This window comes from Wolffia australiana, chromosome 8 (assembly GCF_029677425.1).
Source record: "Wolffia australiana isolate 7733 chromosome 8, ASM2967742v1".
NCBI lineage: Eukaryota > Viridiplantae > Streptophyta > Magnoliopsida > Alismatales > Araceae > Wolffia > Wolffia australiana.
The window spans coordinates 2,974,331-3,046,419 of record NC_135842.1 but is presented as its reverse complement, the minus strand read 5'-3'; the positions used below and the strand labels follow the sequence as shown (position 1 = coordinate 3,046,419).

At 41.9% G+C, this 72,089-nt stretch overlaps 1 protein-coding gene and 1 long non-coding RNA gene across 5 annotated transcripts; both read right to left on the bottom strand.

The window, feature by feature from the left end:
* Positions 1 to 26,533: 26,533 nt before the first annotated feature.
* On the bottom strand, positions 26,534 to 28,973 carry LOC144707091 (uncharacterized). The gene is made up of 2 exons (XR_013582403.1): positions 27,960 to 28,973; positions 26,534 to 26,653 (listed from the first exon to the last, which is right to left on the bottom strand). It is a non-coding gene; the product is annotated as an uncharacterized LOC144707091 (long non-coding RNA).
* Positions 28,974 to 48,633: 19,660 nt separating this feature from the next.
* On the bottom strand, positions 48,634 to 51,934 carry TAF15B (TBP-associated factor 15B). 4 transcript variants are annotated; one of them, XR_013582260.1, is made up of 7 exons: positions 51,767 to 51,934; positions 51,404 to 51,560; positions 50,370 to 51,039; positions 50,148 to 50,298; positions 49,983 to 50,061; positions 48,769 to 49,001; positions 48,634 to 48,659 (listed from the first exon to the last, which is right to left on the bottom strand). XR_013582260.1 is itself a non-coding variant. In XM_078579401.1 (7 exons), exons 1-6 carry the CDS (start codon positions 51,894 to 51,896, stop codon positions 48,896 to 48,898), a joined length of 1,293 nt encoding a protein of 430 aa, XP_078435527.1. In that variant the 5' UTR covers positions 51,897 to 51,934; the 3' UTR covers positions 48,634 to 48,659; positions 48,878 to 48,895. The 4 variants fall into 4 exon arrangements, 3 of the variants coding, with proteins under 3 accessions (XP_078435527.1, XP_078435526.1, XP_078435528.1); XM_078579401.1 differs by having other exon boundaries at positions 48,878 to 49,001; XM_078579400.1 differs by having other exon boundaries at positions 48,634 to 49,001.
* Between the last annotated feature and the right edge of the window lie 20,155 nt (positions 51,935 to 72,089).

Sequence of the window (72,089 nt, the reverse complement as noted above, 5' to 3'; positions counted from 1 at the left end):
CCCGGTCAGCACCCGGGTTCTCTTTTGATTCGTCCGTGGATGGGTCCCGCGGCAGAGTCAGTCTCTATCCAGCGACCAGGCGAGGGCCAATGCTGTCTCGGCTATGGGCCCCTGCTGTGCGGTGGTGGGCTCCCTTGTGCAATGGGTCTCGCCGGCGGCTGGGGCTGGCTCGCTGGCCTGGCTGCTAGCTTGAGGCCCAGTCCTTGGGTTGCTCCATAGCCGGCCCAACAAAATATCCCTTTTTGAAGAGCTGACCATTATATGTATATATATGTATATTTTTTATAATATTTCCCTCGATATTTTCTGCAAATTAAATACAAGCTTCACCCCTGCACTTTCATAAACATATTAAATAGCACATTCAAAATTTAAACAACTCCGACATGTATATTTTTACTAAGATATATTTCAATCGTATAACATGCATAAAATGACATTAAAATTTATCATTTTTACCATTTGTCTCATTTAATGCATGACATGCAATATTTCATGAAATAGAGTGAAATACACAGGAAATGGTCCCAAAATACCCTTAAAATATGTACAATTACATCACATATTTTAGGTCTATCAGCTATGTTGTCACGCTCAAGTCAATTTCATAGAGGAAGAGGTAGAGGAAGATCGACAAGAGGAGGCAGACAACACAATCATCAAGGAGACTATTTTAATCAAACAAGAGGATTTGGAGTAGGATATGAAACAAGTTTTAGAGGCATAGGTTTAAGCTGAGGACGAACTCAAGGTCGAGGAAGATATCAATGGAATAGAAGAGAGGATAATGCAAATCCAGAAGGAAGAAGAATATTTCAGTGTAATTATTGCAAGAGATATGGGCATCTTGAAGCATACTGCTATTCAAAACAAAATTACCAAGCCAATAATGTGGACGTTGAAGAACATGACGCATTTATGTCTAATATTACATCTTATTCTGATTTGAAAGATCTATGGTTTCTTGACTCAGCTTGCAGCAATCATACGGTTTTCAACAAAAATATGTTTGTTGAATTTGATGAGACACCAAGAGGAGAAGTTAAAGTGGGTGATGGAAAAAAAGTAAAGATTGAAGGAAAAGGAACAATTGAAGTTCAGACTTTAGGAGGAAAGAAGAGAGTGGAAGATGTATACTTTGTTCCAAATTTTCATCATAACTTTCTGAGTTTGAGACAACTGATGGAGAAAGGTATGAAATTTCATTTTTAGCATAATACATGTATTGTTAAGAACCAGAGGAAGGGGAAACCATTCATGTATATTAACAGCATTGGTAAAAGGATGTTCCCTATGAAATTAGAAGAGTTTCTCAATCATGCAATGGTTTCAGAAAAGATGAATGATACATGGTTATGGCATAAAAGGTTTGGTCATTTGAATTTCAAAGCATTAAAGTTTTTAAGTAAACGAAAGCTTGTATATGGCTTACCGTTTATTTCTGAAGAAAATTATATTTGTGAGGGTTGCATTTATGGCAAGCAGAAGAAGAGAAATTTTTCAGATGAACATCCATGGAGAGGAAGAGCACCCTTGGAATTAGTTCATGCAGATGTATGTGGTCCTATGAAAACCTCATCTTTGAGTGGAAGTAAGTATTTCCTCCTATTTGTTGATGATTACTCAAGAATGTGCTGGGTTTATTTTTTGAAAGAGAAATCAGAGGTATTTCATAAATTTATTGAATTCAAAGCAATGGCTAAAAATATGTGTGGACATACTTTGAAAATTCTACGTATAGATAGAGGAGGAGAATTTCTTTCAAAGTCATTTGAATATTATTGCAGAAATGTTGGAATTCGTAGACAATTGACTATAAGAAAAACTCCTTAGCATAATGGAGTTGCTGAGAGGAAGAACAAGACACTTGTTGAAGCTGCTAGGAGCATGATGCATGAAAAAGATGTGCCTACTGAAGTTTGGGCTGAAGCTGTTGCCGTCGCAGCTTATATTCAAAATATTTCTCCTACGAAAGCCATGAATGATATGACACGTTGTGAAGCCTGGTATGAGAATAAACCAGTTGTTGGTCATTTAAGAGTAATTGGATGCATTACTAATGCTTTAATTGATCAAAGTGAATGTGGGAAGTTGGACAAGAAAAGTGAGAAATGCATTTTTGTTGGATATAGTAATGAAAGCAAAGGTTACAGATTATATAATCCTTTAACAAAAAAGGTGATTATTAGAAGAGATGTTATTTTTTATGAGGAAAGCTTTTGGGATTGGAGTAAAAATCCTACATATCAAGAAGGAGAAAGGGATTCAGAAATAGAAAGAATGAAATGGAAAAAGTATGGTTCTATCCTTGATTCAGATAGAAATTCTGAATCACAACTGATTGAAGAGGAATCCCCATCACCACAAAGAAAGATCGATGGTGCAGCACCGTCCGACATCGCAGAGCCATCACTCGTGGAGCTAGCACCGTCATCGAGCCCGCCACCGACATGTGTCCAGCCGACACGACGAGCCACAGCAGCGACACGTGACCCCGAGTTCAGATATTCGGCATGACGACGCGCCACCTTCGTCTTTGGATCGTTCTACTCATCCGTTTCTTATTTTCTTTCTTTACTCTTCGTCTTTCATTTTGTCGTTGTAGTGAGGGGAAGAGCCCATATGAGGACGTCTTCCCCTCCCTCCTACCTTAACGGGCCTTACAAGCCCCTTAGTTTCTGTCATTTTCCCTTTCTCTTTATTGTTTAAGGGGGGCCCATTTTCATCCTTCCTATATAAGGAGGGGTGGGCGGCCCGCCAAGACTTACTCTTGGAATTTTCATTGAAATTATCATTTGGAAGTTGGAGAGTCACGATCGTGAGAAGAGGAAGAAGAAGAAAGAAGAGGAAGAAAGAAGGAGGAAGGAGGAGGAGGAGGAGAAGAGAGAAGGAAGAGAAGGACAATGAAAGAGAGAGGGAAGGATGCACCGCCCCCGTGCCGGCCTCGCTGCCGCCGCGCTGACCTCGCCGCCGCTTGGACCGCCGTCGCCACCCGGCGGCACCGCCGCCCGTTTGCTACACCACCGCTGCTACCCCGCTACTCCACCACACGACCAGCTTCATCAACGTCCGGCCGGCCTCATCCGCCCGCCAGCGTCACCGCGCGCCCGACGTCCCCCCCGCTGCCCGGTCTTCCGGCCGTCTCGCCGGTCGTTGCCGCGAACCTGCCGTCGCCGCCGACCGTCGGTCTTCCGGCCGCTCCGCCAATCGCCATCGCTGCAGACGGTCCACCGTAGACGGTCCGCCGCTGCCTGCCGCCGGTACCGCCCCTGCCGCACGAGACTCGACCGTGCGGCGCCGCGCCAGTCACACGGCTCCCTGTGCCGCGTCCGCACATTGCGTTGTCCGCGCACCGCACCCGCCAGCGCGCCACGCTGCCCGCTCGCTGCGCCCGCCGGCCTGTTGCGCACTCGCCTGTGCGCCTCACCTGACTGCTCGACGCACTCGTCGCGCGCCATGCTCGCCGGTGCGCCACGCTGCTCAACGCTGTGCCGATCCCCATCGGAGCCCGACATGCTACCACCATCCCATCCTCCTGCTCCAGCCCGCACTGTCGCATCCCTCGCCTCCACACCAGTCAAGCGCCAGCGCCCACTGTTAGTGATAATTCAGATTTTGGGGTAATTAGTGATGAGTTAACTTCACTAATTAGTGTCGTTGGTTTATCCGAATTAAAACAACAAAAATTTATAATAACCTTACTAGCGTAGGGAGAGTAAGGGTCGATCCACAGGGAGCAAGGGTTTTTTTCTTAGGAATTTGTGCTTTAGTTATATATTTTTTAATAATTTTAGAGGTAGGTTTACTACATATGAAGATAAATAACTAATGAAATAAAAATATATAACAAAGAAAAATAAAATATTATTATAATATTATAATAATATTAATAGGCAGAAAATAATTTTTTTGTATTTTTTAGGAGTATTTGAAAGCTAAAACAAAATAGGAAATGAAACGGTTTGGCGCTCTGGACTTAGTCAAAATTTGGCTAAGTCCGGATGCCAAATGGGGAAGGTGCCTTGGTGGAGGAGAGAGAAAAAAATGGACTGTACTAAAATCACTCTAGAATGAGTTCTAGAACGAATTTTAGAGCGTGGTTGGATGCACTGGAACCGTCTGGATATTGGCTAGCGGATCCAAGACTTAATAAAACACAAAAGACGAACAGAAAAGAATACAAAAATAGAAATAAGAAGGTAACCTCTGATGCGAAACGACGGCGGCCGGGATCGAACGGCGCGTTTCACGTCACAAGTGAAATGATGATATGATTTAACTTTGTCAAATTTATGGGACTGAAGTTTATAAACGAGCCGATAAGACGCGGACAAGTAAGCGCAGTAGATTGGGACGTGCCACGGAGTAGAATGATCCGGAAATCAGACCCCCGTTGACCCGCTGAATCTACTAGACGACTAGGACGGGAGGGGCATCTAACGGCCCTGGAGAGTTCGATATTTAAGCAATCATAGACAACCCGATTACCTCAAAGAATCCTGCTCTCGACGTTGGTGGTTACGCCTAGTCCGATGTTCAATCCAGAGGTCTTGGCAGGAGACGCGATAGCGGGCGACGGGACTGTAAGCAGTAATAATACTGGAATAAGAGAGAGGGGAGACGAGCGAACCTGATGGTGGATTAGTCCAAGGCACAGCCGAAATGGCGGGTCGCGGCCCGGCGCGGAGTTGACGAGCCGCGGGAGTGACGAGTCCGCGGCGCGCTATCGGGTCACGGCGGGGTTGGCGAGTCCTCGGCATGCGGTTGGATCACGGCGGGCGCGTACGTTCACGACGCTGGCGGGATTGCGACGCGACGCGAGGTCGCGGGCTGGGGCAGCTGGGGCGCGACGCGGGCTGTGGCGCGACGCGAGGTCGCGACGTGGGCTTGCAGGCTGGGGCGCGACGTGAGGCGCGCGCGCGGCGGGCAGCGGCGTGGGCGAAGTCGCGGGCTGGGCGCGACGCGGCTGGGGCGCAACGCGAGGCGGCGCGCTGGCGGGCAGCGGAGCGCGACACGGCTGGGCGCGACGTGAGGCGCGGCGCGGCGGGCAGCGGCGTGGCCGAGTCGCGGGCTGGGCGCGACGCGGGCTGGGGTGCGGCGCGAGGTTGCGGCGCGGGCGGCAGCGGCGCGGGTGAGTCGCGGGGCTGGGCGTGGACACGGCGAAGCGCTCAGTCTCGGCGCGGCCAACGCTGAGGCGTGCGGCGAGGGAGAGAGAGAGACGTGAAGCAGGGGCCGCCGCGGGGAGAGTGTAGAGGTGAGGGCGAGAGGGTCCAGAACGGGGTTTGGGGATCAAGAATCAAGAAGAAGGAGGGGAAAGGGAGAAGGGGCGAGGATGGGGTTCAAGAAACGGGATGGGGTTGATGATAAGATCAAGAATGACGAAGGTGAAGGGGGGAGAAAAGGAATCAAGAAACGTTGGGTGAATGAAGGAAGAAGATCAAGAAATGGCGAGGACGATGAGGGGAATCAGGGAGCCAGGGTAGAAGATGGTCGGGGTGATAGTTGAGAAGGGTGTAGGTGGAGGAGAGAATCAAGAACCTTGGCGACAGAGGTTCTTGATCGTCGCGGGCGAGTCTCCTCGATGAAGACAAATCTCCCGATGCAGCGCGGGTCGACGGCGTCTCGTGTATTCAGATGCCTCCAAAGTAAGCTCGATGCAGGCTTCCGTCCGCGCGAGGCGATGCCGACTTCTTGAATCTTTAAACGTGCCGGAGTGATCTCGACGGCACGATTAGCACGACCCGTCCGGAGTGATCTCGACGGGTGGTTCGTGAGCTCTAACCACGGAGTGGTCTCGACGTGGTTGGGGCCAGCCACACCCCCTACGCTACGACTACGATAAGGGGAAGCTCTTTGAAAAAATTCAATTCATTCAAAAACTTCCAAGTAGTCCCTTGGGCATGCCCTCTCCTTATATAGGGAGGAGGGGTGCCAAGGAGACGTGGGGAGAGGTTGAACCGTCATGAGACGTGGTTCGACCTCTCCTTACAAATTCAAACTACAATCTTAAAATAAAAGAAAAGACGAGCATGGGCCCTACGATATTGGCCCAATCCCATAATTCGAAATGAAAAGAAATACACATAAGAAAAGCGTAAATTGTTCGAACCTACCCAGAGTACTTAAACCCCGGGTTGCGGACGTCGGCACGAGCTGTCCGACGTGGCTGTTGGCGTGTCATCGTCGGTCGTCCGGCAGGTGTCGTTGTCGTCGTCAGGCTGTCGTCGGCAAGATGGTCCTCCATCAACCTCTTTATCACACTCGCTAAGGTCCAAGGGACTTCTTCTTCTCCTTTCCACCAGCTTCTTCAGCCCTGGATGCTTCCTGCTCAGCCTGGCACTCACTAAGGTGAATGGATCTATGACTCAATTGCACTTAGGCCACCAAACATTACTTTTGATTGAATCACAAGATGAATTTTACAATAGGGTGAAGGGGTTTATATAGGGAGAGAGAGCAAAGGAGAGCCATTGGATTTTTAATACAATGGATGGCCAGATCTTCTTTTCAGGGTCATGATCCACGTCCATTATGGTCCTCTAATCAGCATTGAGACCTTTGAAATACCCCCTGGATGTTCAAGGCTTCTTTCCTTAATTAGCATTAAAGGTGCTACCTTTAAGTCTCCACCCTTGGATGTTTTGTGGATTGAATGGCTGGATCTTCTTCTCTGGCTTGGATCCACGTCCAAGGTTGTCCTCCAATCATCATTTAAGCCCCTGAAATATTCATAAATAACCATGACTGGACCTTCCCCTTGCCCTCCTTTCTTTGGCCCAACATGCCTCTCATAGTGGGCTTAGTGGAGCTTCCTTAGTGGGCCTTTAGACTAGAGCCAATTGTCTTGCTTTGGGCCTTCTTTCTTGGCACAGGGTTGTGGCTGAGCCTGCTCCTCTGGTCCAAATAGCTTCCTCTTCATTTAATTATCCCCTTTATTCATGAAAGTTTCACCTAATTCCTGCATCTTCCACATAAACTAAGAAGAGAGTGAGATTCATTCCACTTAACTCATTGAGTTAAGTGGGGTTAGTCCCACAAATGATAATAATTAACTCCAAATTAGAAAAAGGTGATTTTGTTTCATGATGTTTCACACTTTAACATAAATGTTGATAATATATCCAGATAAAGATAAAGAAGTACATAAATTAGCTGAAATTGCACATATATATTACTATCATTTTGGATTTATCAGTTAGCTGCCTCCTCCGGATCTCATTGATACAATATAGACATTGCCAGCGCGACGAATGTAGCCCCAAACCTCCTGTTCTTTACGCCTTTTACTTTCTTCAGTGCACTTTCGTATTGCCTCCTCCGCGCTTGGGTTAGATATAGGTGAGCGAGACAGGTTGAGAAAATGACGAATTTATACGAGAGGCTTACCTGCCTGGTACGAGTCGGGTTCTTCCGACGCGTGTGAGCACTTTAGTGGGGTTTCCCCATTCGGCGACGTACTCGCCCTCGACCCTCTCGGGCGAGGTTCGGGAGGTCCATTTGACCTCACTAGACGCGATTTCGTCAATCTCTGGAACAGCAACACCGCATTTCGGCGCACGCACGTACGACAGTAGGACTTTCACGCATCATCGTCATCATCTATACCTGTCCATTTGCATTGCTCGGATGATGCTGAACGTCATCGTCCGATCGAGATCCTGATTCGATACCGAGTCGCTACCCTCGGTGTCGACCGGACGACGTCCGACATCAAAGACAAAGTCGGGTAAAATAATTTTATGAGACAAGTATTTTTGCACTTTTGTCACATGATGAACCAGTAAGCTTTCAAGAAGCTAAAAGCAAGAAAAAGTGGAAGAATGCAATGGAAGATGAAATTAATTTTATTGAGAAAAGTGACACATGGGAGTTTGTGGATTTTACATCTTCAATTAAACCTATTGGAGTAAAATGGGTTTACAAAATCAAGCATGCAGCAGATGGGAGTATAAAGAGGTCAAGGCAAGGTTAGTAGCCAAAGGTTATGCACAAAATTATGGAATTGACTATTTTGAAACATTTTCACCTGTTGCAAGACTTGAAACAATAAGAATTTTGTTAGCCATTGCAGCTCAAAAGGCGTGGAAGGTATATCAGTTTGATGTTAAATATGCTTTCTTGAATGGTATTTTGAATGAAGAAGTTTTCGTTATGCAACCTGAAGGATTTGTGGTTAAAGGAAAAGAGGACAAAGTTTACAAGTTGAAGAAAGCTTTATATGGCTTAAAACAAGCACTAAGAGCATGGTATGGAAGGTTACATCATTTTTTGATTAAGTATGGTTTTCAAAGAAGTGAAAATGAACATACCTTATACAGCAAGTGGAGCAAAGGTGATATTATGATTGTGAGTATTTATGTTGATGGCGTGATTTATATGGGATCGTCTTATTCTCTTATTCAAGAATTCAAGAACCTAATGATGTCTGAATTTAAGATGACTGATCTTGGTTTACTTCATCATTTTCTTGGTCTTCAAATATTTCAAGATGAAAAGGGAATATTTATCTCTCAAGAAAGGTATGTGTCAGAAATGTTAAAAAATTTTAATATAATATCATGCAAGTCATGTACTACTCCTATGAATTCAAATGAAAAGTTGACTTTGAATGATGGTATGACTTTGGTCGATGAGCAGTTTTACAGAAGCATGGTAGGGAGTTTAATGTATTTGACAAATACAAGACCAGATATTATGTTATCTATGAGTTTGTGTCAAGATTTTTGAGTTATCCTTCTACCCATCATTTTGGAGCAATGAAAAGAATTATGAGATATATATGTGGAACCAAAGAGAATGGATTACTATATGATCGATCATCTAATCTTCAGTTGAGAGGATATGTGGATAGTGATTCGGCAGGAGATAGAGATGAAAGAAAGAGTAAGAGTGGATATGTTTTTCTCATCGTCTCAAGAGCTATTTCATGGAGTTCAAAGAAGCAAGGGACAGTGGCATTATCTTCTTCAGAAGCTGAGTATGTAGCTGCAGCAAGTGCAAATCAACATGGAATATGGCTCAAAATGATTTTGAAGGATCTTGGTGTAGATCAAGAAAAAGCTTTTATTTTGTTATGTGATAACTAGACATGGTTGTTCTGTTCCGTTGTTGTGAATTGGTGCGAATCGCGCGTTCTGTTCGGATTTCCGAACAGAACAATTTTAAAAACGAACAGAACATCGCACAGACGGCTGTGCGGTTCTCTTTGTGCAAATTGTGTGAATATTTTTGAAGGTTTTTTAGAAAATAAAATGCGCTCTCCCTCCGTTTTTCTCGTTCTCACTTCTCACTTCTCAGTTGCCGTTCTCCCGCCCTCGCTCTCGTTCTCACTTCTCAGAGTCAAAGACTCCCATTCTCCTTCTGGTCCTCAACTTCTCATTCTCGTTCTATCGCTCTGTCCATCTCTCTCGAGTCTCGACAACGGCCAAGACAGAGCTCTTTCTTTAAGTCTCCCATCTCTTCTCTCCTCTTTATTCTCTGCTCTCACTCCATCATCGGACTTCCGCCCGGCCGATTTGGCGTTCTATTCGGAAAGGGGTCAAAGTGGAGGCAGAAATCAGAGTCCGCATTTGGTACGTTTTTTAATGTTAAATGTTTGTTCTTCTTTGTTTGTCCCTCCGGATAGTCGTTACTTTATATTTGGTATTTTGTTTCCAAGTAAGTGCTATGTTATTTTGAAACAAGTGTTGATTTACTTGTTGTTTTACATGTTGTTATTTTGAAACAGGCATTATTTTGCTTTACGTGTGTTGTTACTTGTTGAAAGTCTTGATTGCTTGCATTCGTTCGCTTTGAATCTGCTGATATCTTTGCCTGTTGTTCAAAAAAATTTTACGCCTGTTTTTACTCATTGAACGTCTTGATTGTTCTCTTAATCATTCAACGCTCAATTGTTCGTACGTTCTATTCTAAAAGTATGAACATACTCAACGCTTTCATTCGCTTTGAATCTTCTAATATCTTTACGTATCGCTCAAAAAGTTTTATCTTTTCTTCAGCCCCGTATATTATCTTCATTTGGAAAGGCTTGTAATTTTATTATTTATTTTGGGATTTTTAGGTGACCGTCGCGTTTAACAAGGATCCTAGTCCTGTGAAGGTTAACCTTGGAGTTGGTGCTTACCGTACGGAGGTGAGATGTTCTTGATTTTGTGATGCTGTATTCCGGAATTCTTTTGAAGGAATTCTTTGTGTGTTATGTTTGACATTTGAGGAATGCATGAACCAAAGTATTTGAATTATTGTAGGAGGGTAAACCTCTTGTTTTGAATGTTGTGAGAAGAGCTGAGCAGCTTTTGATTAACAACCAGTAAGTTCTCCTTCGATCAAGCACCTGTGGACTTTCAGAAGTTATTTTAACTATATAGTCGAATAATTATATTTACTTCAGGAAATATACACTCTTATTCTTGATTAGCTCTGGTTTAGCGGTATGATATTGAACCATCGCAACCTTGTTTCTTTAGGACACAGGTAAAGGAATATCTCCCCATCACTGGTCTCGCGGAGTTCAACAAATTGAGTGCGAAGCTAATTTTTGGTTCTGACAGGTGAAATGATCATCTTGTTTAATTTCATTTTTTTCATTGCGTATCCATATAACAACTCGCCTCCAAGTAAGGGTTTGAATTTTCAGTGCCTTTAACATTAAATCAGATGCTGGTAAATTGCTTCGCTGCGCAAGCATTTGAATATATTTCCAAAAATTTTCGAGGGCGCTGTTTTTCTTTGTCTGTAATTTTTCTAAATACAAGAAAATGACCTGTGTACGATTAAAGTAAAATGCGGCTACGAGCATTTCTACTGAATTTCAATGGTTTTGTTCCACTCTCCCAGGGTTATATTTCATTTTTGTTAGACTGCAGGGTTAAAATGTCACTCCATAATTTACTAGAAGCTTTCATCTGAAAACATATATCTCTATCTCTCTATCTAATGCAGAAGAAAGAGTGATATAAAACAATAGCCTTTTCACTGATATTATAATGTTTTGTTCCCCAATCTCTCCTATCTTTCTCCTCTGATCAGCCGAAAGTCGATATTTTTGTTATCCCCTCTATAAATATTCCTCATATTGTTGTATTTTATGGAAGTTCCCCGCGGTGGCTGTCCTAATATCTCAGTTATATCATCGTGCAGCCCTGCCATAAAAGAAAACAGGGTAGCGACAGTTCAATGTTTGTGAGGAACAGGCTCGCTGAGAGTCGGCGTAGAGTTCCTTGCCAAACATTACTATGAAGTAATTTTCTGGTCTCTCCTGCCTACCTTTTTTTCTCTAAAAAAATAAATTTAATTTTAAATGGTCAACCTTTCTCAGAGAATAATTTACGTTCTTGTCCCCACCTGGGGAAACCATCCCAAGGTTTTCATAATGGCCGGTCTGTCAGTGAAAACATGTACTACTCGGAGTAATTGTTGTCTATGTACTTCGAGGAAAATCGGCTTTCTATGTACTATATAATAGTAATAGTTGACTATCTACTTCGAGGACAATTGTTTCTCGCTCAATTCTATCTACTGAAATTTAGATCAAGAGGGAGATAAATTATCAGAGTAATGGTTTGCATTCTATCTACCTTGAGAAAAAAAATTTCTCAGAGCGACTGTAAATTGGATCAAGAGGGAGAAAATTATCTACTCCGGGGAAGATTCATTCTCACTGCAACTAAAATTGGATTAAGAGCGAGAAAATTATCAGAGTAATGGCTGCCGTTCTATCTGCTTGGTTTTCCTCTATTTTTCAATTTCTCTGATTGGTGTTGTTGTCGTTTTTCCGCAATTTCAGTTCTTCTCGAGGCGTTTCCTCTCTCTCTCTCACTCTCTCTATCTCTCTTTCTCTTTTTCGTATTATTCATCATCTTCTTCTTTTTCTTCGTATTCTTTCTGTTCTTTATTGTTGTTTGTTTTCTTCTAACTTTCAACTTCTTCTATTGGTGTTGTTGTCGTTCTTCCGCATCTTCTTCTTCTTCCTTCCATCTATTGTTCTTCTTTGTCTACTCTTTGTCTTATCAATTTTCTGCCTTCTTCTATTGTTATTTTTATTCTTCTTCTTTTTCTTCTATTGTTGTTGTTCTTCTTCTATCTTTCATCCTCTTCTATTGTTGTCGTTCTTCCTCTTCTTCTTGTTCTGCTGTTCTTCGTCTTATATCATCATTTATTATCTTTGGTACCTTATCTTTTTGTCCAAAGTTTATGGGCTTTCGGCAATGTGTAAGTCAGTATTCATTATTCCTAGAGCCATCCCACAACAACCTCCCGTTTGCCTGGCTCAGCTTTCTGATGCAGAATGGGATTCTCCCTTTCTACTTATTTCTTTTACTTTCCATCATTCTGTGGTTTTCTAATCGCCTCCCTATTTCTACCCATTTTTCTGATTCTCTCATTCTCTCTGCGTGTCTCCTTCTCTATCTCTAATTCACTCTCTCCCTCTAATTCTCCGATACCCTTTTTCTGATGGCCTACCTAATTCTGTCAATCTCTGGAGCTCCATTTTTCTGTCTCTACGTCCCCAGTAATCTTGATTCAATCTTATTTCAGTAGGAAGTCATCACTGGTATTCTGCGCATTTCTCTAACTTTAGGTACAAAGCTATAAGCGCGGCTCTTCGTACTCTCCATAACGTTCAGAGAATTTATCGGCCTATTGAATAATTCCTGAGTTTCTCTTCGAGGCATCTAAAAAGGTGCGTACTTGTATGATAAATGGGACACGATCTGTAGAATTTTCAGTTTTCAGTTAATTGGCATATATTTCATGTTTTTTTCTCTATTATGTACCCGTATGCTGTACGAATCTACATTTTTGCTTTGTAGTAGTCATAATTTTCTGAGTGTTGTAGATAAAGTATGAATCTACATTTTAGACTCTGTCCTAGCGCATTGAGTGTTGTATATAAAGTGATGACAAATTATTTTATTCTCCAATATGCAGATTAGTGGTCCACCATTAGCGAGGAGTTTTGCACTAGCGAGGTACGAACTTGTCCACTCTCTCCCTCTCCTTTTATCTTCCACTCACCCTCTCCCACCCCTCTCCATATCCCTCCCTCCTTGATTTATCTATCTATCGCTCTCAGTTCTCCCCCTCTAATTGTGACTTCGTCTCTCTCACTCACCCTCTCCCACTTCTTTACTCTTCCACTCACACTCTCCCTCTCCCTTTCAATCTCCTTCTCTCTTACTCTCCGTCTCTCTATCTCACTGTCACTCTCCCTCTACTTTTCCATTTTTTTTGTCTTCACACTCTTCCTTACGCTTCCACTCTCCCTCTCCTTCTCTCGTTCACTCACTCTCCCCTCTCCATATTGCTCCCTCCTTAAATTATCTATCCACCGCTCTCAGTTCTCTCCCTCTAATTGTGACTTTCTCTCTCTCACTCACCCTCTCCCACTTCTTCACTCTTCGACTCACAGTCTCCCTCTCTCCTAAAATGCATATGTTCTATCATTCGCATCTCTCTGTATATGTGTTCTTCTATTTTTTACTCTATATCTACAGAGGAGTCGAAGACACTAACGTTTGGGGAAGCAGGGATAATAGCTTAGAGAGGAGACAAGGTGTGCGCAAAGATGGAAGAACTTGTGGAGGAATGGGATGCAGCCAGAGAGGTGGGCCCAAAGATGGAAGAGCTTGACCAAGCTGCTACAGTACCTGAGGATGAATTTGGTGGGGAGCTGGAACAGTTTATCTAGATCGCTTTCCATTTCTCTTTTTGCGTTGAACCCCTAATATCTTTTGTTGAAAGTGGATCCTTGTCCTTTTCCCCGATTAGACATTTTGCGGCAAATATTGTATTCTCTATCCTTGCAGTTGCCTCAAATTTTCCCATTCGTCGAATTCCAACTTGTAGAACTTAATTTGAAAAAAGCTGCCCCTTTATATATAATAGATTATTATGCTCGTTTCTTTATCATTTTAGACATTTAAACTCTCAATTTATATCTTTAATTGATTTATCTCTTATTTTAAAGGTATAATACCTTTCCTACTAAAATCTCTATTCATCTTATACTAACATTAATTAAAATTTCTCCTCGCTCATTTTATCTTTTCAAATTTGCCAACATCCTAGTCAACTATTTCATCAAGATAACAAACACAACCTAATAAGCTCTCCATTTAAATATATAATATTTTAGATTATTTTTAGTATATAACTTTCTAAGGGCAGAGCAAAATTTTCCCAAAATTGTGTCATTTTACACAATTTACGACGAATAAATGCAATCTTTAACTTCATGTGAAAATTTTTTTTCGTTTTGTGCAAATTTGTTCGTTTGTGCGAATTTGTTCGGTTGTGCGAATTTGTCCGGTTGTGCGAATTTGTTCACTTTGTGCGAATTTGTTCAGTTGTGAGAATTTGTTTTGTTGGTGCGAATTTGTTCGGTTTGTGCGAATTGTTCGGATTGTGCAAATTTGTGCGATTTCTGCGAATTTGTGCGAATTGTGTGAAATGTTCGAACATCTGTTCTAATATTCGCACATAAAGAGAACAGGACAACGAACAGACCCTTGTGCAGTTCGTTTGTGCGAAATTTTTGTTCGTTTTAAACGAACAGAACAGAACGACCATGTCTAAGAGAGAGTAATATATATATATATATATATATATATAAACAGGAAAACAGTAGGTATAAAAAAAAATTAATAATGGAAACGAAATAGCGTTGATCTAAAGCCCACGGTTGGTAGTTAATCGCCACTTCAGGTTATTTATGGGGGAAGAGAGAGAAACATGATGAGAGAGAAAGTAGGCCCCCACTATGTTATAGGCACATGAGCCACGTTCCTCTCCAGAAGCAACGTCTCAGATCCTGTCTTGTTGGGTTCGAGACCCGACATTGAATACGACAAGAGCTTAACTACAATGGGCCCCACGCCCAATGGGCTTGGCCACGCTACGGAAATCTTTCAATGAAGCAATTCTGCGCCTCTCGTTTTGGGACATGCGACGGCTTGATACTCTGCATTTAATGCCCAAGGTCACCACTACGTATGTATAAAGTGACCTAAGTTACATTGGATGCAATAACTCACATACCCATCAATTAGTTTTATGCAGAAAAGCAATGGTCAGATTTAGTAGTATGCTTGAATCTATGAAATCTTGTGGTGGATACTGTAGGGATATGATTGTGGGACGTAGGTTCCCCGCGGTTTCATTTTTTGTGTTTTAATGCTATGGTTGACCTCATTACGCAAATCCACACCCATAGGATTTACGCAGAAATTTTGCTGGAATGTATTTATTGGCTTGATTCTTTGAAATCTTTATAGGTGGGTATCATAAAGATCTAATAATAAGATGTCAGTTATGAACGGTTTCAATTTTCTTGCTCTAATTCTCTGGATAATCCCCCATACACATCCATCGTTATCTGCTAGAGTATAGTTATTTCCTTGATTTTTACTTATATACTGGTGGGTATCGCAAGGTGGTAATAATGTCTGGGCTTTCCATGGTTTCAATTTTGTGTTGTGATTTTATGGTTAACTTCTTAACTCACATCCACACAAGGTTTATGGAGAAATTTTTATAGAGTATAGATATTACCTTTATTCTATGATTCTTTTTCTGGGTACTACAAGGAGAAAAAATTTATTTGAGTTCTACGTGGTTTCAGTTTTTGTGCCCTAATACTACGGTTGATGTCATAACACACATACACATCCATATGTTTAATGTAGACAATTTGATAGGATACACTTATTGGGTTGACTAGTGGTGGACGTCATAACAATGTGGAAGTTCTACACGGTTTTAGTTTGTAGTTCAATGATGGACGTCATAACTCACATACACATCGAAAGGTTGTATACAGAAAAACTTTATAGAATATTTTATTGCCTCGTCAGTGTGAAATCTTGTGGTGGGTATTGCAAGGAGATAATAATGAGATTTTAGTTCTCCAAGGTTTCAGACCTCTTGTTGCAAATATATGGATTACTCTCAAGAGGCAAACCATCCTTTAGTGTTCGCCGTCCCGATATCCATCCGATATCTGGTATCGGACAACCGATATCCGATATCCGGGAAAAAGTTAGACGGTTTGGGATATCGGAGATCGGATATCGAGCGATATCCGTCCATCAGGGGTTGGACGGATATCGATACCGGATATCGGAGGGGGAGGGACGAGGCGGATCTCGGATGCTGGATATCGGTTTTCGAGATCTGGATATCGGTTTCCGATATCTGGATATCGAAAATTGATATCCAGAAATTTTTTTTCAGTTATTTGCAATCCCATATCGGAAAATTCAAACTTCCGTGAGACTAGATATACCTTCGAGCAATTTTTCAGTTAAATCACATCTTAGCCACCCCGTGGCCCATAGATCTCTGAGTTAAAAAATTTTAAACCTCATGACGCAGAGGGTAGAGTTACCTAATATAGCTAATAAAAATAACAATAATTTTAATGTTATTTGAGAGAAATGTATGGCGTTTAATAGTTAGTAAACGAAATTATAATGTTAATATGACCTAACAACTAATGCTACTAGGTAATTAATATATAGTCATTTTGGAGTAAATAAAGTTGCTAATATAGTGAATAAAATTAACTAGATTTAATCTGACATAACAACCAGGGCTATTAAGAAATAAATGGAATTTTCATTTTAAGAAAACAAAATTACGTTTTATAGTTAGTGGATTAAGTAATAATGTTAATATGACCTAACAACTAATGCTACTAGGTAATTAATATATAGTCATTTTGGAGTAAATAAAGTTGTTAATATAGTGAATAAAATTAACTAGATTTAATCTGACATAACAACCAGGGCTATTAAGAAATAAATATAATGTCATTTTAGGAAAACAAAATTCTGTTTTATAGTTAGTGGATTAAGTAATAATGTTAATATGACCTAACAACTAATGCTACTAGATAATTAATATGTAGTCAATTTGGAGTAAATAAAGTTAGTAATATAGTGAATTAAATTAACAATAGATTTAATCTGACATAACAACCAGGGCTATTAAGAAATATTCATTTTACGAAAACAAAATTGCGTTTTATAGTTAGTGGATTAAGTAATAATGTTAATATGACCTAACAATTAATGCTACTAGGTAATTAATATGTAGTCAATTTGGAGTAAATAAAGTTAGTAATATAGTGAATTAAATTAACAATAGATTTAATCTGACATAACAACCAGGGCTATTATAGTTAGTGGATTAAGTAAAAAAAAGTGCGTTTTATAGTTAGTGGATTAAGTAAGAATGTTAATATTACCTAAAGTTACTAATAAAGTGAATAAGATTAACAATAGATTTAATAAAATTTAATATTATGCATTCAACGAGATCGTCATAGTAATCTCGGGATATTCAATTACATATTTGGCAAATGTATCAAAATTTGAATAAATTCAAAAGAAACCATACACGTCGTTAATTCGAGATTTGTAGCAAAATTTGAGACATGGTCGTGCGGTTCGTTTGTGCGAATTGTGCGATTTATTTTTTGAAAAAAGAAAGAAATGAGTGTTTTAGGTCCTCCTCCTCGCCGCCCTCTGTCCTCACTCCCTCCCCACTCCCTCCATCCTCCTCCTTGCCGCCCTCCTTGCCGTCAGTCCGCCCTCCTCTAGGGCTTCCTCAACCCTCGGTCCGCCCACTTTGCCGTCGCTCTCCGCCCTCCTTGCTGTCGGATCACCCTCTGCGAGGTAAGAACTCACCCGTTCTCTCCCTCTCCCTCTTCTTCTCCAATTCTCTATCTCCCCCTCTCCCTCTCCTTATTCTTCTCTCGTTCACTGACTCTTCCTCACGCTCTCACTGCCCCTATTCTTCTCCATTTTTCGATCTCCCACATTCCCTCTTACTCTCCCCTCTAGGCCTCTCCCTCTCCCTTGCCAATGTCACAGTGTATATTCATCTCCAATTCTCTGCCCCTCACTGTCTCTCATTCATTCTTCCTGCCCTCTCCCTCTCCCTCTCCATATCCATGTCTCCCCCTCTCACGGTCTCTCTTCTTCAAAAGTACTCTGTCACAATTCGCACAATTGTCCGAATTGTGCGAATTGTGCGTTCTTATTTTCGCACATCAAACAAACAGAACAGAGAACAGACCCCTGTGCGGTTTGTTTGTGCGAATTAAACGAACAGAACATAACCCACATGTCTAATGCTATGACTGCGGCCCTGTCAAAAAAGCGTAGTCCCAACGGCTCTGTCAAAGATTTGTGCTCAACTGATCATCACATGCGTTGCATAAGATAAGTGATAAGTAACGATAATTACGTATAAATAAGAAGATCTAGTTCAGTTATGTGATGTGTACCTCGAGCACATGCGACCACACCATCTTCGTCGTCGTCAGCATCCTCATCTAGCTCGACGTCATTGTACCAACGTTTGTTGTCCGTACGGAGCCAACACTTCACAGTGATTAGTGTTTCAATGCTTATTGGCGACAGACGCGATCGTTTGTACGTGACAATAGCCTTGCCAACCGAGAACATGGGCTCGGCAAGGGCGCTCGTCGCACATACGGATAATAGTGACGTAGGACGACTACGGGTAGGGGAGGAAGGGCGGGACGACAGGACTAAGGGTACGATGGGTGTGAGGGATAAAACAATCCACATAAATTCACGGTCGGATTCGGACTTTAAAACCAATGAAAAAATCTGGTGGTGCAGCTCCGACACTTATCGAGGGCGGGAGTACTGTCTTCCCCCACCGCGACGATGCCTAAGCACCGAAATCAATAAGTCGGATTCGTGTCGCGAGGAAACACTCGAGAGGGAGGTAGAAGAAGCAGAGAATCCAAACCAATTCAGATTCTGACGACAGTGGAAACTTTCCGAGAAAACACTGGACGGAGAACACTTCGTCACCAAAGAGTTCAGGCGTACCTCGGCACTATAGTGCGTGAAGAGGTTGCGGGCAATTCTGATCGTGACGAAGCTGGGCGAATCCGGGCGTTGAACGGCCCACTGGACGAGGATGAGGCTGGACGTTACGGGCGTTGAACGGCCCTGGCTGAGTGCGGTTGTCGTGGGCAAAACGTCAAGCGTGGGTGAACACCCGCGCGCACAAAGGGTGCGCTGAGCACACGGAGCGCGCGGAGCAGCGCGCGCAGGCGCTGAGCGCACGAAGCGCGCGGAGCAGCGCGCGCAGGCGCTGAGCGCACGAAGCGCGCGGAGCAGCGCGCGCAGGCGCTGAGCGCACGGCGCGCGGAGCAGCGCGCGCAGGCGCCAGCGCACGGCGCCGCTGGCGCCAGCGCGCGCGAGGCGGTGGAGCGCACCAGCGCGCTTCACGCGCTGCTCGGGCGCGACGGCGTAGGGGCGGTGTGCGAGGGCGTGCGGACGGCGCGCGGGCGCGACGAGGGCGGCGGGCGGCGCGCGGTGACGCGGCGAGGGCGTGCAGGCGGCGCGCGGCGGCAAATGAGGGCGAGCGAGCAGTGCTCGGGTGTGTGGCGGCGACGGGCATGCGGCGCGGCGTGGGGCAGCGCGGGTGTGCGCGGGCGCCGGCGGGCCTGCGTGGGCGGTGCGTGGGCGGCGCGCGAACGTGCGCGGGTGGCGCGCGAGCGGCGCGCGGGCGGCCTGAGTGGCTCCTTGGCGGGGCTACCCTTGCAGCCTTGGGCGAGAGAGGGAGAGGGTGAGAGAAAGAGAGAGAAGAGGGGAGGCTGCCGTCGCAAGGCCGCGGCGGTGACGGCAGCGGCGGCGGCGACGGCGGCTAGGGTTTGAAGGTGGAAGAGAGGGGAGGCTGGGCAATCTTCCAAGAAGAGTTAAACAAAAACTCGATTCTTGAATTATGATTGCCTAAGAGTTTCTTGAAAACAATGGCCTTTATATAGGCCTTGGAGGAAAGAGAAAATGACGAGAAAATAAAGACGTGCGCCGTGTCACGCCAAAGGGCAGTTGTGGATCTGCCTTTGGCGTCGTGTCATGACGCGCGTGGGGACGTGCACGGGTGGAGACGTGGTGGTCGACGGTTGCGGCGTGTTGACTCCTGTGTTGACTCCTGTTGACCGTTGTGGGTTTACTTCCATTGATCGCGGTGACGTGTTTGACGCTGAAGTGTCGGCGTCCTCTTCATCAAATAGGTCCCTCGCGACCGTTGCAAGCAAGGAGAAATGCTTCGCCCCCGTCGTGGCCCACCAAGACAATGGAGTGAACACACCCTCATTTGGCACAGTCTCCGCAAGGAACTGGTTGAACTCATCCTAGGCCGACCGCATTGTCACCAGTGCCGGTTCCACGTGCCGCATAGTGGTGCTAAGCCACTCCTCCAACTCTTCACCTCCTCGCTGCCCCTCCTCATCAGCCCGTCTCGGAACACGACTCGACCTGCCACTGGGCAACAACGACCGTACGTATGCGATGGTCGCCTCTAGGACCCCCGGGCGGAGCATTGCCCCTTTGTGGATTGGATCCATCAATGCTGCGGCCGTGATCGCCTCATTCGCCCACAATATCTCCGCGTATTGTGCAAGCTTGGAAAGCATCGCTCTACACGCCTGTGCCATGTTCGAACAATCTCCTTCGTCCAAGCGTCGAACAGATGTAAAAAATGTGCCGTCTTCGATTTGCTCGACCACTTCCTCCATGTGAACCTTGAGGTCGTTTATGAGATATAGGACATCGCAGATCGCCAGCAACACTGTCTTGCAAACATGATTCGTCGATACGGCAAAACGGCCAAGGATGCTGCAGAACTGTTTGACCAATTCCCACTCATCCTTCGATAGCTTTGACGACGTCGCCTTCTGGCCAAAAGCCGTCGAGACTTCGTCCAGTACGTCACGCTTCTTCACGGCAACCGCCAACATAGTGTACGTGTTGTTCCATCGGGTAGGACAGTCTAAGACAACCATGTTGGAGTCCCCGACTTCGGGGTCGTCTTCACAGGCTTGGGTGTAGAGTTCTCTTCGTTGCGTAGAGCTCCGAATACTCCGCACTAGGGTGCGTACCTTTGCAACTGCATCACCCAGACATAATTGCTTGTGTGGTCCGTCACTGTCATCAGATGCTGAGTATACATCATCGAGATCATTGTTGTGGTCACTGTCGTACTGATCTGCGGTCCTCGTCACATCGCCTTCTTCGGGTTCCACACTCTGGGCCGAAGGAATATTGAAGCTTTTTAACGCCGCTTGCACGAAAAAGTTCAGAATGTGTGCGACACATGGGACGTGCCTCTTGGCGGTGAACGTCGGGTTTACGCTCTTCAACTTTCTCGCCATCAAAGCCAACATCCTCTTATTCGCCGTGGCATTGTCCGATTAATAGCGTACACCAGCATAATTATGTTAGACATGTAAACTAACAAGTTCTACTAATAAAACGATCAACACGGTGAGTTCTGACCTTCGCCCGCAAACAGAACTCATCTAGTGCTTGGAGAACAATGGATGTCATGTTCTCCCCGTCGTGCTTGCCAACGATTTCCCAGATAGCAAGAACCCGCTCCTTGTACGTCCATGTGTCGTCCACCCAATGGACGGTGATGCCTAGCAATCCGGTCCCGTTGTCCGTAGTCCACGCGTCTACGGTGAGTGACACTCGGGCCACAGTCTCCCAAAGCTTCCTCACACCAATTTTCATTTGGCCGTGCATTTGGATCGTCCACCGCTTTATTACTTTCGCACTTGGAGGATCCAAGTCGGTAAGCGTCGCATGACGCCACATATCCTTGAAGGTGACATTGTCAACAATGCTCTAGGGCGAATCTGTGAGGCATACGAACCGTGCAATGAACTTCTTCGTCTCATCTGGAGTGTGCCCTTTAATCGGCCCCCGTCGGCTAGGCTCCCCCTGTTGTTTGCTCTGCATTCTGTCAGTGATGCGTGTCTGGCCACGTTCTTCAGGGACTTCGCCCTTCAGTTCGGCATGACGAGCTGGATGGCAGGATTTGAAGTGATGCCAAAATACATTTGTGCTTTTGTCGGCTTGCCTCTTAATGGGTCTCCTCTTACTGTGCGGGTTCAACTCTCGACACAGTAAGCATGTATAGTATCCATCTTCCATCAGTTCAAAGTAGTCAATGATGAGGGAACGATTTGAACGAGGTTGACTCTGTACGGCACGAGAAGTTCTCCCTTCCGTACGTTCGGGACCTACAGCTCTTTCGTGGGCTGGGTCATTGCCTCCGGTTGGATTCATGTTTATGATGACATAATTTTGCTGAGCTAAATTCAACAGACCGGCATCACATGATGCCAAAGTGTAATTTATACTATTAGTTACGTAACGGATGCAATGAATATGACTGATTAGTGAACATTGAATCAAAGGTGAATGAAAAAAATAGACAAAGGAAGAAAGTTATATGTACACAAAACTGAAATTAAATAAGACACAAAGAGGGTAAAAGATGACAAAATTTAAGAAGAAGAAGTGGAAATAAGTTAAGAAGTGAAGAAAGAGAGAGATGAAAAGGACGGGGACAAAAATGTAGAATAGGAAAATGAAGAAGATGAACTGAGAAATAAGAAGAAAGAAATAAGGACGTCGGATATGAAAATGAAGAAGAAGAAGACGAAGAAAAATCAATAGAAAAGAAGTAAATAAAGCAGGGAAGAGAAAAAACAAGGCAGAGAAATAGGGAAAGATTAAAAAGGCAGTGTGGGAATTAAACAAGGAAGACGAAGGGCAGAAAAGGTTTGAGGAGGAAGAAGACAACAGAAACATAGAGGGCAAAAAAGAGCGAGGGTAAGAAGAAGAGAATACAACTGGGGACTAGGAAAATGTGGAAAATGAAGAAGAGGAAAAAAGGAAGAAGAAGAATATGGAGAAGACGTGGAAAACAAGTAAAAGAGGATTTTAAAGAAGTTGAAGAAGAGAAAAATGATGGCTCGAAGAAAGAAGAAAAAAATAAGGACGTCGCATAGGAAAACAAAGCAGAAGACGACGAGGAGGAAACAATATAATAGAAGTAAAAAAAAATAGAAGAAGAAAACGAGGAAGAGAAAGAGGGAGAGAATGAATAGGCAGCGTATGAAATTAGACGAGGAAGAAGAAGGCCAAAGAAGGTTATAAGAGAAAGAAGACAAAAAAACAGGGAAGAGAAAAAATGAGGAAGAGAGAAAGGGAGAAAATAAAACAGTGGAACAGGAAAATGAAGAAGAGAAAAGGGAAAATATGGGTAGAAGAGGAAGAAGGCTAAAAAAACGAAGAAGGAAAGAAAGAGAGAGAGGAAAAAAGCAGGGAGTTGAACTGGGGAATAGGAAACTGACGAAGATGATTAGTGAAAAAAGAAGAAGAATGATAATATGGAGTAGAAGGGAAGAACAGAGTAGATCAAGAGAATAAATAACAAGCAGAAGAGAAAGAATGATGGATACAGAAATAATAATAACAAGGACGTTGAATAGGAAAAAGGAAAAGAAGAAGAAGCGAAAACAACAGAAGAGAAGGAAAAAAACAAGGAAGAGAAAAAATGAGGAAGAGAAAAAGGGAGAAAATAAAACAGTGGAACAGGAAAATGAAGAAGAGAAAGCTGAAAATATGGGTAGAAGAGGAAGATGGCTAAAAAAAACAAAGAAGGAAAGAAAGAGAGAGAGGAAAAAGCAGGGAATTGAACTGGGGAATAGGAAAATGACGAAGATGATTAGAGAAAAAAGAAGAAGACTGATAATATGGAGAAGAAGGGAAGAACAGAGTAGATGAAGAGATTAAATAACAAGAAGAAGAGAAAGATGGTGGAGTCAGAAATAACAATAATAAGGACGTTGAATAGGAAAACAGAGAAGCAGAAGAAGAGAAAACAACAGAAAAGAAGAAAAAAACCAGAGAAGAAGAAAAAGAGGAAGAGAAAAAGGGAGTGAATAAAACGGAGGAGTAGGAAATTAATCGATGAAGAAGAAGGGCAAAAACGGTTTGAATAGGAAGAAGACAAAAATAAACAAAGAAGGTGAAAAGGAGTGAGAGTAATAAGAAGAGAATACAACTGTCGAATAGAAAATGAGGCAGATGAAGAAGAGATAAAAAAAGAGAAGAAGAATAAGGGAGCAAGGGAGAGAGATAGCCACATATTTTGGGAGAAAATGAGAGAGGTAGGGTGAGAATGAGAGGGAGAGAAGAGAGTGGAGGGTGAGCACGATATTGAAAATATGTGGCAATATCATAAGTTCAGGGATAAATGACAAATTAAGTGATGAAATGACCAATTAAGGCTAATGAAGATAGAGAATAGTGAAGTACCTGTTCAGTTTCCTCTCCTTCAGCTTTAATGAACGTGGGCTCGTTTGACACGTAGTGAAGTTCCTTTTGTTTACAGATGCCAACTCTTTCTCTACTTCTTCGGCCTCTTCTCCAATAGAGAGCAACTTAAAGTTCCTTTAGAGAAAGGGCATTTTTAAAATTGCTCAGTAATCCATGTACAGGAAGATCATCCAAGATGAATAGTGTAGGGAGAGAGAAAGCTATCCAATTGCCAGGGAAATGTAATTTTTTTACAAAGTGTGATGAACCCTGATCAATCTGAAGAAGGTATTCAAATTTGCTCCGTGATCAATGTACAGGAAGATTATTCAAGATAAAGAATTTAGAGAGAGAAAGCTATGTAATTGCCAAGGAAATGTATTTTTTAAAAACCTGTGATGAACCATGATCAATCTCGAAATGTAGACAACGTTATTTACATTTGCTGCATAATTAATGTACGAATAGATTATCCGAGATAAATAGTTTAGAGAGAGCAAGCTATCCAAATTGCCAGGGAAAATGATTTTTTTGCACATTGTGATGAACCCTGATCAATTTCGAAATGTAGAGAAAATTATTTAAATTTGCTCCGTAAACAATATACAGATGGATTATTCAAATATTAGTAGTTTAGAGAGACAAAGCTTTGAAAATAAAACCTGTCCCCCTGAGACGTGGATTATTCAAATATTAGTCTAGATCATACATAATGTGGATGACAACCAGCAACGATGGGGATGAGGATTCTCAACAATGCTGACAAAATTTGAGACGTTGAAATTCAACAAAATTCGAGAATGGAGAAGAATTGGAGACTACGGTCGAGAGAGAAGCGACGGGCGGAGGAGAATTGGAGACTGGAGAGTGGAAATTGGAGAATGAGAAGAGAGAATTGGAGACCGAAATTACAGAAATTAGAATAACGTACCTGCGACTCTGCCGTCTGCCGATTCCGCCGGTGCCGTCGTCGGCCGACACCGCCGTCCACTCCCCGCTGTCCGCCTACTCCACCCGCCGCCGTTGCCCGCACGCCCTTTGGATTCAAACCTTTGAAAATAAAATCGAGGGACATTTCATAAGACATAACTTATGTCTTATGAAATTCGATGCGGATATCGAAACCCGATATCCGATACCGTCATCTGTCCCCCTGAGACGGGAGACCGATGCCGGTATCGGATATCGGCACTGTAGCAACCAATATCCGATACAGGTATCCGGTATCCAGATATCGGAAAAAATGGATACCGGAAAAATCAATTCCGGTATCCGGTTCAGCATCCGTCCAGATACCGGTATCCGGTACTGGCATCAGGACGGGCGAACACTACCATCCTCTTTATGTTATACGAGTTCTATTATAATCACAATTAATGGTCCTCTGTGCTTGCCAGAACGATGTAAGGATTTTGTAGAATCATAATGGGAAAATAAATGAACAATCTTGAGGCTACAGAAATTATAGGAAAAATCCTCGAAAGTGTTAATTAATTGGCATATGGATTGACACATTTAAATACCATATGATTAATGGGCTAAATTTGGGAAATTGATACATGCCTTTTAGTATTACTAGAGAAGATAAAATGAAAAAGGGTATAGTTGTAGATAGACTATAGAGAAATTTTAATCATTTTCTAACAAATAAATCAAGTTTCATGGCACATGTTCATTAGGAGACATTAACTCACAAATTCATGATTGACCGACAAGAGGAAAGCTGGATTTTTTCCATCAATTACTTATCTAACATAGGTAATGGCCAGAGTATTAGAAGTATACACAATTAATTTCGTATAACAAGAGAAAACTAAATAAACAAAGTTAATGGCTTTGGAGGGTTTAACGGAAAAAGGAAAGTTCATGTCAGCTTTTTATTGGGAAGCCTAACTTTAAAGGTGACTCCCAAGATGGATATTAAAATGTTTTCTATGAATTTATTCATATACACAAAAGTTGGCCTTGTTATCTGAAAATATGTACAATCTTTATGACATCACATGGGAGATTAAATGAACAATATTTTATATTTGTGTGCATAATGGGAAAAAATAGATTTTTTTCCAAACAAAAATATTTAAAGGGTACCTCTGAATGGGAGAAAGTAGCAGGAAGGATAAACACTCATTGCCAAGGGGTGGTACTTCTAGGGAGGGCAAGGACGAACGCCCCATTTTGTGACAGAGATAACAGCCCATGGCATGCATGCTTTTGTCTGTCCCAAAGTAGAAATATGGGCTAAAAGAGAACTTAGCAGAGGCTTGGGTAGAAGACTGACCCATTTTTGAAAAATTCAACATCGTCGATAAGGGATCCAAAATTGACGGCATGCTCTATTATAGTGGCAGTGCTACATCCACAAACGTGTATGGCCAACCGGCAACATTTGGGTGATGATGTTATAAAAATTAGTGTTGTACCAGCCCACAACTTTTTTTTGAACTATCTTGGACACCTCAGCCTCTCGTTCAGACCCATCAAAGGACTACCTACATCAGAGTGAAGTCAAATGATAAATATCCAAAAGTCAAGCCATTAAGAAAAACCTAACATGAATATCAAAAGTTCAACTTGTTTGTCCAATAGTGGTCGGTTTTATAGAAAAGGCAAGGATCCTTCTCCAATTTATGAGTGATTTGGGATTCCTTGTGGTGTTCAAATAACTCTTTATCCATGTTATTGACTAAGCAGAAAAGGATGGAAATATGTTGCCGGCAAGCCAATCACACATTCCATATATCGTGTCATGTTCATTAATTGAACATATTCATTATAGGGCACGCATGATGCTTATAATGAAGTTCATGAATACATGATCGGACTTAGTGAATTATGATGAGATCATAACATGGAGATCACTAGTCTTTAAACATGTGTTCTAGATATTCCTTATCAAAGGATACTCGAGAAGGATATCAAATTATCCATATAGAAAAGCATTTTATAGCCAGTCCCATATCCATTAGTGCGGAGACACTAAGGATAAATAGTCGGTGCTCTTTAGTGGAAAGAGTTCACTAAATTGATCTGTACGAATCTCTAAATGGTATCATACCAAACTGTCAATCAAGTTGATTCACACTACGGTTGTGTAAGTAGTCCTTAGACCTGAGACACCAAAGATATCTTGTGGACAAACGGTTGCACTTTCACTATGATATATGAGTCTCTAATCATGGGATCCTAAATAGTCTTAGTTTAGGTGCATCAAGAAGTCCACGATTATGACTGAGTGGTCAAGATGGGGTCGTCCACCCTCGATATAAGAGGAGTCAGCTCAAGGAAGACAATGTGATGAAGTTCTTGGCCAAGGCACATAAATATTAGAGAAGAGTTGATGTCGGGCGTCGTCTAGGACGTCGTCCGGTCAACACTGAATATGATGGTTCAGTGTCGATAAGTGATGATGGTATCGAAAGTCAATAGTGTCGTCTTCCAACAGATCAAAACCCTAATGAGTTGGTGTAACTACGATGCGTTGAATGCCCTACGTGTCGTACGTGCAGGCTCCAACTCAAGGGAGGCGCCGAGCTCCAAGCTTGGACGGGGTCGCCGGGTGACGGCGACGGTGGCCTCTTGAACCTCGTCGAAGCGACGAAGGCGACTACGGCCGAACGAAGTCAATCCGTAGGGCTCGCACGTAACAGACGTACTCGTCCGTACCGATAAGACACTCAAATACTTCGTAGTTTTCTCTCAAGACCTCACTCAACTACCTAGCCCGAGCGCGGTGGAGTCGAGACTAAACTATACTGCAAGTGATAATTAGATGATTGATGGGAGAGTACGGCATACCTCGTCAGCATGGCTCGTGGTGCAGGGAGCCGTCGACGGTCGGCAGTCAGAGCGGGTGTGATGAAGAGGCGCCAAAGAGGTCACGGCAGCTCGATGAGCAATGTGAATTGCTGGAGCTATTCATAAGGTCAAAGGAAGGAAGGATGGACACCAAATGTCAGCAGCAGGGTGGCTCAATCATCCGTCTAGGTATTGCGGTCGCGCCCAAAGAAGGGGTAGCACAGCAAGACCAGGTAGCGGGATCGAGTGGCGGTGCGTGGCACCGCGATTCCAACGCACAAGTGCCGATACGGAAGTCATCACACCTCGGATGAGCATTAACCCAAATAGGTGGCGTGCATGGGCAGGCGTTCTGGTCACAAAGGACGGTGCATGCAACTAAGCCAGCAGTGTTCGGTCAAGACGCCGAGCGTCGTCCAAACAGCTGAAATTGGTGGACCGGCGCCGAGCATGGGAATCCCAAGTGATCCGCAGGAGTAGGATGTCCCGGTGGGGGGATCGTGCAAGGTTCCCTCGACTTTGTTGTCGGGCATGGGCAGGTTGACCCTCGGGACGAGTCCCTTCAGGTTACGGCAGCAAGCGACGTCCGTAGGGAAAACCGTCCAGGTTGGTCATCGTGGATACGGCGACCGACGGCCTGAACAATTTCTGGTGCTTCAAAATGCTCACACACGAAGTTTACGGCAGGAAGTTTGGGACAGCGAGGGGGATAATTGGGTTTCCCTTGACGATGAACTATCGAGCAGACTCCGTGTCGGACGAGAATGAATTCTCGAATGTGAGATCCCGAGTCATCCCCACGGAGGATGCCCGCGGGACGGAAATTTCTACAGTCCGCCGGCGGCGCACAGGGAAGAGGCCCCGCTTGGGCAGAGTCATGCTTTTCCCTCCCCCCCCCTTTTCTTCTACACGTATCGTCATTTACTCTTCAGCTAGCTCTCCTTCTTCCCCCTCGATTTCCTTCTTTGATCGGGAGGGGAGACCGAGGGATTTCAAGGATAAAACTTCACTTAGAAAAATTATTGGTCTAAGGTTTAGGACACCCATCTCCTCCCTTATATGGGGGGGAAAATGGGCCCCTAAATGGGCCATAAAGGGTCCTTTTGGGGAGCCCTCATAAATGGGCTGCCCCTTACAAACAAAGAAGAAACTAAAGAAGATGAAGGGGGGGAAAATGGGGAAATAGGAAAACAAACGGGGAACGGGCAAGGGGAGAGGAGGTCAAAGGAGCCCCTCCCCCTTGACGGTAAAATGGCAGACGAACGACGTTTCGCGGATGCGACAAACACGCGACGAAAACATAATGACGAGAACGGGAAAGAGACAAACACGTAGAAAAATGATGAAAACAAACGATAAGCGAGCGTCTATCACCCGGTCTTCGACGCCGAGGGCGGGCGACACGGACGACGTCATCGACGAACTTCGATGGCATGCGCCATCAAGAGTTATTCGATTGAGTTATGAATGCATCAATACTAACTCAAAGGACTGGTTAGGTTTTGACAATTGACCATACCCTAATATGTCCTAGGAGAATCAAGTGGATGGTGGACCATACATACACGATAACTGATGTAATACGACCTGCCGGGATCAGTCAGCTCGTATTACGCCACAGGAATCGATTAGTAGGTTCGTGAGTTATATGATTGTATGCCGATAAGCGAAATCGTCGAATGAGCAATTAATCGGTCGTTCACAGATGGGGGAGGAAGATCTTCGTCAATCAAAGGGTAGATATTGATCCTAGATCAAACTCCCAATGACCCTGATGACCAAGTAGACGTCTAAGATGAGAGGGGTGTTTGACGGCACAAGAGGAGTTCGTCGTCTAAGTCGGTAATAAACCCTTTAACCACAAAGAAGATCCTACCTCTCGACGAAGGTGGCTATCCTATTAATGAGTTGATGAAAATGGGCAGCGGACGAGATAGCGGATGACGAGACTATAGAAAGTAATGATACTGGAATAATCAAAGGGAGACGAGAGGGTACCTGAGTTGTCAGTAGTCCACGGCGCAGGGGCATCAAATCAAGGTGGGGAGTGAATCAAGCAGCATACGATAGGGCTGGACGTTCGAATGCGAGTCAGAGGACGGCACGAACTAGGAAGACAGCTCAGGGGCGTGCACAGAGATGACCCACGGACACCAAGGCAGGGTGGCGTGACGAGAGGGCGCCGGAAGACGCGTGACACGTGGGCGCTGATGGGCGCGCGGGCGCAAGCGCACGCGCGTGGCGAGTGTTCGTGGGCAGCACGTGGCGCGCGGGTGCCGACGCGCGTGTGCGAGCGCGAGCGGGGCCGGGCGTTGCAGAAGTGCTCGGCGCAGCGGACGGGCGCTCGGCGTGAGCGAGCGCAGGGCGCCCTGGCGTAGCGGCCGCGCGGCGCAAGGGTGCGAGATGGGGCAGGGCACGAGCGGGCGCTCAGCGCAAGCAAGCGCGGGGCGCACGTGCATGGCTGTCGCGTGGCGCGAGGGGCGCGAGCGGAGGGCGATGGCGCAGGCGGATGCTCGGCGTGCAGACGTAGGTGGACGCGTGGGCACGGCTTCAGGCGAAGGGCGAGGCGACGTCGGCGGTTGTCGTCGTTGGAGGGACGACGGAGGTGGGCGTTGACGGAGGAAGAGTTGGTGGCAGCGGTGTGGATCTTGGATCCAAGAAAGGGGTTCTCGATCCGTAGCTGCCAAGAACCCTCCAAGAAGAGGAATTCTTGATAGTTCTGGGAAGGCTTCCTTGGTGGGATGGGGTATCCCTGGGATGGCGAACGTCGGCGACGATTCTTGAACCTCGGGCACTCTAGGAGTGATCTCGACGAGAGATTCTTTGGCTCCAGGCGGCAGCGACTCCTTGGAATCTTTACTTGCTCCGGAGTGTTCTCAACGGAGCGCTTGAACAAGTCGTCACGGAGTAATCTCGACGTGGCGACGAGGGCTCTAACCACGGAGTGGTCTCGACGTGGGCAAGGCTAGCCGGACCTCTCTACTCACTACTCCCTATGATAGTGGAGACGCTAGTTGGAATTTTCTTTTCAACAAATGCCTCGAAATGTCATTTGGGCATGCTATCCCCTTATTTAGTGAGGATAGGTGCCAAGTGAACGTGGGGGGAGGACGAACCATCGCGAGACGTGGTTCGGCCTCTCCTTACAATTGAAAATAAAAACTGAAAAATAAAAGTAAAGGACGAGGACGAGGCCCAACACCAGCCCAGTCCATGAAATCCAAGAACACAAACAAAAACAGAAACAAAAACAAGGAAGATAAGGATGCTTACGCGGGGTACTTAAACCCCGGTTGGCAAGCATCAGCGCGAGCAGCTCGGCGAGGCTGATGTCGACTGGTCGTGGCATCTCCCTGATGGACCCCATCAATAACTGATGACAAACAGGTTCCGTGAGTGAGTCGATACATACTCCTTTGTATCTTCTAAAGCATAAGGTGTAGCTTAGCACCCCATTGTGTTGGAGACTCAACCTATCAATTGAGTTAAATCACTCCAACTGTAATTAATCTATATGATTATATAGTTAATCAATTTGGAAGGCTAATAAAGGTTATTGGGTGATAAACTCAAATTTAGGGTGTTTTACTGGTTAATTATCAGTTAGATCGTGTGAGGAAAGAGCTTATACAACAAAATTTATAACCTCACAACCTTAGGGTAAGTGGGGTGTCGATCCACGAAGAGCAGACAAAACAGCAGAAATTTCTTTTTGGTTCAGTATGTGTATTCAGATCTCAAGGTTCAATCTTATCAATCAGAGAAATTATCTTCAGTATTGTTTAGTTAAATTTTTTTAGAAGAGTTATGTGAAATGTGTTCTCACAAGACTGATAAATTCTTTGGCAGAATTAAAGCACACAAGTTTACCAAAATAACTCACAAACTCACGTCTGTGGTTTTAGCAATTTAACAAACACCTTGTGTGCGCGTGCAGGTGCTAGGCTGCGCGCAGACTTGCGCACAGGCAAGCCTTGCGCAAAGGGAGCCTTGCGCACAGGCGCTCACACGCGTGGCTTCTGCTGCACGCGGGGCTCTTGTGCGCGGCTCACCTTGCGCGCAGCAGTCTGCGCGCTCGCTCTGTTGTGTGCGGAGCCAACGCGCGCATGCAGTCCTTGCGTGCAGCAAGCTGCGCGCGCGGCTTCTGCTGCGCGCGAGGAACCCTTGCGCGCTGCAAGCTGCGCGCGCGGCTTCTGCTGCGCGCGAGGAACCCTTGCGCGCTGCAAGCTGCGCGCGCGGCTTCTGCTGCGCGCGAGGAACCCTTGCGCGCAGCAAGCTGCGTGCGCGGCTTCTGCTGCGCGCGAGGAACCCTTGCGCGCAGCAAGTTGCGCGCGTGGCTTCTGGTTGCGGGGCGTGGGGGCGCCTGTGCGTGGCGTCCCTGCCTGCTGATTGCGGTGCATGAAGGGTGCCCAGGCGTAGGTGTGATTGATGAACTATTGATGAACGATTGATGAACGAGCGTGATGATGAATGGAACTAAGGACAAGAACGAGAACGACACTGAAAAGAAAATCAAGAGTAATAGATGAACAATTGTTGTTGGAAACTACTGGAAGACACAAACTGTGATCTCCAACCCAACACAGATTGTCTTAGAAGGGAGAAGAGGAAAACACTGAAACCAGAACAATCACACCTTCTTGTGTCACTTCCTCACGACAAGGCGATGATCTTCTTGGTCTAGCTATGCCTCAGCTTGTCTCTCACCCAACTCCAATGCTCATCAGCTCTTGGAGGGTCTGCAGATCTCCTCTCCTCCAAGCCCTGGCCTGTTGTGCTGGAAATTCTGGACAACATAGAATGAGCCCTTGTGAGGCTATTTATAGGTTTCTTTTAATATGGCTTCTTTGAGATTTTAGGGCTTTTTTTTCTTCTTCCTGATTTTCTCCAGCTCCTCTTAATCAATTTCATCTTTCTTTGGATGCTTAATCCATATCTGAACTCATTAATCAAATACATGAGATCTAATCCACTTGATTCAAAGAATCAAGTGGGGTTAGTAAGTTGGAAAAATAATGCATATGAATGATAAAAAATATAGATTAAATGAATGCAATGGATACTTAATGCTCAAGAAACTCATTAATAATTGATGACATATTGAGAGTCATCATTGGGTCTCTGGTATAGTTAACCAGACTGATCATGGGCCTAGAGGGGTACATGCAAATGGTCTTTTGGATGTCAAAAGATATAATTAAGTTTTGGGGGTTTTATAAAAAATGCCCACTTAATATAAATGATAGAAGGCCATGAACAAAATTCATCTATGCTAGAAGTTTTCAGGGCCTTCCTCTTTGATAATACCCTTAATTCAGTATTTATTTCAACTAAATCGCACAATTTTATGCACTTACAGAATTTAAAATGGGGTCGTTATCATATATTACATGTTACCTAATTTTTCAAGTGAATTCTGATTTTTCCCTAATTTTATGTTGATTTATGAATTTCATGGAATTTATTTAAGCTTGGATAATTCTTTTTAAATAAACATGGCAGGTTTAAAATTTAATTTTAATCTTAATTAATGTGGGAACGAATTACTGAAATTTCTAGAATTTTCCAGGATTTTATTGGATTTTTTGGAAATTATTGTAGGAAGAAATGAATTTTTAATTAGGAAAATAGTATATTTATAAGAACGATAAGAGTTTCTAAGCAATTTCTAAATTTGGAGGTGTTCTTCTTAAATTTTTGTTGCAATTATGCCCTTAAATCAGTTCTCGATCGTGGTTGCAAGCAATTAAAAAAGTTGCAAGGTTTTATTGAAATTAATCAAGATTTTTTCATGGTTTTTTTAAAAAATGGAGTAGAGAGAAAGAAAAAAAGACAGATACATAAATAGTTTTTGGGCGGCGTTGGTTTGCGTGTGCATATTTAACCAGGGAATTTTCTGCAAAATTTTAGGAAATTTTCTCTCTAGGCGGTAAGTTCACCTCCCGTGCTGCGCATACAAAGCGCACGCACGAGAAGTGATGTGGCGCTCTATGATTGAGTGTAACTTACAAGGCGCACAGGTACGTGCAAATCACAATATATTGTGTCTATTATTATTATTATTTCTTTATTTTGATTTTAGGACTGGGGGTACGTGGCACTACGAGAATGAATCCGCCATTTCAAAGTTCTAATGTGTCGGCCAATCAGGAGATGACACAACATTGTGTGTAGAAAATAAATAAAATTAAATTAATGAAAATTGATCCAACGGCTTAGATTGGTCCATTTTCATTTATTAATAACTTTTGATCCTGAAGTCCAATTGAAATTTTTTTTAAGGATTTTCTCTTCTTGACCTCCTCATTCTATTAGTACAGTTGGATCATTCAGATCAAGCATACATTGATGGATAAAAATTAATTACTAATTAGGGTTAAAGTGGTAACTTTTACCATTTAACCTAAGTATAAAGCCGAATTTTGAGAGTAGGAGGCCATTATGGAGGTGGATCTATCACAGTTACAAGACAAAGAGGAGCTTCATCCTAGATCAACTCTATTAGGTGCTTTCTATTTCATTGTATTTGATTTTTAGTGTGACTTGGATTATGTGTTAGTAAATTTTGTGATTGTTCTTATTAATCTTAGTCTGTATTTCTAAATCGCTTGGCTTGAGCGGAATGTACAAGCCCATTCTTGGATTGAGAGGAGAAATTATGAAATTGATCTAGCTATTCCATTTGCACATTAAGAAAAATTATCAAAAATGTTTAATTTCTAGGATATATTAGATTGTCTTTATGATCTAACAGTTAGCAAATTTTGATACCAAATCCCCCAAAACAAACTAAATCCAAATCTGATGCAGGACATTCCAAAATAAATAGGTAGAAAAAGGGCGACTGAGGAGGTGGATTGGATAATGACGGTAGAAGGGTACTGATGGGTTTGGTAGGGTGGATAAAACAGACCACAGAAATCCATAGGATTGAATTCGGAGCTTAAAACCATTGAAATGCTGGTGGTGCAGCCCCGTTCCTCGTCGAGGATAGGAGTACTGTCTTCAACCACCGCGACGATGCCGAAGCACCAAAATCAATACTCGAGTTCACGTCACGAGGAAACTCACGAAAGAGAGAGATTTTGGGAATTCCAAATCAAATCAAATCTGTTGGCGGTGGATAATTCTCACGGAATGACTGGACGAAGAACACGTCGACACCAAAGAGTACAGGCGTACCTTGACACCGTAGTGCGTGAAGAGGCTGCGGGGAATTCTGATCGTGACGAGATTGGGCAAATCCGGGCATTGAATGGCCCAGTGGATGAGAGAGTCTGGGTGTTCCGGGCGTTGTACGGCTCTGGCAGAGAGAGAGACGGACGAGCAGACACAGACAGAGCAAGTGTGCGGGGGCACCGGTGCGGATGGCTGCCTTGGGCGGCCCTGAGGTGGTAGCCTTGGGCAGCCAAGGGTTGGCTGCCCTAGGCGGCCTGGGTTGGCTGCCCTGGGAGGCGTCGGGAGGCACCTTGGGCGGCCTGGGATGGCTGCCCAGGGCGGCCTGGGCGGTGGCCTTGGGCGGCCTAGGGCGGGCTGCCCTGGGCGGCCTGGGGTGGCTGCCTTGGGCGGCCTAGGGCGGGCAGCCCTGGGCAGTTTGGGGCAGCGGCCTTGGGCGGCCTGGGCGGGCTGGCCTGGGTGGCCTTGGGCAGCCTGGGCGGGCTGCCCGGGGTGGCCTGGGGTGACTGCCTTGGGCGGCCTGGGCAGCGGCCTTAGGCGTCCTAGGGCGGGCTGCCCTGGGCGGCCTGGGGCAGTGGCCTTGGGTGGCCTGGGGTGGCTACCTTAGGCGGCCTGGGCGGCGGCCTTGGGCGGCCTAGGGCGGGCTGCCCTAGGCGGCCTAGGGCGGGCTGCCCTAGGCGGCCTGGGGTGACTGCCTTGGGTGGCCAAAGGAGAGGGAAGAGAATGGAAGGGAGAAGAGAGAGAAGAGGGGAGGAGAGAAAGAGAGGAATGGAGAGGAGGAAAGAGGATGGGGAGGAGGATGGTCGGCTATGCGAGGCGGCGGTGGCGGCGGCGGCGGGTTGAAGAAGGAATAGGGGAGGATGGGCAGTCCTCCAAGAAGAGTAAAAAACAAACTCAATTCTTAAATAATGACTGCCTAACTGTTTCTTGAAACAATGGCCTATACATATAGGCCTTGGAGGAAAGAGAAAATACAACTTAACAATGAGAAATTAAAGATGAGAAATTAATGACGAGAGACGTGCTTCGTGTCACGTCAAGGGGCAGTTGTTGATCTACCGTTGGTGACGTGTCATGATGCGTGAAGGGGCGTGCGTGCGTGGAGACGTGCGTGATGACGGAATGTTGACTTCGTCTGATGACAGTGGTGGTGTGTCTATAGCGGCGGCATTGACTTTGGTTGACGGTGGCGGAGTGTCCATAGCGGTGGCATTGACTTTTGTTGACGGTGGTGATGCGTCCAATGTCGATGCATTGGCGTCCTCGCCATCAAAATCATATTTTCATCTTTTCCCCTCTAATTGACCCCTTTTGGTTCATTTTATTGAATCAAATAAGTCAATCTAGAGCTCCTCACTTCTTCTATTCTTCCCATCTTTTATACCCTCCTTTTTAATTCTTCATCTAATTAGGGTGATTTGATCTTCATTGAAGATTGAATTAACTCTAATTAGGGTCTAATTATTCAAGTAGATCACTAATTGAATTCCTTACTAGCTTCCCTTGGATGATACCTCTACTTATCATTATACATCTTAATTTAAGTTTTATTGTATAAGCTAAAATTAACAACAAGGGATTATAAAATTGCAAAATTCACCCCTATAATTGGCTTATCACTCTTATTCTCTCTTCTCACCATAGATCCTCTCCATTCATGACGCGATCGAGACTACATAATGATGGTGAGGGAGGTTGAACGGAGCTCGCCAAGGTGAAGGAGGGATCCAGTTGGATACGTCTTGGGGCTGCATGCATGAGCACCTTGACTCTTCTCACTTTAGGATCCAAGAAATCACAGATGTGATCCATGCAGAGGTGCTTCCTTTCATGTTTTTGTTGATGTTGTTATGATTCTGTTATGTCTCCCGGTGCATAGAATCATCTTGTTCATCCAGATCAAGGCTCTATAAATTCAACAAATATAATGTCATTCTGATCTCCAATTTAATTTATGTTCATATGATGGTTGGGTTTGGACTGTTTTTTTAATTCTTTCTCATTTTGTTTAAATATTTACTTCTATATTTTCTTTAATAAAAATTATACTTTGACTTTTATAGATAGTTGCCTCCCTGTGAATCAACCCTTTTCTCACTCTATATTACATAATTTAAAAAATAGAAGTTTATAAATTTTATTCCATCAATTTCAATGACAAGGGCACAATTTAGTTCATATTTAAAAGCACATGATTTTTTGGTGTATCAATTGGTGTCATTGCCAAGGACGCACAATAATCATATAATTATGAGAGAAAATTTTTATCTTACAATATCATATTATATATTATATTTCCTTTTATTAGTTGTAATTTTTTTAGCCAACCATGAACAGTGAAGATTGTTTTTGAAAATAAGATTTAGAAAACACAATTTCATCCATGTTTTCACTTTTATTGTATAAATAAAAATACATACATTATTTTGGAGATCATGAAATGATAATATCCAGGTATCATAACTCAACATACACCTTTGCATGATGAAAATTATAGGGATGACGATTATTTTTATCCATGTAAGAAGGTTACATATCATAAAAATTATAAACTGTTTTTTTGCTATAATCATTCATATTATAATACCTATTTCCCTCATCATCATTTATTGAATATGATTACACTAATAATAATAGAATATTTTATTTTCAGGCATCATATTCACAATTTTTAGAATATGCAAGTCAGATTTGAAAATCTTAACTTAAAAAGCCCCAATATCATGACTTCATGGAATCTAAAATCTTTTTTTCATGAAAATGCTACTTTTTATTAACATAATTATGCTCATGAATCTTATGATAATAATGTACACTCGTCTCTTTAAAAATATAGGTATGGATCTTATGATTGTATTGTAAATCAAGCCTATTATACTTACCCTTATAATGATCCCCATGTTCTTTTCCCTTGCCCTCAAACATTTTTCTCTGATTTTTTTCCTAAAGATCAATTTATGAAACATATGCTGGATTTTCTTATGAAATATTGGGACAAAAATAAGAGACCGAAAGAAGATTGTTGAGCAGAATCAGGCATCTATTCAATAACAAAATGAGTGGGATGTAATACATCCCCACACCCAGGCCACCCAATTGTCAAGAAAACCTCATTTTCACATAAAATACCAAAGAAATCTCCAATCTAGAGAGTCATAGGCTTTTCCAAAGTGTCAACTTTCCATGATACACTCTTTGTCCTTTTTCTCTTCCGTGTCGATCAAATCTTTCATGCTACCACTACTCCATCCACTATATGCTTACCTGAAATGAGTGTAGATTGAAAGGGTCTGACTAGGTCTCCAATGACATTCCTCAATTAGTTGGCTAACATTTTGTTAATGATGAGATAGATTGAGTTTGATAGTGCAATAGGCCTAAAATCCCCCATGTTGGTTTCCCTAAGCCACTTGGACAATAGAAATAGATGTGACCGATTGAGTCTTTCAAAGCTTAAGTTGCCTTGTCATATTTTTTCTAACGTATCAATTGGTGGATATTATGTGGAGGTCAAACCAATAACACTACCATGTTTATTTAAGTTCATTAAATAAAATATTTACGTGCATTTTTATTCCGTGTGATGTTTATAATGAAGTTTATGAATACGTGGAATGACTTAGTGAATTATGATGAGATCATAATACAGTTATCATTAGTCTTTAAACATGTATTCTCAATATTCCTCTTCGATGGATATTCGAGACGGACCTCGAATTATCCAGATAGAATAGAACTAGCCGATCCTACTTATACGATAAGTATAGTTGATCTTATGGCTATTAGTGTGGCGACACTAAGGATAGATAGTGGGTGCTTTTTGGAGAAAGAGTTGACTGAATAGATTCGTATGAATCCCTGAATGGTATTATACCTAAACATCAATCAGGTTGATTCAAGTCATGGTTGTATAAGTGATCCACTGACCTGAGACACCAAGGACATCTCATGAGTGGATGACATACGAGCCTCTAATCATGGGATTCAAATAAGTTATAGGCCAGATGTAGTAAGAAGCTAACGGAGATGATTGAGTGGTCAAGACGGGATCATCCGCCCTTGGTATAAGAGGAGATTGACTCAAGGAAGACGAGGCAGAAAAGTCCTTAGCCAGGGTAGTGAGGATATTGGAGAAGGCATTCTCCAATGATCCCCGTTATGCATCAGTACTAATCGAATGACAGATTATGGTTTGAAGATAAACCATTCTAGAGTCTTGCGTGGATGATGGATTATACATATATGGTACCGATGATGGTAAAGGTTCCATGAGAGAGTTTGAGACTACTCGGTATCTTCTAGAGCATGAGGTGTAGCTTGGCACCCCACGGGCTGGAAACTTAACCTATCGATTAGGTTAAATTGATCCTTATTTAATTAATTTATATGTTGATATAGTTAATGAATAAGGTTGGTCAATAAATGTTATTGGGGCACTAAAGTTATTTACTATAATGATACATGGGCCTAGAGGGTCACACGCGCAAGGTCATAAGGGCATTGGTAGATATATTTTAGTTTGTAGGGTTTTTGAGAAAAACCTTAAGTCAAATTTAAAGAGGGAAAGGGGTCTCATTTTTAAGCACCCACGCAAGCTTGATTTGAAAGCCCCTCCCTTTCTCCATTCTCTTCTCCACTCATCCAAGAGAGACTGTCTTCATGGTGAGGAGATCTTCTAGATTTTCAAGAAGAATCGAAGAAGAAGACGTGGAGATATAAGCGCCAAGTGATCGTATGGATACTTCTAGAGGCTGGACACGTGAAATGCTTCAGAAAAATCTCAGAGTGGCAAAGTCAAGGGTGGAACGAGTTCCCCAAAAGGTACATTCAATATTTTGTTGTTTTAAAGATAGATTGTGAATCGATCGACATGCTTCTTTATCCATCGAAACGTGTTTTCCATGGACAAACCAAGGCAACGAACCCAACATCAATAACTTCACACCCAAACAGTTTCCAAAATTTGATGAAGAGGAAAACTGGGAATCCATCGAGGCTCGATGCTCCTTCATCATTAGCCCCAAGATCACTTCCCGCACTTCTTGTGGAAGAAATGGTTTCACTAGCTTAGTCAGTTGGTTTTGTGTCACATTGGATGCACTTCTTCCACTCCATCTCCACTCCGCGTCTAGTTACCACACCGAACTGATCTGCTAATTCTCCTCCCATTTCTCATGTCCCAATGATCGACCACCTACACTCATAGTATTTGGTTCGACCACTACCCTCCATTTGCCACCAAATGAAAAAAACTAAGTGGTATGTCCCCCTCATTCAACTTATGCACCTGCACATACTGCCTCCAATCAAGCTCTCGCTTCTTGTCTTTCTCTTCCACCACCTCTCTCCATGCTTTTCTTTCCTTCAGTTCTGCTTCCACTAAGCACCGCGTGTCTTCTATGTCATCAAGTTGTCCAACTCTTGATACTGCTTCATCCCTTCTGCGATGTCTTCCTTACTCAATTTTTTTTTCTTGACCCCTATAAGGTATAGTCATAGTCCTGCCAGTTTGGTATCCAACCTCATTGTGGCAGGGCCTTGATCAGGGTGGGATGTCCACCATGATACCACTTCTTTCTTGAACCCCTTCTCCTGTAGCCACAATCTATCCAACTTGAAATAAGTAGGTCGATTTTGGCCGGCATTATCTTACCCAATAATTGCAACATGATCCAAAAGTGGTCTTGAAAGTGCTTGCATATTGGCAACCATTATTCTTCCAGCACTTCCACCGAGTGTGGTAGGTTCCCTCGTGCTTTTCCTTGTGTAGGTACAATTTGTAGGCCCCACTTCTTACAGTCTAACTCTGATGAGAGTTAGACTATAAGAAGTGGGGCCTACAAATTGTAATGGAGGACCAGAAAGTTGCCAATTCTAGATCCTGCACTCAAGCCCCCTCTAATCTATCCCTGAATCTAGAATCACATTGAAGTCCCTGCAAAATAGCACTAGGTATCCATGAAAGAGTGAGACCACCCCTTCAACTCCTCCCATAGCATGTCTCAATGGGCCATGATAATTGGGCCATATATCGATGTCACCACACATGAAAATCATCATTTCATCTTCTCAATTTTACTAAAACCATATATTATCCCATCCATGACCCTTCTTTAGGAAAAATCCTCATGTTCCAAACCACCAGTAAACCCCCATATATAAAGGTTGCATTGATTGCCACACAGCACTCCACGAATCCTCGAACCCACCAAATTCCAGTCTTTTGCACTGCATTTCTTGAACATCATCTCTTACAATCAAACTATTGTGGCCCCCCACTGTCACAATTAAATTCCCACCACTCCATGTATACCTTCATCTCACATATTGTAAACATTCAGGAGACACACCTCATAATTTCTCTATAGGCTGCCCCCCTTGCAAGGGCTCCAATTGTTGTCCCACTCTCTTGACAAACTCATACACCATCTAATCTGTGATCTGATCGTCCTCTATCTCGGTTTTATACAATAATTTTCAACATCAGCTTAAAGAAAATTAATGTCAAATTTTTCACAGCTTTTATAAGCAGCAAGGCACAAGAGGCCATGCTAGCAGTGGGCTCGGGCTAGCATGGCCTCTTGTGCCTTGCTGCTTATAAAAGCCGTGCAACTTCTGACATTCATTTGATTTATGTTGATGTTCAAAATTATTTTGATGCATCATGATAAAGAATTTGATTTGATTGAACCCATAGAAAATTTTCATGATTTCAGTTCTTCTATTTTGATCCTACCTTTTAAGGACCTCAATGATCAAGGATGTCAATTAATTTCTAATCGTCAACCTTTAGAAGCAGAAATAATTATCATTTTATTGGTCATAAGAATACCAGAATATGTAATGATTTCATTCATGGTGTTATGCTTTCTCATGTGCCTATTTGTGTTATGTATAGTGACCTCTCTCAATGAATTCATTAATATAAATTATTTTCATTTTCAATCATTATTTATTAGTATCAACATTATTCGATGAAGAGGAGAACCATTTTTTAAGAAAATCATTTTTATAGGCTGGCAATACCATCTTCTTGATGGTGACTTTTTTATATGCAGGCCATGACATTTAAAATTTTACTGCTCATCAAAAACATGCCAAAAAGATGTACTCTAAAGGATAAATAAGTATAATATTGGATATTAAATATAACTGTTTTAAAATGATTCCATGTTGGTTGAATTGTCAGTATTCTTTTGATGTTTATCCGATAATATTATGAACCAATAGAGGAACGAAACTAACGATGAAATTCAAATTTGTATACATGGGTGTTGAGTATATTATACAAGCAGGTTTCTTGCACAAAACTTAATTTATTTTGGAGAAAGGTATTTCACTTGTTGTATGTATTTTATTATAGTTCTTTGTGATAAAATATTGGATATTAAATATAACTGTTTAAAATGATTCCTGTTGGTTAAATTGTCAGAATTCTTTTGATGTTTATCCGATAATATTATGAACCAATAGAGGAACGAAACTAACGATGAAATTCAAATTTGTATACATGGGTGTTGAGTATATTATACAAGCAGGTTTCTTGCAGAAAACTTCATTTATTTTGGAGAAAGGTATTTCACTTGTTGTATGTATTTTATTGTAGTTCTTTGTGATATCTCTTTGTTGACGTTTCACAATGTGAGTTAACATTCTTCACTGGATTCCCCCTTGTTTATGTTTTTGTCTTTTGTTTTTATCTTCCACGAATAAATAATAAGAAGCTCAACAAGGGTTTTGACTCATCTCCAAAATAAGACACCAGGTTGACATAAATTACCTCCATCAATCAATGAAAACACAAACCCCATTTCTCAATTCTGAATCTCTAAAATTATTTTGGGAGTCATTTTTCTATTTATGCATTGAGGACATTGCATGTCTAAGTAGGTGGATAAAGCATTTCATATCTTCTAGAACAGAAAAAATATCTAAATATCAAAGTTTTGATCGAAGTAGGGGGGGAAATGTCTCATGAGTTTCATTTATACAATTGTGTTATTTGTGATCTTAGATGTATTTGTAGAGGTGTCAGGCTTCTACGTCACATCATGATCATGATTAAACAATAAAAACCATCATATTGGCTAATGTGGGAGTCAATTTTCTAATGGTTAGGGTACCTAGTGCGTCAATCATACTTGGTGTCATACTCCCTCATCAGATGAATTCTACTATGAGGTAGATTGTAGCCATTTCTCCAAACTCTAAATCAATCAGATCGATCTTTTTGATCCACCAAACATCAAAAAGAAGATAGTTTACCGAGTGAGGAAGACGACAACATGACAGCCAAGGGTAGAGGTTGGTGGCTTAAGCCTTAAACATTAGATATATATTCATGAGAGGTCAACAGCTGAAATTAAATCCCAAATGTATACCCTTTAATAGCCTATGCACCCCTTCTCCACATCAGCTCTGCCCTTTCAACACTCTCATCAGCAGTGGGTACCCTGACTTTTTCGTGTGTGTGACCCCCTTGTCCTAATCAACAGCCATTACCTAATTACACAACTGAAAAAAGAAATAGAAGTCATCTAAATCATATATTTAGATCATGACATCCTATCTTCTTTAACAAGATTTGGGTATTAATATAATGTTACTTAAAAACCGGCTTCTTATGATGTGGGCTTCAGACCAGGTTGGTTCAAAGACCAATAATTTTTCTATCTGATTTCCTTAAGGTCACAGGTTCTCAGGCCATGATTCTTCTTTTGTCTTTGCCAGCCCAGCCCACGATGAAACTCAAAGGATAAAAACACAGTATTTTTAATTAAAAAGCACTTAAATTGCAACACTTCTAAAGTGGTTTTCCACCACAAGACACTAGTGGGCCCTTGTTTTCCCACCACAAGACACCGGCCATGCAAATTTTACTTGGGTGTGATAACATTCGCTGAATATTTCTGGCTTAAGCATTTTTGTGCTCTCTAACTGATGGCAGGCTCGGTTGCCTGCCACGTTAGCCATCGCCAGATGATGCCATCCATTTTTTATTTTCTCTCTATCTCTCTCCCTCTCGTTTTATTTAAAAATCCAACCTCACAGTGTAGAACAATGCACTCGAAAGAAGAATTAAGGCCAAAAAACCTATTCCACCTTTTAAAGTCACAAAGTCAAAATGGTGGTCCTTGAAATCATGTAAAATGGATATTAAAAGTTATAATTAGCAAGATTGGCCAATTAATCCATTTAAAGTAATTCACATTAAAATGAGAATAAGTAATACGACATAATGATCCCAAAATAGCCCCAAAGGATGGATGATTGCATGCATCAGATTGTTTTTCTCACTCATCATTTCAATCTTCTATTTCCTTCTTTGCTTAAAAGTATCACTTCTCACCGCCATAATCACCATTTAAATAGTATAATATTCACCGTCATTATTCCTTTTTGAGAGTGCCATTTCTCATTAGTAACCACTTAGCTTCTACTGGATTAAGGTTTTCAAAAATTATTGATTAAAGTTGATTCACAACAATATCATTGACGCCCATGATTTGAGCTTTTCTCACTTCAAGTGAGATATGATGGAATTGTGGTACATATGCTGTTCACGCTTATATATATAATATAGTAATTAAATAAAATTGTGTCACTTTTTGTCACATGTAATGTTATAATGGAGTCCAGAAAATATATACAATAATTCATAAGTTATGATGAGATTAGGGTTTGACATTTTGGACCGGGGACCGGTCGGACCGGAGCGAACCGGGACTGAAAAAAGATCGGACTGGAAGTGGACCGAACTTTAGGTAAGGTTTAGGTCCATGCTAAAAAACCGAACCGGACCGGACCCTATGCCACATACTACCCATTCCCCTCCCCATCTCCCTTTCCATGACCTGCCCGAAAGCTCATCGACGTTGCTTTGCATGCACAACGCCTCTGTCCCCCCCCCCCTGCTCCTCTGCCACCCTCGGTACCGGACCGGACCGGAACCAAACAATACCGGACCAGAACCGGACCGAACTTCAGGTACAGTTTAGGTCCATGCCATAAAACCGGACTGGACCGGGACCGTCAAACCCTAGATGAGATCATAATATGTTAATCACTCATTCTTTAACATGCATTCAAAATATTTGGATTTATTGGATATAGGAGAAAGACAATGAAATATTATGATGGAATAACAGTATCTAGTCTTGTGCACTCAATGATGAAATAACGTAACAAAATCATTTACCATTGAATTCAATGCATGCCATAGTTGTGTATGTAGGCCTTTAATTGGAGATAATATATACCATTCTATCTCAAACCATGAGATTAAAGCAACCATAGCTTAAATATAACATTTTATCAGTTATAGTAATTGTGTGACCCATGTTAGATCGTCAGACATTAGTATTACAGGAGATAGACTCAAGGATGTCAGTGCAATTAAATCCTTGGCTGAGGTAGAGGAAATATTAAAAGAGTTTTCTCATGATTTAATCATACATCAATTATAATTGTCCCAGTTAAATAGGATTGCCACACCTTTTCATGATTATACAAGTATCACATGGACGAAAGGATAAGCATTTATCTCAATTGATGAGTAAAGTTCCAAAATATGGTTGATAAACAAATGTGTCCCTCATGGAGTTAACTAATTAGATGTTGTAGCTTGTCAACTCTCACATAGGAAACCCAACTTACCGATTGGGTTAAATAAATCCATAATTAATTAATTAAGTTAGTTAACCTATAAATAGCTATTGATATTTGAAGTTAACTAGACTAGTACACAAGGCTTGAGAGTTGGACAAGTTTAAACAGTTTTTTAAAAGTTACATGTTTAAATAGAAATGAAAATATAAATCCTTGAAGTTAAATTAAAAATACCGAGGATGATAGCAATGGCGGATCATAAAAAAACTTTAAAAAGGAAATGGAAGCAGGTGAATTGTAATTTGAAATGCTACTAAGCCAAAAAAGAAAAGGCAAAAAATGGTTAAATGAAGGATATAAAAATACAAAACACTCTCCATTATGGATCATCAAAGTAAACAAGATAAGTGTTCCCTAATCCTCTCCACACAACAATGAAAACAAACGAGTACCAAGCAAAGCTACTTTTCCCCATTAATGCTTTCCCTAAAGATCAAGTAGCATATAGAAATACAAATGAGATCAATAGGGATCCTCAATCACTTAGATAAACTACCTTGTTGCTCACAGTGATACATGTTATTTATCTGTATCTAAACATACTGTAGCTCGCCACAGTGGAGACTATGATCAGAGCATTTTGAAATAAACAAGGGAACCATAATTGGAAAAAAGAGACGCTTCCAACAACTTAAAGCCCAGATCAAGTGGCAAGCGCACCAAGGAGCTGAAAGTGTCATTAGCCAAATCAGCCAAAAAAATGTACCAAAAACATGGAAAAGAAGAGGATTCATTTTGGTTGTGTTTGAGGAAACATTAAGTCTTGTGAAGGAAAAAACAAGCTCAAAACAACCCCAATGCCACACCAAAACTGAAAAGCGACGAATGCAGAAGCTAACTTATTTAACGCCAAGACACTTCAATTTTTCAATGGTCGATGCTAACCTTCTTCAAGGTTAGCTGCGTATGAAATAGGATCTGGGGGGCCAGGATACTAATCTGAGTGGATATTTGGTGTATAGCCTATTTTAGTACCTGGAGACACAGATGCATGTTATTCCCCGACTAGCCCAGTGATCTTCCACCGTCCCCTTTCAATCTCCTTATTGTTATGAAAATCAGAAGGGTGTCAAGGATATTTTACTTCATTTTGCCACAAGGGTATATTAAGAATCATATAGTTAGCTATCCATCGAATCAAATATCAGTGTCTATCTTTTATCCTCGCGACAAATCAATTCGATGTCTCATCTTCTTATAATTAAAGACACACGATGTGTGCCAGGTTCCATTTCAGAATTTTAAACGTGACATCCGCTGCACTAGACATGACATTCAGAGAAGAGGATGTTCAACTGCAGCAAGGTATGGAGTGGAAGGCACACTTGACATGCTGAGAAGAAGTCGTTCAATACATCGAAGGACAAGGGAGAAAAGACGACAGAAGTGGAAGGCACAATTGGGCACAATGTTTCATCTAGATGTATTATCATTGTAGCTTCAACGCAAGAATTGGCCATGTAGTCGGGCATGTGAACATATGTACTACAGCGTTGACATCAAAAAAATGTTTAGGCTGTAAAAAGTATGACCCGCTTAGCTTTGCTAAAGTGGATACCACAACGGAACATCAAAGGTAAGCATATTGAAAAGGGTGACTATTCAAGAACTTTCTCAATAGGACCCACCGAGCCAAGAAAATAGGGATGAAATATAGGACACACAATATGTTATACCACTTACACGGAATTTTTTTTGAAAAAGTGATATGTTCAAGGAACCCAAAAATTTTACAAAATAGAAGGATGGATCACATTTAGACATGCCGTGATAGGTGGCCACAAGGGAAGTTTGTGCACAGGCCTATAGAAAGCCATTAAGTTATGAGAAAAAAGATAGACGCATAATGTATTAATACTACTTCACATGTAAAAATTATGGGCAAAAAGAATATCTTCAAGGAACCCAGAAAAAATGTCATATTTCTGAAAAGAATATAGATAGACAGAGAGGAATAAGTCAACATATTACGGTAGAAAGATTGGTGTAATTTCAAGGCCAATCAAGCATAGCAGTTCGACCTCACAATCAGGAAAGGTAAATGGTGGGGTTACGAATGAAGCTTCAAATAGGATTAAAACAGCAAGGCTTAGTAGGATTAAAATATGACATTTTTTCTTGCAAATTCACTGACCTATATCATTAACTTCATGGACCCGCTGACTCAACAAGGTCGAAGAAACATCGACCCCTTGTGATTGATCACCAGAATCTAATACAGAGGGAAGTTGACAAAAGATCTGATTTCTGCACAGAGAATTTCTATTCCAAAAGTATACTTCTGGCCAAATAACAAAAAACAAGAAAAAGATGGACAGTAAATCTAATAACGATTGGGGCAGTATATCTTAAGGGAAGTTTACATCAAATATAATGTCGTCCACTGACTATCCACAACTTTGCATAGAGATCAAAGATTCCGAATAAAGAATAAAGGGTGAAGAACCATCAACCCATTATACTCATTCCCAATCAAGAGCAGAATTGTTAAATTAAGGCAAAAATTTTCTGACCCAGCGAAGAAATAGCAAAGATTTCCCCTTAGAATAAACAAAGTGATAGAAAAAACGTCAAATCATCAAATACAAAACCAGAGAAACTTAAACTGTTGGAGAAGTAAGATAGAAGCTCAACATCGAGCACTGATGACCTACTAAGTAAGACAGATCAGGGAAAAATAATTCTCTGACACGCAAACTTACAACCCATATCTGGTCACAAGTATGGCAAGTTTTTTATTAGAGAATAAAAGAATCCAGTGAGTGGAGGAAGGAACACACTCACCTGACAAAAAAAGGCCAACAAACACTGCCCTCCAACGCATCAGCAATTTGAAGTCTATGCTCACCGAGTTCTCTATTAAAAAAATACAAGCGGCAGTATCAAAATCAAACTCATATTCCCGAATACAGACAAGATCCCCAGGCCATCTCTTCTTCCTAATGAAAGTTTGCGAAAAACCTACCTTAGCCCTTTTTTTGTTCAAATACACAACCAATAAAAAAGGGTTGGAGATAATAATCTCCCAACCATAGCTTTCTTTCTTTCTCCTCTCTATAGCGTGCAAGTTTGACCTGCGCTTGCTTCATTGATCAGTATGGCCTGGAGCGTTGACCACCATGGAAATGCCGGTCAGGTCCTGAGCCCCCGTCATAGCGTCTGTCCCTGCCGCCGCCTCCATAGCCACCTCTCCCACCTCTGCACCATTTCCAATTCATGTCAAATCGTAATCATGCAGCAACATCAAACTGGCGTCAACCAAGCGAACAAAGAGATTTAACAGTGCAACATGAAATATTCTGATTTGCCCATGACGATGGTCAAAGTGCATATTCACACTATCATCCATTCTACATGTAAAACATTTTAATTTTTTAAATAATAAAAAACATTTTAATAACTCACTCCACAAATCTATTAATCTAGATATCTTTTTTCTGTCTATGTATATAAATAATCTCTACATATCTTAACATCAAGATAACTCTCTAATATTTCTAACTCTACCTATACATTTTATCAATTTATATATTTCCACCTTATCTATCTCCCTCTACATTTCAATATTCGGACACCTCTACACCTATCTATATAACTGGATAACTCTCTTACCAAACCTCTTTCTCTTCATCGATCTACATCTATCTCTATGCCTATCCATCCCTGTATCATTATTACTCAAATCTATCAAACGCTTTCAACCTATCAAACTTTTTCTTTCAGTCTGTCTAAAATTGTTCTAATGCTGGTTTAGGCTGCATTCATTCAGGACCACAAAGTAACACAACGAAGAATTACTGTCAGAAAAATAACAGGCAATTATCTAAGTATCAACTGCTATATCTATGCCCATCTCAAAGTCTCCGCAATGAACTGAGGTATGATATCATTTGAGAGCCACTAGATATTAGTATGATTATAAAAAGAAAGAAGACACAGATATTAACCACGAAGATCGGAAATAAGGGAAATTATGCAGAGCTATTACGCAAAACTGCAACAAATAAAAGCTAGTGAGAAATTTCACCACTCTTCTCCCAGAACTTAACTTATAAAAGCAAAGAGAGTGTATCAATAAAACAGCTACATCTATCTATTATCACCACTTCTACGCCCTGACAGTACTCGTCGCAAAAGCTTGAATAAATAAGAGTTTGCACGCATGTCTCAGAATTTTACCCATGACCATACGCAGGAGCTTTAGGAGCAGACTTTTCAGCCATTGTGACAGCAATCCGATGACCTCGGAGCTCATAATCTATGAAGAAGAGTACAGTTTATTCAGATAATATTTGATATGAGCTACATTATAAAAAAATTGGAAAAGTTTTTGAAAGCACTCACTGTTAAAAAAGCCTCCAGCGGAATGTGCAGCAGACGGATCTTCATAGGCAAGGCATGCATCCCCCTTGTTCTTTCCTTCATCGTCTGTGTATATTTTTATATTCCATGGCCACTGATCCTTGTAGCCCCGTTTCTGCTTGATCTTCCCAACCTGGTAACAGAAAAATCAGAAATTGAACGATAAAAAACAGCTCCGATTAGTGACAGTGCAATTAAAATTACCAATCCAATTCCTCCAAAAAGTTCCTGCAGCTCATCAATGGTGACATCCGTAGGCAAATTAGAAATGTATATCCTTGAATTGTCACAAGTTTCATTACAGTTCTCGTCACACTGTTTGACTTTTGCAGAGGATTCAACATGAGCAGAACCATAGCCACTACCAACACTGCCACCGCTACCAATATCAGGTTTAGAAGCCGGCCTAGAAGAAAACCCACCATTGTAACCAGACCCACCATATGCATTTGGTGGCGGCGGCGCATTGGAAGTAGCCGGACTGCCATGGCTGCCCTGCGGAGGTGCCGACTCGGAACCATAACTTCCACCGTATGCATTTGGCTGAGGGGCATAACTTCCACCATAAGATGCCTGACCAGTTGGAGGAGCTTGAGCATAACCCATATCTCTACCTTGGGTGTTTCCATGGGAGCTGCTTCCTCTTTCTCCTCCTTGACCATAACTTCCACTACCTTCCCTGCCTTCTTGACTACCTCCATAGCCTCCTCCCCTACTGTACCCTCCACCACTGTTGTACCCACCTCCACTACCTTGCCTACTTTTAAAGCCACTGCCTCCATCTGGGCCGCGGTTCAAGCTACCACCGCTTGAGGGGTTGGGGGAGCCGCACTTGTTACATTCAGTTCTCCGAGCGAAATTCACGTTCCCACAGCTGTCAGATTAAAGAAAATTGAATTAAGAATCCAGTGAATTCTCGCTTCGTTGCATCTTAGTCTAGGTGGTTAAAAATCTAAATATCTTTCCATCTTCAATGCGAAGAATGAAGAAATCCATCGTAAAAACGCAAAATTAAACCACACTCTGTAAACATAATGAATAAATATCCTTCAAATCAAATCCCAAAAGCCCTTCTTCCAAGTATGCAGAAGCTAAAAGAAACCCAGTTAAAAATCCTCAAAGAATGACATAAGAATCCTCAAAATCCAAATGCCCTACTCTCATCTATGCGAAGCACACAGAAGAATAAATAAATCCACGGAAAATCGCAAAACTCGAATGGAGAAAATCCCACATACTTCGCATCGGGACAAAGCCAGTCCCCTTCTCGACCTCCACGACCACCACCACCACGCCCGCCGCCACCGCCACCGCCATTGCCGCCTCCTCGGTAACCACCGCTGCTACCCCGATCGCCACCTTGGTGGCTAACCCCCCCGGCTCCTCCATACCCACCTGCAGGAAAATAAAAAACTTAACATCCTTAGAACAATCGACGCATCAAACGCAGGATCGGAATGGAATGGACAGGACAAAAGCCATTTGAAAACTTAAAGCAAATCACCGGCACACGTTTTCCATTCCGATTATCATCCATCCACGAAGATTGAAAGGATCAAACCAAAATAGATGGGAAAAAAGTGAGGAAAAGGGAATCGAACCACGACCTCGACCTCCCTGAGGATTGCCGTATCTTCCGCCTCTGTCGTAGCCGCCGCCGCCGCCACCGCCACCGCCGCCGCGCGGCGGCGGACCGGCGTCGTCTCCCACGGACCCGTACGCGCCAGACATGATCTAGGGTTTCCTCTGCAACTGGTAAAAGTTCCAAACGCGTTCTTCTTTCAAGGATTTATTGAAGAAATAGCTCCTCTCTTACCCTTTTTCTATGATGATTGAATCCCAGCCGTCCGTTGATGTAATCAACCCCTTTTGATTTATTTTCATTAACACCGATAGCTCCTTGAATTATTATTTATCATATGTTCCTAGTTCATCAGGTGTAGTAGGTTTCTGGTTTATATGTTGTTGTTGAGAAATTCTTTTATTGATTTATAATATTGATTAACAGTGAACAATGTAGAATAATAGGGCAGTTAATTGGAGGATTGAACTTGTAAATACAAAGACGATTGGTTGGTCACCAATTGTGGGTGCTCTTCCCTTTTCCTTTTGTTAAGACCATTTGCTCCTCGAATTATAATTTATCATAGGTTGTAAGTTCGGAAGATGTGTATGTTTTGGTTTATATATTGTTTTTGTAAAGTTTATTGGCAATGCAAAATAATGGGATAGTTTATCATAGGATTAAACTTATAATTACAAGGATGAGTCTGATATTTTATGAATTAGTATAATGTTGTAACATATAGTAGAAGTATATTCTGAAGTAGTTATAAGTATAAATGGTGCTGTATGTTTTAAATTAAGTAGTCTATATTCCTTGTTAGTTCATTAAAACTACTAGCCGGAAAGTTTTATTGTATTGTTTTAGATGGTATTTTTGTTATTACTTTAATAATCTCTATTGCATTGCATTATTCAACACAACTTAACATGCATTAGATAAATACCAGATTATTAATTATTCTTAGGCATATTACTAAATATTTCTTTGAAATACAAATAATTTAAAACGATAATGGTATCTGAGATAAGAACATGGGTTAAAGTTATTAATTAATTTTTATATTCCAAATAATTACTAAATCACTTTTAAATATGTGTTATACGCTTACATGTTGGTGATAATATTTTAGGCACATCATCAATCACTTAAGAAGTGCCAAAAGTTTTTAAATGATTTCAGATATTTTACAGATATATATTTGCAATAAACCAATGTACTCAATTAATTCAGATGTTTGCATTTTTTATTTGACTATTTGAAATTAACATTTGGGCACTATAATAAATAAATCACCTTCAATTATTCATAATCCATGCACATATTTTGGATCTATATAAAAAATTACTATTTTTTAGTCATATTATTAATTAGTTATGACATACCAATAGCTTTGATGATAACTGTGCTTACTAATATCATTAAATATGAAAACATTTATTACTTAAATGGGAAAATCCGAAAATTTATTCAATTATTATAAATATAATTTTTGGCATTACTTTAACAAATAATAGCCCTCTCTTATAATTACTTATTATATTTACATTATTTGTAATTATTAAATTGAGTCTGTCTCTACTATCCAGATCAAAGGAGGTGATATTACTTATTTCTATATGATTCAAAATGAACTAATATATTAAAATTTTGATTTAATAGTCTGAAATATAATGCAATATTTAAGTGAATTAATAGATTGATGGTAGCATCTGCTTTCATAGAATCAAAACAATTATTATTTGGTTCTTTAATAAACTTTTCTAGAGTTGTGTACATGTCTGATCCCTAGAAGTATGTGCTGTTCTTGACACATTGATAACATGATAAGTACACAGTTATCTTCATACATTTTGATGCAGGACGGACGTTGTCGACGTCCTGCGGTAGGAGTGCGGTCCGTTTGTCCTTCTCCGAGGACGATCATCTTGGACTGCACGTCCCGCTTGTCGGTAGGTGTCCCGGAAAGATCTTGTCCTGGGGTCCTCAATTCGTTGGAGGGCCGAAGTAGACTCTATCTCCACGTGGTCTGCGCTCCATAGGTAGTCGTCAGGGCGTTGGTGGGCCCGACTACCGGTGGAAGGGGGCTGTTCAGCCGGCCGGATGGCGAGGACGGCAGCGAACGAGCAGCTGCATAAGACGGCCATGGGCGACGTCGTGTGGCGAGCGGCGATGGTCAGCAACAATGGCGGCGGCGACCGCCGGAGATGTCGACGACCGAAGGTGGGCAGCGGCCAAGATGGCGGCAGTGGCTGCAGCCGGATATAGCGGCGGCGGCAGCAGGAGATTGCCAGGATATTGAGCCGCGGTAGAGAGCCTCCTTCGTGGTAACAGACCACCGAGATTGCGGCGGTCCATTAGGTTAGGCCCGTAACGGGCATAGGGCTGTCGTGGCATCCTCGAGATGCTTGCATGGCGATTGGGCTTCCCGGAGAGTGGTTTGAGGCGCGATGGCTGGCGGCTGGACTTCGCGGGGATTCGGAGGGCGGCGACGGCGCTTGGAGGCGCGGGATGCGGGAACCGGTTCATCGAGCGGGCCCCTTGGACCGGAATAGAGGCACTGACCCATAATGCTCGGGCCCAATGGGCGGAGTCGGCACGGCTGAGGACTGACCAGTGTGGGGCGCGGCGCGGCGGGCGGCCTCGCGAGGGCGTCTTGCGACCCGGCGCAGCGGCAGCGTGTGCGGTTCCGGCGGTTGCGGGTGGCTGCGGCCGCTGCGGCGCTACGGCCGTAGGCTACCGCGCGATCCGACGGCTGCGGCGGCGCGCATCGAGGGCGCCCGGCGGCTACGGCTGCCGCGCGCTGCGGGCTGCTGCGGCGGCGGCAGCTCGGCGGCTACGCCGGTACTGGCGCGCGCCGCAGCCAGCGGCTGCGGTCCCGAGGCGGCGGCGGCGGCGAGGGCGACGGCGTCGCTGCGGCGCTGCGCGCGGCGCGGCGCGCCGCGGCGCTGCGGTTGCTGCGGCGCTGCGGCTGCCGCGCGGCGCCGCCGGGCGGCTGCGGCGCTGGCGCGGCCGCCGCGGGCAGCTTCGATCGCTGCGGCGGCGGAGGCCGCCGGCCTGCGCGGCGCGGCGGCAGCGGCTACGGCCGCTACTCACGGCGTGGCCTGCTCGGCGGCTCCGCGATCCGGGCTGCGCTCCACCGACCTGGGACCCCGGCTGCGGCGGCCGCCTAGGGTTCAGTCGGTCTGTCCTGACGGAACGGGGGAGGGGCGGAACGGGACGGGCGGCCATAGTCGGCCCCGTCCGTTCGCCCTTCACTCTCTTTCTCTCAGAACGGGAACGGAACGGGACTCTTCTCTTTTCCAAAAATTTTATATCAACATAGAAAAATCATACCTTTACGAATTCAATGTCAAAAATTTCGAAAAATAATATTCTTATTGGAAAATTATATTCATTCATAATTTCATGTTAGAAAAACCGTAAAAATATGTAAAAATGCATAAAATTCAGAATATCATTCTAAATAAAATTAATAATTTTAAGCATAATAACACACATTTATAAATATGATCATATTAAGGTACTAATATTATGTGTTATGAAGTTTCATTCTTTCCCTCCTCTATTCACCCATAATCTTGAAAGAAAAGTCTCATTTGGGTCGGTTCTTGTACTCCATGAGCGAATGATTGAAGGAGTGATATTCAGATCAAGACACATGGAGAAAAAAACACCACTTGAATTTTTAGGCGCTTGATGATAGGGTCAGTGTAATCTTCGTCTTTTTCCAACTCATGTCTTCATCTTTTATTTTCCTAGGTTACCATCATCGATAAGCTAGATTTCGGTTTTCACACATGCCACCTCCACTTCCGTCACTCCTTAACACATCTTGAAGTCACACAAATTATTCAATTATTTCTATGAAATTTACATATTTATTAATTAATTAGAAATGTTTATTATAAATCTTAAAATGAATAAATTTATTTTTGATTTTTTTGTGAATTTAATGGTATTTCTGATTTGGAATATACTTTATGAATGTTTTATAATTCAGAATATGTATTTATGAGTTAGTATTCATTTTATTATGATTTATTAATATGTTCATGCCTTAAAATTGTGCCCCGCCACATGTCGCCTTTTGATTCGATTGAATGCCGACCAGTCAAAAGTTTCCGCAATAATTAGCTGCTTTAATCATTGAAATAAGGAGCAATGATGGCATCACGAATTGCGGTGCCATATTTTCCCAATCATTGGCTCCCATTTTTTTTGATTTTTTATTCAAGGGGTGATGTAGACATATAGAAAAAGGAGAAAATTAGATCACAATAAATGTGATTCAAAGATTTAAAAGATAATAATTTAAATATATCAGAGAAAAAAGTCAAAGTTGTGACTGTACACGTGGCGTGCATCTGTACCACCATTATTGCCTATTTCTAGAGCAAATGTCAAGTGAGCGTGTGTCATTTAATACAAATAGTAAAAACAATAAGAAAGAGTGAGACGATGATGTGGCACTTGGCTATGTGTCACTATTGGGTTCTGCTACCTTTGTTGACGGGAAGAAAATTTTTCTACATGCAATGGAAGCTATGATTGACTTCAAATCAATATTCAAAACATTACACATCATGTGTACCTTGTGAGGAACTTATTCTACCCTTGACTTGCATTCCTGGGGATAGTTTTGAAGTCCCTCAAGTGTTCGACATCTAGAAGTTTCCAAGCAATCAAAGAGCTCTTGCTCTTGGATTTCCTCTTATTTTTTTGTAACTATTCTTGAACCTCTTGTAGATCTTCTCACTGTGTATTTTACTATCGCTGGTGGATGACTGGAGAAACTGAGAGGTGGGGGAGCTCTTAGCTCTAGCTGGTGCGGGTACCTAAAATGGGTGCCCCTCCCCTATTCATATTTTACTTAAGATTTTTCATGAAAACCCATCAAATAGAAGTATATTCATCAATGTTGTTGTGATCTTATGTGTGTGACCCTCTAGGCCCATATCAGTCTAGTTAATAGCTTTATTGGAATAATAACAATTAGTAGTATCTTTCTAGTATAAAAAAATATTAAAATTATCAGATTTATTCTAGAAAATTTGAATGAATTACGTTAAATGTTTGATTTTTTTAGCCATCCTATAATTATCTTGAGGTTTTTTTCCCTAGTTTTATTTATTTAAATTAAATTTCATTCTTAATGTAGATATTAAAATCCAAAAAAGTATAAACTAAAGATTATATTCAACTATTCAATACTTGCTCCGTGTGGATTCAACCCTTACTAGCCCTATACTCAAAAGGACAATTATAAATATTTATGTATAAACCAGAAGCCTAAAACAACATATTTTGGAAGGGTAAGAGTTGAATCCATAGGGATCAAGTATCGAATGTGAATTTTATCTTTATTTTATACTTTATTGGATTATAATATTTATTTTGGGAATTAAATTTAATTTAAATACAGACAATAGGGAAAAGAATTCAAAATAGTTATAGGAAGGTTATAAAGTATTAATCATATTTAACTAAATTAATTTAAATTTCTATAATACATTTGAGAATTTTACTATAATTTTATAGTAGAAAAAGTATTGCGTTCATTGCGACGGAGATGTTGGCGGATACGCTCTGACAAGCAAAAGGGGGGATGAGTGGTGATGATTGAACCATCTCGGTGCAACGAAGATGGAGGCAAATACATGGCAACAAGTGGTGGAGTTGGAAGCATTGTGTGTGATAGTGGAAATCTAAGCTATATGTGATGATAATCCAGGCAAGCTGACATACACGTGAGTTGAAAAAAGATGAAGGTCAGACTAACCTTGTTAACACATGCCCAGCAGCCTAAGTGGTGCTTTTTTGTCATGTTCTTGATCTAAATGTCACTCTTTGAATCCTTTGCTCTTGGAGTACAAGAACAAACCCAAATGAGATTTTGAATGAGCAAATCACTCCGCTAATCGTAATTACGAACAAAATCCAAAGGTACCTTCTTTACAATGATGGGGGTTCTACTTATATATCAAAGGTGAGGATGTATAGAAGATGTATATATCAAATGTGGAACTACCATAAATTTTTTTCCCGAAACTACTTCTAAATTATTAGATATCATCGTTCGAATTTTGAGCAATCTAAGCCATCCAATTTTCTCACTCCTAAAAATTGTATGGTGGGTTGTCAACGTGGCACAAACTTTTGGGAGTGGAATAAATTCAGATTTATATTTTCCAAATTATAAATTTCTTTCTTATGAATTCAAATTCAGAAAATTCCATAAAAATACTAGAAAATGAAGAGAAATCTAAAAAATATTATATGACTTGTAAAAGTATTTTATTCATGAAATTAATATCTGAAAATTATGTTAAATTACGATAACATGAAGAAAGATTGGAAATTCATTCTAAAATTCGAATAAATAATTTTAACCATTAAGAACATGAATTTATGATGATGTAAAGGAAAATAAAGACATAAAATACATGGACTTATTACTAAAAATATCTATATATTAATGAGTATCAAGAGCTTACCTTATTATTAAAATAAATCAGCTTATAGGTTAGGTAATTAATGATCAATTTAATCCAATCAACTCTTTGAGTTTCTAGCCTATGGGGTGCCAAGCTACACCTCGTAATTTAGAAGATACCTAATAATGTTTGAACTCTCCCATGGAACCTTTACCACCATTATTTACTGTATACATATAATCCTTCATTCACGTGAAACTTCCGAACAAATTAGGGTCTTGTTAATCGTGAAACACTAATATGACATTTTTAATAGTAATAATGGGTAATAAGGATCATCAAAGAATGTGTTCTCTAGTATAATCACTATCTTGACCAAGTATTTCGCTGCATTATCTTCCTGGGGTCAATCTCCTCTTATACAAGGGGCAGATGATCATGTTAATAATCCTCAATCAATAGATACTATGTATAGATCAAGCAGGGGTCGAACCACAAGGAGGCACTAAGCAAGAATTTTTATCCAATTTAAAATAATTTATTCAAGAATGAAATAATTTTGCATTTAATAGACCTTAATTATGTTTATAATCATTCAAAATTAAGTAGAAACTGGATTTTGATTTTAAGTTTTTTGGTCATGACACTTTGGATAGGATAATATTGATTATTTTATCAGAAAAATTTGGATTTCCAATATTCAAATCAAGGTGATTTATCAAAACACTTTTTATGCATTAAAATTTAGGAATTAATAAGCACAAAAGGGATTTTTCAAATTGGACTTGAAGATGGATGATTTGTTTTATGAAATTTTAGATTTAGGTATTTTGGATGATTAATTGAATTTTCCAATAATCAATTTTGAAATCAAGAGAGAGAAAGTAGACGATTTAACCTTGAGAGAAAAAGTAGAAGAATTTGGGGAAAAAGTGAAATTTGACCCTAATCTAAAGATCTAAGATGCCAAATTGGATGCAAATCAATGTAAAACTAATTATTAACTATCAAATCTTGAAATGCAATGCTAATTTTATTTTAAATCAACTTCAAGGGCATCTGCATTTCGCCCATGCCATGACGTTTTAAAATCTTTCAAGAAGAAGTTCAAAAAGCAAATTAGAAACTTACAAATTTCAATGATGAATCAGGATCTGTTGACTTCCAAAGCAACTCCTGTGTCCTTCTTGTCCAAATCCATGGGGAGTGCTTCAAAAAGTGTTTTTTGCCTTATTCCCGACGTCTTTTAAAAATCCAACCATATGGATCATAGAGGGGGGAAATACAAACATGCCCTAAAAATTTCAGCTCAATCGGATGGCTAGATCTCAAGATATTGCCATTTTACTGGCGTTTAATCTCAACTGTTAGATCATTTTATCTCTCTTCTATATATTTTAAAAATGGCATTTTCTGATTGGCTAATGCTTTTTCCTCATTTTCCCCATCCTCGGGTCGTGCGCTGTCATGTTTTTGCGTGCTTCTAAAGGCTGCAATCATTGCCAAACTATGCTGCATTTTAATAGCTCACAAAGCGCCACGTCGCCCTGTATTAAAAAGAAGTATAAAAGACAAAAATGCCTTTTCGTTATACATTATTACACGCACTTTTTGACTTCTGCATGCATTTAATGCATGCGGTGAATTGATTTCTGCTTGTAATAAATACAACACGAATTTTGTTTTTTTAAATGCACGTGTGTCGATTGCCGTGTGCAATCAATGCATGTGGCTAATCGACTGCGTACGATGTATCTTTTGCTTTAATAAATGCATGTAGAGATCAATTCTCCACGTGGATTTATTGCACAAAAAGAATCAATAAAAAGTTTGTACTTTTTTCTCGTTGAGCACCACGTGCATCTTTTTGATGTAATCATTCCCTCATTATGGCATTGCGCATTGCGATGCCATAATGAGCTAATAAACTCTTCTTTTTTTAAAAATGCATCCACCCATTTGCCCGAAGTTTGGGCGAATGACGTGGATGCCATGAAAATTCAAAAGAAATGTTATTTAAAAACATTAAATAAATCATTAAAAAATATTATTATAATTCTAAAATTTATTTCTTTGCTATAGAATGGTCAGAAAATTATAAAAAAATATGGAAAAATTCCAGAAAATTAATAAAGCCTTTACCAACCTCTAGCCAACTATTTTATGCCCTATAAAAAATATTTATTCAATGCATTGAGGTTAAATACCGTGTAAAAATACTACAAATTCAAAAAAATAATAAAATCAAAGTGTAAGTCATTTATTTCCATTTATATATGATAACATGAAAATATGACCATTAAAACACATAAATGTAATGTAATATACATCAATTTAACACTATAATTTGCAAGTTATCACCTGTATTGATCACTCAATCTCTTGTATGTGCTTCTTACAATAGCTAAGATAAGACATGTTAGAATCCCATCGTTTGGGATTCATACGTATGAATTCAGTGAACTCTTTATCCAAAGAGAGCACACCATCTATTCTTAGTGTCTCCACACCAACGGTCTTAGGATCAACCATACGTATCATTCAAGTAGGATCAAATAGTGTTATTCTATCCGGATAGTTCGATGTCCATCTCGACAATCCATCAAATAGAAATATTTAGAATACATATTCAAAGACTAGTGATCATTGTATTATAATCTCATCATGATTCACTAGGTCACTGCACATATTCATGGACTTCATTATAAATATAACACATTAATAATCATGAATAGTTAGTTTATTAAATGAACGTAAATAAAAATATGGTGGTATGATTATCTTGCTAGCCACATAATAACCATTAGCACCTGATAAGATCAAATTAGATGAATAAAATTATACTTTTATACCTTTTTTCCACATATTTTTAGATATGCAAGAGTATTATTCACCATTTAAGGATAAAATGAAGAATTTATGATTTATTTTCCTAAGGTCTATTTTTATATATTTTATCAATTTGTGAGACTAGCCTCACTTGACTCTCTAGAGTCAAATGGATTTCTCACTTCTTCTTTGAGTTTTATTTGAAAAACAAGACTTAGGTAAATAGAATGGTGAATTTGAGATACAAATAAGAGGAAAGTAGAAACCTAAGCCATCTTATAGATAATAGGAGGAGGCCCAACACACAAGAAGCCCATTCTAGAAGCCCATTAAAACTTTTGTAAAGACCGGATCAACTAAAGGCAAGAATTGTGGAACTAACCCAGAAATTAAATTTGAAAGGTCTACTTTCAAATCTGCGGAGGTCACGTGGGTCCAGGCTGGATATCAGGAAATCCTAGCCCTCCAAGCCCTTGGAATTCAATATAATGGCTGGGAGAGTTGGGGCACTTCTTTTATTTTTTTCTCCCCTCTCTTTGTATTTCATCTTGGATCTCCGCTACCAACTTGTTGTTGAAGGCCTAGTACATCGTACTTCTTTGATCCATTCTTGTTCTAAAAGAGTGTGGGAGAGAGAGTTCAAAGTTGATCAAGATTCTTGGAGAAAGAGCACCGCTTGGACCTCGGCGTAAGTGACAACAAGGTTTGTTTGATCTCATGAATGTTTGATTTGAATTTTCTCACCATTTTGTCTAGATAGAACTTACAAAAGATAGCCTAGACTTCATCTTCCAAATGCATTAAACAAGACTAAAAAATTCCTCTTGGCATGAAAGTTACATCGTTTTTAGTCTACTACCCACCCCGCGAAACCCGCTATCCACAAATTGCGCTCGAAGGTTTTCCTCAATGTTAAATCTTAGTTCTTGCCCTAAAAATTCTCCAAAAATCATAAGTTATTATTAGTACTTATCTAAAATAAAATAAATATGTATTTCATTTATTTAAAATAGTTTTGACTAGTTTTCTTTTATTTCATTGATTTTCCTATTTAGAAACTACTTAGAAATCTAGAAAATATAAATCATCTAAAATTATTATTTGAAAATAAATTTAAAATAAAATTTATTCTCTCATTAAATGCTCCTTGTAGATTCAACACTTACATTACCTATTTTAAGTAAGGAAAATTTTATAAATACTGCTGCATAAATCAGAGCCTTAAAATGACTTATTTAAATAAATAACATTTAAATGTATCTTTTGTCATTAAGAGTTGCCATTCATACAAGAGTAGGAGATTTGGCCAACGGAAAAGAAGGAATCTTTCAGGACTTTCAATTGCAATTGGAAAATGAGGAAGCATTAGTGACGATGAGGAGGAGAGAGAAAAAATGGATGGCTATGATTCCTCCACGTCAAAGCTTGATATCTAACAATATTGAAGGCCGGTTCAGCAAAAAATCTTAGGGATGCATCATCTTCACCATCGCTTTCCATCAATGCCCTCCAATCTATAAATAAAGCAGTGCATCCTTATCAAATTCATCCTCAAACTTACTTCCTACTCATGTGGGTTGATTGAAAGCTAATTTGATGCCAGACGTCGTTGGGGACGTCATGCTGTCGGATATTGAGATGATGCTCGAATACCTTGATGGTGTCAGACATCGTTAGTGACATCGCCTGGCAGATAATTCCCCAAGGGTAATAAAACTACGAGATGTGATGAAACCTAGGCGGATGTACGTGCAGGCCTCGACTCGTGGGGATTCACCGAGCTCCGAACTCTGGGGTGGGCGACCGGTGATGATGACGGTGACCTCCTGACCCTCATCGGAGTGACGATGGTGACTACGAGATCGAACGAAATAATTCCGTGGATGCTCGCATGTAACGGATGGGCTCGACCCGTACCTAAGAATTCACTTGGGACATCATTTTCTCTATGCAATCTCTCACCTAAACCAACCCGAGTGCAGAGTGTAGCCAAAAATATATTGAAAGACATAATATAACTGATCGAGCGAAGGGGGAATGATGTACCTCATCGGTGACGGCATTCGTTGTTAGTGTCTTCATTGGAGCACCGGCTAGTACAGGTACATGTGGTGGAGTGGTGCTGAAGACAGGCACGATGTCGCTTGAAAGGTGGCGAGGGCACGACACAAGAGCGCTGACGCAGAGGGCAAAGGCGAGGACCGGAGAAGGGGCGGGGTGCTGACGGGTCAGCACGGGCGAGCGACCGGTGCTTGGCGAGTGTTACCGTATGGTAGATTGGCACAGGCGGAGCACATTGGAGGCGTCACCACTATAGGGCGCGACGATGACGGTGCATACACCTTGTGATGGCACGCACGCGGGTCGACAGGGAAGGCACCTTATACGCCGTTCAACGATCTTGGGGCCACCGGCCATGACACCGGGCGATCGAGTCTCTGGTCCGACTCGCATGTGGCACTTGCTCACGTACTCGATGACTGGTGCGTATCGCTGGCAGGAGCGGCGTTGGGTATGCATGGTCCATGGTCTCATCATGGATGGGGTAGCAACCCTAGGTGATGCACGATGTCTAGCGACATTCCCACGGTGTTTTAATGGCCACACTTGCATATTATCATATATAAATGGAGATAAATGACATACACTTTGATTTTATTATTGTTTCTAATTTTTTAGTATTTTTTAACATGGTATTTAACCTCATTGCAGGGTAGAAATATTTTTTAAAAGGCTTAAAATACTTGGCTAAAGGATGGTAAGGGCTTTACTAATTTTCCAGGATTTTTCCATATTTTGCTATATTTTTTTACCATTATTTAGCCAGGAAATGAAATTTTGAATTGTAAGAATATTTTTTAAATGATTTATTTAGTATTTTAAATAAATTTTCTTTGATTTTTTGTGGCATCCACGTCATTCGCCCAAAATTTGGGTGAATGAGTGGATGGATTAAAATTTTTTTTTGAGAGCATTATTGGCTCATTATGGCATCCCAATGTGCGATGCCATAATGAGCAAATGATTACGTCAAAAGGAACGTGGCGGTCGACGAGGCAAAATGATGGTGACCACGACATTGCACCAGTATAGGACATGCCTCCACTTTCACATGAGATGTCAGGCATCATGACACGTCGCCAACGCCAACTTCACAACCGTCCGTTGGCGTGGCACGTTGACACGTCGCCAACGTCGTTTAATATTAGAATTTAAATTAACAATTATCTTATTGTAAGAAAAACTTGGTGAATTTCTTTTGGAATTGAAGTTTCTTCTTCTAAAGGAGGTTTGCCCTAGCCGTCTTCCCTTCCGAGCTGCCGCCGTTACCTCTTGCTGTCCCCGCCACCTTGAGAGAAGACCACTTGCCCTCGTGCGCCCGTGCGTGCACAACCACCTGCCCACGTCCGCCGCGTGCACAACCGCTGCCCGCGCCCGTCGTGTGCACTGCTGCTCGGCCGCTCGTCTGCGCTTGCCGCGAGCACAGCCGCCTGCCCGCGCCTGCCACACGCATGGCCACCCTCCCGCACCTGTTGTGTGCACGGCCTCCCATCCGTGCATGCTGCAAACACGGCCGCCTATCGACGCACCGAACACCGCTTCCTGCCCTCTCTACCGCCACTTTCAACTGCTAGCACCGTCACCCGCCACTTGGCCATTTGCGTGCAACCACCTACCCCAAGTCGCCCACAAAACCACTCGTCGCCACGCATACCATTTAGGTTACTCACCCCCATCAACAGTTGGATCCACGACACCCTGTCGAAGCGCACGTCACTCGCCCCCGCCAACGACGCGTCGATAATTACTTGCACTGCCACGGTGCACTGCCATAGTGCTGAGGTACTTTCTACCCTCTTTGGTGTTAGTGTTCTTCGATTGTTTGTCCATCGCCATCGGATTAGCTTTGGGCATTGAATCTTCTAGCGATTAGTTGATTAGGACTTTGAATCTTCTAGTAATCGACTGTTCAAATTTATTGAAATTGTTGCTTTGTTTTCAGTGCGGTTGTTGTAAGACAGTACTCCACCCTCAAACGAGGAAAGGGACTACACCATCAGTATTTACACTGGACTTAAATCTTCGAATTTGGTCATGTGAATTGTGGTCTGATTTATCCCACCCTACACTAGATAGTCTTTCCCACCCAGTCTCCCCTAGTCATCCTGCATCACAAAAGGTACGATTTGTTTTATTTTTTAGTTAACCTCTTCGTGCAATAAATGCACGCGGAGAATTGATCTCCGCGTGCATTTATTAAAAAAACACTTTTTAACATTTAAACCAATGATTGCAGAATCGATTGCCGCGTGCATTGATTGCACGTGGAAATCAATTTCACATGTTTATTAGTTTCGTCGTACACGGAGTTGATTAGCCGCATGCATTAATTGCACGCGGCGACCGATTCCACGTGTGATTAATGTGAGGTAATCTCACCCTCTTATATATATATATATTTATTAATTAAAAGAGCGTAGATGAGGGCGACGTGGCATTTTCTTAACCATTCAAACATAGTTATCATTTTGCAATGATTGCAACCTGTGGAAGCGCACAAGGACGTGTCAGAACGTGACCTAAGGATGGGGAAAATGAGAAAAAGGCATCGACGAATCAAAAAATGCCATTTCTATCTACTTGGAGGAGAGATAAAATTAATCCAACGGCTAGGATTAATCCCCAATAAAATGATAATATCTTGATATATAGCCGTCCGATTGAGCTGAAATTTTGAGGGCATGTTTGTCTTTTCCCCCCCTACAATTTATATGGTTGGATTTTTAAATAGACGTTAGGAAGAAGGCAAAATTCACTTTTTGAAGCTCTTCCCAAGGATTTGGCCAGGAAGGACACAGGAGTTGCTTTGGAAGTTGACAGATCCTGATTCATCATTATAAGTTGTAAGTTTCTACTTTGTATTTTGAACTTTTTGAAAGATTCTAAAATGCCATGGCATGGGTGAAATGTACATGCCCTTGAAGTTGATTCGAAATGAAATCAGCATTGCATTTTGATTTTGATTAAAGATCTGATTTATAATCTTTAGTTCTACATTGATTTGGAACCATTCTGCATTTTTATATCTTTAGATTAGGGCAAATTTTACTTTTTCCTCAAATTCTTCTACTTTTTCTCTCTAGGTTAGATCTCCTATTTTCTCTCTCTATTTAAATTGATTGTTTAGAAATTCAATTAGACATCTAAAATACCTAAATCTAAAATTTCATTAAAAAATCGTTCATCTTCAAGTCTAATTTGAAAAATTCCCTTTTGTGCTTATTAATTCCTAAATTTTAATGCATAAAAGTGTTTTGATAAATCACCTTGATTTGAAGATTGGAAATCCGAATTGATCTGATAAAATAATCAATATTATCCTATCAAAAGTGTCTTGACCAAAAATATTAAAATAAAAATTAAGTTTCTCCTTAATTTTGATTAATTATAAGCACAATTAAACATAATTAAGGTCTATTAAATGCAAAATTAATTTATTCTGGAATTAATTGATTTGAAATTGGATAAAAATTATTGCTTAGTGCCTCCTTGTGGTTCGACCCCTTGCTTGCTCTTTACATAGTATTTAGCGATTGAGGGTTATTATAAATTTTATTGCATAAGTCTAAAAGCCCAAACAAAGACATAATTAACACACCAATTTTAGGCTTATCACCGCTATCTTGTAATGAAACTTGAGTGGCCGACAAGATGTCTTGCGTCGTATGACATGGTTGTGCAGCGCTCAGCCATTCGGTCGGGCATCTTGTAGAGCACACGACTGGGTCGCGTGCGAGAGTGTAAGAAAGGCGGCTCACGGCGGCATGCCTGAACACCGTAGTCGGCTAGTAGAGGTCCGGTGAAGCTTCCAAAGGTGGTGGGGAGAGGCGCATACCCTCCTCGTTCATCTTATCTCCTTCTTCTTCCTCTCCTTTCCCCTTTCTTTCTCCCTCGTGAGACCAAGAAGAATGAACAAAACTTCAAAATGCTAACTCTTGGTCTAAGATTCTAGGGCTCCATCGTGCCCCGTTTATAGGAGCGCGATGGCCCTTACTAAGGGCAGGGGTGCCCTTACTAAGGGGGGGTCTTATACATAGGACCTCCCCTTTAAAAAACAAAACAACAATATTTTTTGACAATGTGAACATTACACACGAAAACATGATGGACACACGATGGACACAAAAATGACTCGATGAACACAGACGTGATGAGCACAAACACATAAATGCGATAAAACATCAAACATAAGAAGCATGTGCCAACGAAAATCAAAACGGTCGGCTACGCGGACGTGCTTTATCCGGGGTATTCGAACCCGAGTGTTTCACCTTCGTCTTGGCATGCCAGTCGGGCTGGATGCGAACCGGCGGGCTGTCAATGACAATGATGGCACCTTTAATGATGTCTCTGATGGAGTAAGCTGGCGCGCTCCATCATAATGAGTTTATGAGATTCTTAAGGTTGTTGTGGGTCTCCAGATTGTCTGCGAAGATGCAACATAGAAGAGGGTGAGCTTACCTACACTTGCAAATCATTGTGATCCTGCCAGAATGTAAGGATCTATGGTAAGTACCCTTGACTTACATTGATTCTTCCTGATATCATCGTTAACATAGATTGACGTAGGACAACTAAGGAAAAGGTGACTGAGGGGATGGATGGGTTGACGACATGTATGGGTAATAGGCGGATTATAGGTAGGGATAAAACAGTCCACAGAAATTCACGATCGAATTCGGATTTAAAAACTGATGAAAATCTGGTGGTGCAGTTCCGACCCTTTTCGAGGGCGGGAGTACTGTCTTCCCCCACCACGACGATGCCTAAGCACCGAAATCAATACCTGAATTCACGTCACAAGGGAATACTCGAGAAGAGGAGAGAAGAGATAGAATCTCAAACCAAATCTAAATCTGACGGCGGTGGAAACTTCTCGAGAAAACACTGAATGAGGAACACTTCGACACCAAAGAGTTCAGCGCACTCGCATCAGAGTGCGTGAAGAGGTTGCGGGCAATTCTGATCGTGACGAAGCTGGGCGAATCCGGTCGTTGAGCGGCCCACTAGACGAGGACGAGGCTGGACGTTTCGGACGTTGAATGGCCCTGGTTGATTGCGGTTGTCATGGGCGCAACGTCAAGCGTGGGCAAACACCCGCGCGCGTGAAGCGTGAAGTGCGGCGGAGCGCACCCGAGCGCGCGCAGCGCACGCGACTTGAAGCGCCGACGGCGTCCGGACAGGGGCAGGCGGAATGCGGCCTCGGGCGGCCCTGGAGAAGGCTGCCTGGGTGGCGTGGGCGGCGCGCGGGCGGCGCATGGTCGGTGGGGCAGCAGCGCGCGGGCGGCAGACGGTGTGCGGGCAGCGCGTGGGCGGCGCGCGGGAGGCGCGCAGGCAGCCTGGGTGGCCCCTTGGCGGGCTACCTGGGCAGCCTTGGGCGAGAGAGAGAGGGTGAGAGGGAGAAAAAGAGAGAGAGAGAGAGAAAGAGAGAGAATGGAGAGGAGACAGGAGGCCGACGTCACGAGGCGGTGACGACGGCGGCAGTAGCGACAGTGGCGGCGACAAAGGCTTGGGTTAAGGGGGACAGGGGAGGCTGGGCAGTCCTCCAAGAAGAGTTAACAAAACTCAATTCTTGAAATAATGACTGCCTAATGTTTCTTGCAAATAATGGCCTATATATATAGGCCTTGGAGGAAAGAGAAAATGACGAGAAAATAAAGACAAGAAAATAAAGACGTTCGCCGTGTCACGCCAAAGGGCAGTTGTGGATCTGCCTCTGGCGTCGTGTCATGACGCGCGTAGGGACGTGCGTGGGTGGAGACGTGCTTGTCGACAGTTGTAGCGTGTTGACTTTGGTTGACTTCGATTGACTGTGGTCCATAGCAGACGTGTTGACTCCGGTTGACCGTGGTGACGCGTTCGATGCTGAAGTGTTGGCATCCTCGCCATCATAGATTGATTTCACTGTCATATCCCACCATTGCATCACATCCGTGTACTCTCTAATCATGTCTTGGGACTGTCATGCCACCATCTCATTGTCATCTTTTTTTTTAATCAGCAAAAAACATGGAGCCAGGTACGAACAACCCTACATTTGTGCCCATAGACCAATCCATCCGTGCCCTAGACGCCACCCAATGGGGTGTTTATTGATTAAATAAATTGTTTATCAACGTTTATAAGCATGGAGCGAGCGTACATGTCCCAATTATACATGGACCCTACTCGCCCACGCCCATGATGCATGAAAAGAAAAAAATACAAAAGTGATACCTAGTAAAAGTTTGGAGGAGGTCACCCATGCCAACAATAGTGTGTGTAGCCTCGTAGCGGTGATGATGCTTGGAGTGTGCGCAGTCTGCCCCGCTGTTTGTAGATGTCAACTTTGAGATGTGCGGCATGTTAGACTATCAGGCGAGAGGGCGAGCTCTTTCGCCTTCAACGCTCCATGCAATATGCCAGTCTCATGGGCCCTTCTTTGACTACGTGCGATGCGTACAAAGGGCCAGCAAGCTGAGGCGCTCAACGCGATAACATCCACGAGCTGTCTGGGGAAGTTCCTTCTAAGAGAAGAAAAGAGAGGAGGGGGTTTGTGTGCATACCGTGTAGTGTACTAGGGCATCCACCCTCTGGTTTCCCTCGCACAACTGGTGACAAACACTAGTGAAGTGAGGGCGGCATCACATGATGTCCTACCATACGCGTTGCAGCTATCACTGGGAGCACATACCTGCACGAAGCATTTCAACTAACACTTGTGATGGGGGGTACTTAATAGTAGGCGCCAAAGGTGTGTGATTTGGTGCCATCAGTCTAGGGTGGTCTCACTATGCATAAGTCTCCAGAGGAATAAGGAGATGCAGGTGAGGATTGCTAGATGCCAGATGCGGTGGCCCCATGGCTGGATCTCTCTCGGAAATGCTCCCAAGAGGAATGACAAGAGAAGGACCCATTGAGGGTGAGCGTCCAAATAGGTCGGTCATGATAGGTCCCTATGGTAGTACGTAAAGCCTATGGCAAAATGTCTGGTGGGAGGCCATGCTGCTCCCAGAGGTGGCGCGTGTTGCCGGTGAGCAACTACGCCACGGTCAATCGCAATTGATAAGGGGTGAAGTGGGGGTGGCACGCTAAAGGCTCATCATCAAGCCAGGTATCATACGATGCGCTAATCGTGTCTTGGCCAACATGCCAACGGGTGACATTGGCTATCTCTAGCTAGTGTCATTGCCAAGTCTGCCATCTACGATGGCCTTAGATGTCTGACTCTCGACGAGCCCACTCGGCCTATTTGCCGAGATGAAACTCCCCAATGGGGAATGCGTGGTACGCATACGCCACACGAGCTTCTTCTAAAGCATGTCTTGGACATCCTGAGGACGTATGATCCCTAGAACCCCCCTTTTGCATTAGCCGACAAGCTTTCTCCCAAGAAACCTAGTGGTGGCGACCCTCTCCCTAGAGGTGAGCGGACCATAAGAAACAGACACATAATCGCTCCACAGAGTGGAGGACTATGAGTGACAGTGAGTGGACCGCTAGGGTATGTAGTGGGATGCTCATGAGGACATGTTGGATAAGCTGGATGCGACCACTAGGGGATAGTGATAAGCCAAAAATAGGGGTAAATTTTATGCATTTTTAAACCCTTGTCGTTGTCAATTTTAGCTTATACAATAAAATTTATAAAAACTCTACTTAAGATGTGTAGTGATAAGTACGAGTGTCGTCCAAGAGAAGCTAGTAAGGAATCCAATTGATGTTCTTGTTGAATGAATAATTTGAACCTAATTGGGGTTAATTTAATCTTCAACAGAGATTAAATCACCCTAATTAGATGAGAAATTTGGAAAGGGGGGTAGAAGAGATGAGAGGAGTAGATGAAATCAGGGGCTCTAAGTTGAATTAATCGATCTAATTGAAAGGATCAAAGAATTCAATTAGAGCGATTAAGAAGAAAATTTAGATGTGTTTTGGCTGGTTCTTTAGGTTTGACAATTCAATAATAACTACTCTATTGGATAATGAAATGAAAAATTTAATATCTTAGAATGTTAACCCTTTTTATAAGTTTTTTTATAGTTTTCTTTATATGCACTTGGAATAGCTAGGAAATCTCTCAATTTCTCCTCTAAATCCTAGTCAGGGCTTGTACATTCTGCTCAAGCCAAGCGATTTATAAGTTCAGGCAGGGATCAAGAAGAAAAATTAAGAAATTCAACTAACAACATCGAAAATACACCAAAAGTTCAAATACAAAGAAGGAAAAAGTACCAAATAGGTTGATCCAAGCTGGAGCTCCTCTCTATCTTACAGCTGTGATAGAGCACCATCAAGAATGACCCACTCCACTTGAAATTCGGCTTTTATACCTAAGTAAAATGGTAAAATTACCATTTTACCCCTAATTAGTAATTAATTTTTATCTATCAATGTAGAATTGATCTCAATGATCCAACCATACAAATATAAAGAGGGGATCAATATGAGAAAATCCATAAAAAAAACATCTCAATCGAACTTCTGGATTAAAAGTTATGAATAAATGAATTTAAACCAACATTAGTTATTGGATTTAAATCTATTTATTTATATATTGTTTTTTAGCCTGCGCGCTGAGGTGTCATCCTCTGATTGGACGGTGACTTTTCAACTTCTATCGGCGGGTTCATTTTCGTTGCGCCACGTACCCCCCCTAGCGAAAATAAAAACAAAGAAAAATGCATAAGTTCGCTATTTGTGTACTTTTTAATACGCACAGAAATGTGCGTTTTATCTTCGCACTTACTATTTGAAACTTCCCACGTCACCGCCCATGCGTGCGCTTTGTATGCGCCGCACAGGCGGTAAACTTACCGCCCACTGGGCGCTGGCACTACCCGCCGTCGGATTCTCAGCCAACGGATTCTTGAAATTAAATATTAAACTTACCATTTTTTTTCAAAAATAATTATTTCAAGCTCAAATAAATCCCTTAAAATTCATAGAATTAACAGAAAATAAGGAAAAAATCAGAAATCACTTGAAAACAGTATTTTCATGTAAGTAGATATAACAACCCCATTTTAAGCTCTTTAAATGCATAAAATTGTG

What these genes read in the sequence shown, in the direction of transcription:
- TAF15B (XM_078579400.1), bottom strand. Translation starts at nt 51,896, where the DNA reads ATGTCTGGCGCGTACGGGTCCGTGGGAGACGACGCCGGTCCGCCGCCG. An exon ending in TGGCTTTGTCCCGATGCGAA is followed by an intron (nt 51,040 to 51,403) that starts GTATGTGGGATT and finishes TTAATCTGACAG; the next exon opens with CTGTGGGAACGTGAATTTCG. An exon ending in GCTCCTGCGTATGGTCATGG is followed by an intron (nt 49,002 to 49,982) that starts GTAAAATTCTGA and finishes GAAATGGTGCAG; the next exon opens with AGGTGGGAGAGGTGGCTATG.